Raw genomic sequence first — 72,089 nt, forward strand, 5'->3', positions numbered from 1 at the left:
AAATTAGTAGATTCAATTTTGAAAAAATATGTGGTGAAAGAAAACCAAATTTTAAAAGACTCATGGGCTTTCTTGGAAACAATAGACAAAATAACTTTTAAAAATCACCTGAATTTTCTCACAGTGGATGTTTGTGACCTGTATTCTTGTATACCACAAGACACAGGAACACAATGGGTGGTGGACTTTATTAAAGAAAAAGGTGCAACAGGTAATGAATGCCTTTTAGTGGAACAACTACTAGACATAATACTGAAGAATAACTACGTGGCCTTTGACAATAAACTGTATTTGCAAAAGATAGGAATAGCAATGGGTTCACCAGTAGGTGCAAGTTTTGCAAACTTGGTTATGGCATCTTGGGAAACAAACCTCATATTTAGTAGTGAATGGAAAGAAAGAATTTGTACTTATAAGAGATTTTTAGATGACATTTTTATAATATTTGATGGAGACAATACTTTAGCTGAACAATTTGTCACCTTTTTAAATTCAACAACCACATTTTTAAAATTTACAAAAAACTTCCAAGCACTAAAGATCAACTTTCTAGACGTAGAACTTAGTAAAAATGTTAATGAAAGTAGGTACACAGCAAAAATTTATAGGAAAAACACATATTCAAACACCTTTTTACATTTTTCAAGTTCACACCCTCACCACCAAAAGAAATCTGTGGTGAAGGGTCAGCTCGTCTGTTGACTAGGATGACTACACTAGATGAAGAATTTGATAATGAATGTAATTTATTACATAATATGTTTACTCATAGAGGTTACCCAACACATTTTCTGGAAGATATCTTTCAGGAAGTCACAACAAAGAGAAAGAAAGGGATATACATACCTATTTTAAACACCTGTATAAGGAACCAGAAAGAAAGTGTATATGTTGAAATCACTGATGAAATAGTGAGGGTAGAACCAACCACAATAGAAGATAGAAATACTGTAGAGATTAACTCAAACACAAGAAAAAGCTATTCATTGGCTTTCACGTTTACATACTGCCCAGAAGCTAGTGATATACAACGTATAGTGAGAAAATACTGGTTCTGCCTATCAATAGATAAAGACATTTCCAATAAATTAGATTTGGGTCCAACAATTATTTATAGAAGGGACATAATATTAAAATTTATTGGAAACTAAAAGCACAACCAAGAAAACCAACGGGGGTACACACAAATGTGGTTCATGTAAATATTGTGGGTTTATTGATGATTCAAATGTGTTCACAATAAGAAAAGAAAATTTACTATCAAAGACACCTATAATTGTAACTCCAGTTCAATAGTGTATTTAGCCCAATGTTCACAATGCCCGTCGTTCTATATTGGAAAAACAGATCGACGTTTAAGAGACAGAATATCTGAACACCTTTACGCAATAAAAAAGAAGAAAGGTGAGAACGCTTTAGCTAGACATTGTGAACAACATTCTGGGCATAAATTTAATTTCAAGATTATTTGTCAAACCAATAAGAAAAACACAAGAGGTAAATACTACAATGAAAATTTTATAAAATTAGAACTGGAGAGAAATGAACTGATTTGGCAACTACGTTTGAGAGCATGTACAAAACCAGGTCTAAATGAAACATGCTCTATAGCATGTGTATTAAAACTAAAAAGTCTGCTGAGATAGACACATTAATTGGATGATTAAGGTACAATGGTACAGTATACCTACTGAGAGGTATTCAATAAAAATCAGTAAACCCATTTGTTACCAAAAAATACATCCACATAATTGAGTATGGAAAACACCTTAATCTGTCTCAGGGGTTTTTAATAAACATACATTTAGATACATGTCTTTCTTGAACACCATTAAGGAACTAAAAATGTAAGACCAACTTCAAGATATGATCTAGTATATTTATGTAGTACATCACGTCTCACAAACGGTAGTTTCAATTAACAATAATGAGAAGACAATAATATTTTGTCAACTATGGTTGGTTACATAAAACGACAATTATTGATATTTCATATCAATTACATATATAACCGGATTTGTATATACCTTTGTTCCAACTTGGTTTGGAAAAATACTTTTCATGTGATAAAACCATCTTACATCACTATAACCTACACATATTAAGCATAGCCGAGTACAGGTAAAAACATTTTTAAAAAAAGAAATTAATTTATGGAACTAAAGTTATTAACTACAAATTATATTCAATATATAACCATTCATAAAAATTTTTTTGGCTACTACATAAGTGATTATAACGTAATAAGTAATTGTAGAATCTATTTCTTACACACTTATTGATTATACACTGGTGTTCAACGATGCACTTGATAGTTTACAACTAGAACATCGCAACACACCTTCGTTAGGTGTTGTAACTGCTACACGGCATTTATAAACAGAATACATTTGGTGCTATGACAGTCAAACTGTTATATACATATATATTTTGTAGTTTGAACTTATTTAAAAGTTCAATATATGCCTAACTCGAATGTTACCACTATGGACATACAGTCCTGTTGTGCTGTTTAATGGACTGGATATTTCATACAACAAACAGTAGACAACGTCATGAAATTTAACATATTTACAAGTATTAATTAATAAATTTTAGGACAATAGTTTTTTAACTAAATTATGAATTTTATTAGGGTAATATAGCCAACATAATGAATTTAGCAAATTTCCTGTCACTACGATAATTCAACGGCACCTAATGATTTATTACGGAGATTTTACATCTGTTTTACACATTTTTACATTTCCAGACTTTGACTAGCTTAACCATGTATAATAATTATAGCACAGATAAAAACTGTGATATTTAAACGCTTAATGAAGAAAAAGTATCAGGGGAACTGAAAAACTTGTCCGTAGGACTGTCTGAAAAGAGGGCAAACCGAGTGGAATACTGATACACTACAGTTACAACACATGGGTAAAAGTAATGCATACAATTTGACTATTTTTAAACATGTGTCAAATTGGTATGTTTTTATGTATAAGAAATGTGAGGTATAAAGATAGAAGTCTCTCCGAATGTTTAGGGTCTGTCTCTTTAACAGGTTGTTACACAGTAACATACCTGATTGGTCAGTGCAGATTGAGTGAACTATTTGAAATCACAGGTACCTAGTAGGTACTGTTTGTCTGATGAAGTCTGGATACTAATCCAGACGAAAAGCGCTTCACATTTTATTTGTTCGTATCATTTGTTATTTTGAATTAAACGCAGTGGATTTACCATTCCTTTTGGCTCGCATCTGTGTTTTTTGGATTAAGCAGCTGATTTTCGTTAATTGGTAAACTACTCAATATGTGTATTGACAGCTATATTGGTAAATCTATAGCTGTTTTCACAGTGGTCATGGCGTAGTGGTTAAGTGTTGTGACTTCAGTGTAAAGGGTCCTGGGTTCAAGAGCTGTTCATTTTGTTACTGGACAGAGCAAGGGCTGTCGGATACAGAGTGGTTAAGGCAGTTTTGTGCTACTTTAAGTGGGTTTGCACAATTGTGTGAAGGATAGCCTTCCTGTGTGTGGGCATCAGTGTTGCAGACAGTAGGTAGCAATACCTCTTACAGGAGAACCTGCACACTCAGGCCAGTTACATATTTGTAGGACGTTCTAGAACTACAGACAGAGTGTGAGTAGAGTTGTGTTATGCTTTGTATAGTACTGGTGTTACAGGATTTGGGTGTACATACTAGTTTACCTTGGAATGCAGTCTGTCTGCATAGCCCTCAACTGTGGGCCTATACTCTTGATGGCCAGAGGTGTCTGTATCATGTTTTGTCTGTCCACCACACAGGTCCTGTGTCAGATATTTCACTGGCAGTGTGTGTGTTGAGTGCTATCAGTACATGGCTACATCCATTTATGTTTCTAACCTCAAATCCCTGACTAAGGGTATGTTGCAGACTATCCTGTAACACCAGTGACTTGCTTAGTGTATGACAACAGTTTTCCACATATGGGCCTGTGTTCCAGCCTCTGTCCTCCACCTACATACCAAGCTTTGCACACATGGCATGCTGTCAGGGGTTGTTCTATAGTGGGCTGTGAGTATATCACGCTGCCATTCCTGCCATCAGTCCACTGCTGTTGTATCCCCCACACATACGGTGGGGCCAGGACCATATATGTGTGGGCTTCACCTACACAATACATGTGTACCCTTATGCACTCTAGAGGCCAGTGTATGTAACAGTGGTATATGGCCCTGTATTATTGAGTCTAGGTGGGGGATGCACCATAAATAACCTAGGCTGTTACATCATGTGGGGGTATCGGGGTGAGCTGCCGTCAGGTATCTGGATGTACATTACCATACAATTCACCTATATTTAAATTAATTACATAAATTGGGTTAATGCAGGCCTACTGCCTCCTGCCATACAGACTGTTCTGTTTGTCAATGTGCTTGTGATGGTGTCAGTTATGCCTCGTTATGTAACAGTTACATCCCATTGTGTCAACTGAGGTCTTTACCACCTAGTGATTGTGTACAGAGTGTAGATAGTGGCTGCTGAACTATACACCTGCATTACTTACTGTTGATTGTTTGGTATCCTGTGGCCCAGTCTGTCATTACTATTGTACTATTTGAAGGGCTCGGCCAGGACAGCAACATTTGTAAACCTTTCCAGACTACTGTATTAGTATAACTGTTTCACAGTTGCATTACTCTGTTTATATGGATGTCAGTGTCGGAACAGTTATATGACATGGCATATACAACTGTAATAGTACACAAATAAAGGTTTTCCATTTATGAAAACCTGTATGTGGTGTTATATCCTATGACCTCTCTGTGGGTATATGTTGCAGGCAACGATTGTCATTTGTATGGGTGGCTCATACAGTGTCCACTTGTTAAGGTGTTAATTGTAGGCATAGTGGCTGTTCCATATTTTGCGCACCTTCTACATATGTATCTTACTATACATATCTCTGCTTGTGTATGTGTAGTCACATATATATCTATATCTATGTATATATACATATATATATATATATATATATATATATATATATATATATATATATATATGTGTGTATATCTGTATCTGCATATATGTGTCTGTATGAGCTCTACCTGACACGGATCGGAATGGAAGAAGACCGGCAGACCGAAGACGAGACCCGAATCGGAAAGTTGCAGAACTGTCGACAATGCAGAAGCAGACTCGCGACAACGACATTGGAATTGCACACCAACGCCGGGATGCCGCCGAGATGAGTACGGTAGTGGTAGGCTGTGTGAGTGGCACGGAGTGGCGGCAGAGTAGGTCGGCGATTAAAGTGGTAAAGGGGTGGGGGTGGGGGGGTTAGGGTTAGGTTAGGTAGGATAGGGGGGGGGTTAAGAGTTAGTTAGGGGAGAGGGGGTTAGGGTTAAGTGGTTTGGGGTTAGGGAGTTATAGGGCGTTAGGTTAGGAGTTTAGGGTTAGGGTGAGTTAAGTAGGGTTATTAGGGGTAGGTAAGTGGCAGTTAGGTGAAGGTAACCTTAGGGGTGTGGGTAAGTTAGTTTTTGGGCTTGTTTTGTTGTGTGTGTGGTTTGTGTGTGTGTGGGTTGTGTTGGGATGTGTTGTGTTTTGTTTTTGTTTTGGTTTGTGTTGTGTTATCGGTTATTCGGTTATGGTTATGTGTGGTTGTTTGGTTTATGGACTGTCGAATATGTGGTGTCGGTGATGTGGTTGTCGGTGTTGTGTGGTTTCGATTATGTCAGGTAGAACCGTCTGTATATATGTATCCTAGGGATGTTGATAGCTTCCACATTGTACATTACCTATGGGAGCCAGACTGTACTGCATGATATGTTACCGATACCAGCCTGACATCATACAGGTGGGATGGAATACTGTTAACATCTTGTGCCCATGTCATGGTCTGGTTATGGGATCTGCAACACTTGGTAGTGTATTGCAGTGAGGATGTGTTTGGCTGTGGGGGGTATACCTATTCGTACAAGACGTTTATTGTTTGGGGACTCTCAACCCCCATTAACAATGCATGTGGGCATATATGTTTTTGTTATTTTTCCCATTATCTACAGATGTATGTCCATATATACCTATATATATATATATATATATATATATATATATCGGCTTACATAAATATAGCTGTGTCCATATATACCTACATAGATATATATATCTGCTTATATATATATAACTTGCTGTATATATTTAGACATATAGATGTAGACATATATATCTATAGATGTGGGCATTTGTATGTATATATGTAGATATATATATATATATATATATATATATATATATATATATATATATATATATATCTACATATATAGATATGTTGTGTCTGTTTAAATATTAATATATTTACCCACACACATACAGCTACATGTTGGAATATATTCTCTGTACTGTTGAATAACTGGGCTGGATGATATGTTTGTGAATGCATCAGTATTATGTATATCTGACATGGCTTTGTGGTAAATCACTTTGTCTGTGGTGTGCAGGGTCCTGGATTTGAGCCTTGCAGAGGCTGTTTATTATTTTTTTTTCTGTGCAGAACAAGGGCCGTTGGATTCAGGGAGATCAAGGCACTTTTGAGCAGTTGTAAGTGGGTTTGTGTGGGTTTGCGTGAAGGTAAGCACTGCTAACTTCCGGTTACAGTTTCTTATTCTCAGTTAGCTTCTAATTTGCTTAACCAGTGTCGGCATTGCTTACTCCCATGCAAACAGGCTTAAACTCACTTACTGCTGCTTAAAAGTGCTTTCTCCCGCTTACCCCCGTGCAAGTTTCTTTAAAAGAAAAGAAAAAGGGGTTGATAGGAAAGTCGTGAAAAGGGAGCACAAAGAGGGAAAGACAGTAGGGAAAATAGCCAGGGATGTGCAGGAAGGGTGTAGGGAAGGTCCATAGCTGCTCATTTCTTCTACAGCAACAGCTGTGCATATACATTGAATTTGGAGGTAGATTTGGACACTGAAACCCCTGGGAGGGGGTGAGGACAACAATAATAAGTTGTGATGCCAATTAGACTGGATTACATGTGTCCAGTGGACACATGTGTGAAATGGACAGCTATGTATGGGGCGAGATTTTTTTTGGGAAGAACAGAGTGCCCTTTTTTTTTTCAGGTGAGAGTGGGATGTTGGGGAGGGGTAGTAGGTATATTTGGGGAGGTAGGTTGAATAGGTTAACCGACAAGACAAACAAGACGCATACAGGGGTGGTATATGACACATGTGAGGGGTAAACACCTTGATGGGGAGGGATGTTGGGAAATCGGAAGCCTATGAACCCCCTAGTGGAAAGAGATATTTGTTTTTTCAGAAAAAAAATAATCCTATACAATGGAGTATGAATCCCTTAAACTTCCAACAGCTACATATTAGTTAACAGCTAGTAGCATTAATGGTCTTTTACAAAGGGCCTGTGCCTTGTATAACACAGAAACCAATAGCTAACAATGGTGCTGTTTGGCAGTACTTGTAATAGTCTTCCAGCTTCCTTAAATTCAGAAGTGGGTTGATAAGAGGAAAAGCTGTAATCTAAATTATCTTTGCCTGTTGTTTGAGGTTGTAAAAATTTAGCTTTTATAGTATTTTTAGGGCTGCTTTCTACAGTTTCTGGGCATTATCACATTGCTTTCAGAGTTTTTTATGTCTGGAATAAGCCAGGTGCATGCCATACATTTTACTCTTAATTTATTTTATGGGAAAAGCCTATGTAAGAAGGTTTAGTAGCATAGTAACTACCGTAAATGTGTTGGTCATTTATTTAATTTATTTATTTTACATTTGTGTAGATCAATGTGTGTATGTACCTTTAAGAAGCTATCCAAGGACTTGCACAAGTGTATAAATACTGAGCATGTGCAAGTCTGACTGCCAATTTGTAGTAAGAGATGTAAGCATGTGTGTATGTAAGGTCTGTCTGTTAACCAGTTCGCTCATATTTTATGATGTTGCTATCCATCCTGATGTGCTTCTATGTATTAAAGCATCTAAATGAAATACCTCACCTGCTTGTCATCTATACTAGGGAGGGACGAGCAACAATTTGTTTACCGGGGATGTCCAACTGGGACAGTGGCCCTTTTTCAGTGGAGGCCCAGGGAGAAAAGCTCCATTACAAAAACACATTACAGACAATACAAGAAATTGATAACAATCAAGAATACATAACTTTGGTAAATATAGGTAGTAAATAGTTTATACATCTTCTTCTTCTGGCTTTTCCCGGTTAGGGGTCGCCACAGCAGAACTGCGGTCCACTAATGATTGGCTGTAGATTTTTACGGTTGTCAAATGAAAAATATACTTTAAAAATTATCAAAACACAGTAGGTTCAGGTTAAGGCACTTTAATCTTGCAGCAAGGAGACAAAAACATGCTATTACAGAGTTTGTCTAACTAGAAACAGGAAATACTTTCATTTTTATAGATTCATTAACTAGACATAGCCCATCAAACTGACGTAACAGATTACCACCTTTTTCATCATCACCTGCTGACCATCATTCCCATGATTTTCTGCTGATTTATCAATTTTTATGTGAAACTTCCTGAGGAAAACAACACGGCCTTGGTTACTACCAGTTAGATACATGCTATGTTACCGTTCAAGATACTATGGCTAATTCAGGCACAATGCTAACAGTTCATTTCTCTAATAATTCTTTGTCTACTTTATCTCTAAATTACTGCAGCTGCACATGTTTCCTTAGTTCGAACAGAGCTGATTGTTTGAAATCACTACATTTACGGAATATAGTATTGTTCATTCATTCGTTCCTGACCTAGCAGATAAGCACCTGTTTCTCAAGTACATTTCCAAAAGGCATAAACATGAATATTGCTGTGCTAGCAATTACTAGGTCAGAGGGCATCTTGCAAGTTTCAGAAAGCATACTGCAGTTTTCAAAAAGCATCTTTTTCAGTCTCATATGAAACTCAATTTATATATAACACAGTGCATGTAAAATAGAATGAAAAACGTGTTAATCTACTTGGTTATTAATTGGCATTAAGCATACACACATTAATACATATTCCTCTAACATTTCCCTCCTGTTAATATTTTTTAATTCTATTTTCAAAAAAGAATAAACAGTTTACTTCTTTTCCTAACCTCTTCCAACCAGGATTTGCAGTTAAGAAAGTCATTCAGTTTAAACTTTTATGAAAGTGTTTCGCATTCTAACAGTTCCTCAAATTCAGTACTTTGATACATAGTTTCAGTCACTGAGATATCTATGAATTCTTTGATTAATTTTTTCATGCAGGGAATTCCACAACAAAAACAAACTCCTATTAGAAGTAACCCTACCCCAATGGCAATCAATATGTTCATTAGGATGGAACCCCACCCCCAAATGCATTCTGGAAAAAATCTGTCAGAGGGTTTGGGCCTGGTTTGGTCATGGCCGACACTTGCTGAATCACCTCGAGATGATCGTTAATTTCAGGCTGATGATCAGGAATAAACGCACAGCATTCTTCTTTGATTAAAGTGCACGTCCCACCCCTCGCCGCTAGGGTGAAGTCAAGAGCCATTCGGTTTTGGAGTACTACAGTTCTCATGGCATTCAGTTCATCAGTTATCAGTTCAAGAGCAGAAAAAGTCGCATTACTCATTACTTCGAGAAGTTTTGACAATTTTCGCAGCTCCCATATCGATTTAACTGCACCATATGCAGGTAATATACCTGCCCAGGATATGACTGCATCACTCATGTCCATGTGCGCAAGTTTGGTTTCCACGTCTCGGTGGTCTTTCCAGCCTGCTTCGATTCGTCCCACTGGATTCTCAGGTTTCTTAACAGTCTTTTTGGTTACATCTTGGGTATTTCGAATACTTCCCTGAGGCAATACTGCAGTGTGTCGGATGGCCGGAACCAGGTATCCCAAAAAACAACTGCCAGACCAATTCTCAGGTAACCATTTATATGCTTTTTTCCCCACACACAAAATAACAGTCCTCTACTTTAGTTATTACTTTGTTACGAAATGACTGCCCTGCATGAAACATTTTCCTATCTATTACAGATAACTGTTTGAAAAGTACAGGATTTCGTTGTACCTGATCAAGAGTTTTATGCATAGATTTCAAAAATGAGTCATAATCTGTACTACAAGATCCACCTAAATCATTAGGTTTTCTATAACATTTATACTGTACTGTAACGTTACACGTACTCCATCCCACTTGGATGGTATCATTTTTGTAAAAACATACAATTCCTTTTTGTGTCACAGGCAAATACAGTGCTACCTTATCATGTGCTTTAATAGCAACTGTGTCAAAAAACAGATTTTCCCAGGTCTCATTGACCCCTAGGGGGATAGCAGTCATCAGTAGACCCCCGTATGCTGTTGGTATGGCCGTGCAGACCCAGCAGTTCGAAACATTAAAAGTCTCAGCATACACACGTGTAATTGCCTGATAAGTGTTGAAGTTTGGATGCCAGTCTATGTTTTGTTCATTACGCTTAATCAATTCAACTCTCGTGGCAGGAAAAAGAAGTGGCCACAACAAAAAGAACAGTGTAATTAGCATAGCTATTAAAATGATCATGCAAGTTTTCTGAGGTTGCTCAATGTCTCTATTCACTCTGTACCTGGCCATTCTGTTCTCGTTGTACAACAGTAACAATGTTTTTGTCCAATTCAAAGTTCTTAACCAGTTTACAGTGTGTCAAATGGATCCAGGAAGCTCGCTCCGTAATCTTGACTGCAGTGGGTGTCGACAGCAGTACCTGGTATGGTCCTTCCCACTTCGGAGAATTCCAGTTCTTACACTTTGCAATCTTCACCCAGACCCAGGTGCCTGGGGCTACTGGTGCTTCCGATCTCGATTGCTCTTTATCTGAAACAGAATTTAACTGCAAAAGTTTGTTATTCAAAAATCGTTTCATATACCCTGCAAGTGAACTGTCAGCCTCTTGCTCTGCAGACATGAGAGGTTTCCACTGAGGTGTATAATATGCCCTCCCAAATAAAATTTCAAATGGGGTCAATCCCTTTGCATTTGGAACAGTTCTCATGCTCAACAGTGCTAAAGGCAAACATTGCACCCAGTTCTTGTGTGTTTCTGTCATCAATTTCCTAAGTTTGTTCTTTAGTACCCCATTATGCCTCTCTACTAGCCCTGCAGATCGGGGGTGATAAGCACAGTGGTTCTTTAATGATATTCCAAAATAACGTCTGAGTTGTTGTACTGTTTGGTTCACAAAATGTGTTCCGTTATCACTATAAATCTTTTCCGGTATACCAAATCTAGGTATAATTTCTTTAACAAGGACCTTTGCAACAGTAGCTGCATCTGGATTTTTAGTCGGAAAAGCTTTCACCCATTTGGAAAACATATCTATAATGATAAGGCAATACTTTTTATTTTTGCATTTATTCAGTTCTATAAAATCCATACAAATAGTATGAAACGGATACGGTGGTGTAGGGAAACTCCCTTGCTTAGGCTTCAATGCCCCTTGTGCGTGATGCTTGTTACAAACATGGCATGCTGCACAAAAATTTTTTGTGTAGTTTGTAAATTCATAGGTTGTAAACACTCGATTCACTAACTGTACCATCCCCCCTGTTGAGACATGGCTCTGCCCATGGCTCAACAAAGCTGCATATCTAAACAAGTTAGACGGTAAAATCGGTTTCTTTTCTTTGGAGATGTACAGTCCCTTTTCAAGGATTGCTCCTCGTTTTATCCACTTCTGTTTTTCTACATTTGTAGTAAGTGTCTGCATTGTTTTTAACATTTCTAAATCTAAAATCTCAGAGGGTTGTAATTCCTCGCCCAAAAGTAAAGCTTCTGAGGCTGAAGCTGCCTGTTTTGCAGCTGTAGCAGCCCACGCATTACCTTTGGAAATCCTATCCTGTTGCTTAGTATGAGCTACGCATTTGCAAATAGCTACTTTTTGAGGTAACTGAATAGAGTCTAATAAATCTAAAATGACTTGCGCATGATTAATTTGGTTTACCAGTAGATGTTATCATTCCTCTATTTTTCCACTGTTGCGCAAAAACATGTATAGTAGAAAAAGTATATTGACTGTCAGTATAAATATTCACTTTCTTACCTTTCGCTAAGGTACATGCCCTTGTCAAGGCAATCAATTCTGCTGCTTGTGCAGATAAATTGTGTGGTAAAGATTTTACTTCTAAAGTTTCAGTGTCAGAAACGACTGCATACCCCACTAGGATCTGTCCTGTAGGACCCCTCCTGCACGAGCCGTCCACATAGTATGTCACCTCGGCATCATCCAAGGGAACATCCGTAAGGTCTTGTCTAGGTAATGTTTTTTGCTCAATCTCCTGCAGGCAGCAGTGCGGTTTGCCATCTGCAGGGGTTGGAAGCAAGGTTGATGGATTAAAAGTCGTACATCGTTCAATTGTCATATGAGGTTGGCTCAACAGTATAGTCATACAGGAAAGATGTCTAGCAGGAGAAAGATATGGTACTTTTTCTTGCAGTAAAATAATTGCGACTGCATGAGGCACTCTCAATGTGAGAGGGTGAAATAACACTACTGAGGCTGAAGCCTGCACTGCCATCGCAGCTGCAACTACTGCTTGTACACAGTGGGGCAGGGACCGCGCCACTGGATGTAACTGTGATGAATAGTAAGCTATGGAACGTTGCTTATCCCCATGCTGCTGTGTCAATACTGATGTCATATATCCCTGCTTACAGTCTACAGTTTGAAAAAATTGCTTGTGATAGTTCGGTAATCCTAAAACTAAGGATGATGCTATCAGTTGTTTCAATTTGCAGAAGGCTGATTCTGCTTCTGGTGTCCATTGTAATAAATCCTGTGCCGCCATCGGCTTTTTGAATATTAAATTAGCTAATGGAGCAGATTCCAAAGCATAATTGGTATCCAACTCCGACAAAAGTTAGTAGTTCCCAGGAAGGACATCATTTCCTTCTTGGTAGTTGGTCTAGGTGCTTGCAATATTGCTATTTTTCTATCTTCATCTAGTATTCTACCTTCTTTGGATATTACATATCCTAAGTACCTAACTTGTCTTCTCCAAAGTTGTAGTTTATTTTTGTTTACTTTATGTCCTTGAGTAGCTAAAAACTGTAACAATGCTATGGTGTCCTCTTTACAGTCTTGCTGGGTGGGGGCCGCCAGCAGAATGTCGTCTACATAAAGTAAAATCTGACTGCCTTTCGGTGGGATAAATCCCGCCAGGTTGCTTGCCATTTCTTGTGCAAATATTGTTGGACTTTCACAATATCCCTGTGGTAATCTCGTATATGTATACCGCTTCCCCTGAAATGTAAATGCAAACCAATGTTGGCTGTCGGGGTGTATCGGTATTGAGAAAAATGCATTACTAATATCTACCACAGAAAAATACTTCTGCTGAGGTTTTAAATCATTCAGTAAGGTGTGCGGATCTGGCACCGTTGGTGCCCTGGGTATGACTGCATTATTTACAGCTTGTAAATCTTGGACCATACGCCACTCCCCATTTGCTTTCCTAACAGGAAATAAGGGTGTGTTACATGGTGAATCGGGAGATTCTATTAAGACTCCTTCCTTAAGTAAGGCTGCTATAACAGGTTTGATCCCTACCTCTGCATCCTTCCTCAAGGGATACTGTATTTTCTGAGGTCTAAACGCTGATTTTGGCGTAATAGTAACTGGTCCTGCTGTTCGTATAAGTCCTACATCTGATTTCCCTGTTGACCAGAGAGTTATTGGTATGTTTTGCAAGGCTTTTTCCTCTTCTTCCAATAAGAGTAATACTCAGCTATCCTCACTAGTCGGTGAGTGTACAGCTGGGTGTGTCTGTGTTATCCAATTCAATTTCTGTTTTTGCACTCCTTGTTCGGAGAGTTCTAGTTCTGTCTGCTTTTCCCACCTTGTGACTTTTTCTCCCAAGTCTGCCCATTTCAAATTTCTATTCTTAGTTAAGCTAACATGTGGCAGTTGGTTGGATTTGTAAAGTGCTAAAAATTCCTGGGGCAATGAACAGCTTACTACACTGTTTCCCTCTACATCCCAGTATAAGTTTCGTAACACTAGTCTGTTTGCATGGTTCTGAAACAATTCCTGCTCATATTCTTTATCAGGTCCTGGTCTATTACAGTAATATAGAGTACAATGCAACAAATGCTGTCTGTCAATGTCGAGGGAGGGGGACTTGCTGATGGCTACATTCATCAGTTCTTTGGTTACTGCCCCTGGACCAGTCGTAACCAAGTCCTGGCTGTACCAATAATATGTCTCACCCTCCGGTCGCACTACAAAGGTATCCATTTGTCGCTGTGCTTCCATACCCTGCATAGTTGGAACTACGGCTATGCCAAATATCTGCATCAAATCTCTGCCTAAGAGATTCACTGGGCATTTTGCAGAAACAACAATTTTACTTCTCTGGGTCATTCCTGAAACGGGGTCTGTTATTGCTATGTCATGGGAGAGTGGCTCCCAATACAGCTGTCCATTAGCTGCTTTTACTAGTATATAATCTGGTGACTCTGAATCTTCCGGTAATTTGGAAGGGTGTATCAGGGTCCATGAAACCCCTGAGTCGCACAAGAATTTGACTTCCCTTCCCTCTACCAGAAGCGTCACTTCCGGTTTCGTGTCTGCTAAGTAAAGCTCTAGGCTCAACAAGGTTAAGTCCAAAATTTCGTTTTCTTCAATGTCTACAAATTCATGTACATCCTCTGTCCCTTTTGTCACATCCTCTACCCTTGCTATCACATTTGTACCTGTCTTTTCTTGTTTATTTCCATTTAATGATTCCTGACTATCATATAGTCATTCCTCATCTTCCTTGTTTTCTGTAGTCGCCTTTTTATTTAGTCTGCAATCCCTGGCTAGATGTCCTGTTTTCCCGCATTTAAAACATTCACCTCTCTTTTTTCTTTCTTCAAAATCCTCTGACTGCTTGTCAGATTGTTTATTTCCCTGGGCATTTTTCTTACCCTTTCTCCCAGTTTGTACTACAAATACTTCTGACCCATCTTCTGCTGAAAATACTTGAGTTTTCTTTTTCTTTTTGCTATTAAAATGTCTCTCTGCATGTCTAGCATATTCGAGTAATGGCTCCAATCTACTCGTACGATGATCTACCATGTGCTTTGTGATAAAGCTGCTAATGGGAGTTATACTACCCTTCAAGAATGCATTCTTCAGCTGCTGTTCATATGGGGAATCTTGTGTCTGATTTTCTGGTATCGGCATTCCGCAGTGGTTATTAAAACACTCTAATAATCTAGCATAATATCTATCAACTGTTTCACCTTCTTGTTGAATGCACTGATTAATGCAAGTCCAATCAGCCCTAGGCTTCCATTTTTCAGAGATTCGGTCTGTTAGACCTTTTACTCTGCCATCCAATTCCGCATCAGTATGTGGGAGTGGTCTAAGCTGTGCGTCACGAGGATTCCAGTTGCCACTAACCATGTGCCAATCTGGACCTATAATTTGTCTAACTACTTTTTCTACTTCCTCTCCATTTAAATGGTAACTTAATCTCATACCCTGTAAGTCCTCTAAAAATTTTTGAAAATTCACTTTCGGATGGGGAATTCCCTCCGTGGCTTTCCGGATATCTTCCGGTGTCCATGGTCTATAAACTAAAAGAGTTGGATCCTGTCCTGCCTGTCCTGCCTGAGGGTTCGGTACTTCTATGAGTGGACATATTTCCTCATCACTCATAGCATGTGAATTCCTATCTATTTCACATAGTTCAATCTCCCTTCTCAAGTTGCATGTTCGAGACCTCGTCTCGATAGGATCCTTGACAAGTGGTTTTAATGCTGTAGAAACAGCTGGCTATAGCGGTGGTGGATCTGCTCGTCCGCTCGCTTCATATTCTGGTAAGGGAAGCGGAGGGGGCAAAGGAGGGGCCGTTGCTATTACCAAGTTATTATCCTCTTTGTCTAAGAACATTGTTTTCGAATTTTTCATCTTTTGTTCCCTGCGATTTGCTTCCTCAAGCCACCTATGTGCCTGAGGGACTCCTAATCGTCGTTGCTTTCTTAATTGACCTTTTGCATCTGTTTTTAGTTGTCTGACAAGTTTAATAAGTGCAGGTTTATCTAAATTGCCATTGAATTTATACTTATCAACCCATTTTGAATAGTACTTAACATTGTCGACACGCTGTAATTGCATATATTTTGCGTCTTCAGTTAGGGGCGGGTCTCGGGAACTTTTCATGCACTGATTTCCCATTATTGCCTAGCTAAGCTGTAAATTGTTACGTAACCCTTTTTATCATGTGGTACCACAAACCTATACCTTTTCACAGTTTATCTAGAATAACTGTCTACCTATTCTGTTTCCCTGATCTATGACAAAACAGTAACCCCTTTTTTGTCCCTGATCTGCACATGCAAATCTTCCTGACAAAAACAGTTCTGTAACTAGTCCCTGATCTTAAAACAGAAATAAGGTAATTCCTCCTTACCTGACCCTCCGTGAGTTGATCCACCGGATCGTTGACTCATCCTCCAATCCCAGATCAGAAACAGTGGCTGGCCTCTTTCGAATGACAATTCAGTCGGAGGTCTTTCAAAACAGAAGAGCCGATTTGGTCTCTTCTCCATACGGATGCATGCCACCGGGCCCAATTCTGACCTAGGCCTAGAGCGAGAGGTACTTTCTGGTCCGAAGGACCAAACTGTCAGATGAAAAATATACTTTAAAAATGATCAAAACATGGTAGGTTCAGGTTAAGGCACTTTAATCTTGCAGCAAGGAGACAAAAACGTGCTATTACAGAGTTTGTCTAACTAGAAACAGGAAATACTTTCATTTTTATAAATTCATTAACTAGACATAGCCCATCAAACTGACGTAACAGATTACCACCTTTTTCATCATCACCTGCTGACCATCATTCCCATGATTTTCTGCTGATTTATCAATTTTTATGTGAAACTTCCTGAGGAAAACAACACGGCCTTGGTTACTACCAGTTAGATACATGTTATGTTACCGTTCAAGATACTATGGCTAATTCAGGCACAATGCTAACAGTTCATTTCTCTAATAATTCTTTGTCTACTTTATCTCTAAATTACTGCAGCTGCACGTTTCCTTAGTTCGAACAGAGCTGATTGTTTGAAATCATTACATTTACGGAATACAGTATTGTTCATTCATTCATTCCTGACCTAGCAGATAAGCACCTGTTTCTCAAGTACATTTCCAAAAGGCATAAGCATGAATATTGCTGTGCTAGCAATTACTAGGTCAGAGGGCATCTTGCAAGTTTCAGAAAGCATACTGCAGTTTTCAAAAAGCATCCTTTTCAGTCTCATATGAAACTCAATTTATATATAACATACTGCATGTAAAATAGAATGAAAAACGTGTTAATCTACTTGGTTATTAATTGGCATTAAGCATACACACATTAATACATATTCCTCTAACAATGGTGCCAAGGTGCCAGCCCGACACCCAACCTTCAACGAAGGCACGCCCATTCACGCATGTCTTTCGAACGCCACCCAACTGCAGGGAGGACATGCAGACTCCACACAGAAGGCACTCCAGCAGAGAATCGAATGAGAGAGCTTCTTGCTGTGAGGCGACAACGCAACCACTGCACCACCGCGGCTTACAGTAAACAGTTTATACATAAACAACAAAAAATTGAAAGACTAATATAAAGTGGAAAAAAAAGAAAAAAAAAATCTAACAAATAAACTAGCATGAAATAGCTTGTGCCATCATAGAAAAATGACTGATCAGTCGATGATTAGCATGGTTTTGGTGGTAAATATTTATTAGCTACATGTATGGTATATGAACAAGAATATGGCTGATTGTTGCTATGCTAGTGTCACTTGTTCTAAACAGTGATAGCTATTTCAATATTGAGGTGAAGTACAAGGAGAAGGGAATATTATGAAACTGTAGGAAGCTTGGGATGGGTAGATAAAACTAGGAGCAGTAGTGAGCTTGGGATAGGTAGAGAGAAAATGGAATTCTGTGAGAGAAGGGAGAGTTTGGGTATTAGAATTTAGTAAGAGAAAATATATTTTGGTTGTAAGAACAAGGAAGGACAGAATGATGAGCCTGGATTAGTGCAGGAGCAAAGCCTGTTTTTGGTTTGGTGTTCCTTAAGCAGTAGCTTAAATTTGGATGTGTTGCTAGAATGTAGTATTGTCTGAGGTATGGAATTCCAGGACTTAGATATTTAGTGGGAGAATACAGATATAAGAGACTTTCCAGAGTCTGGGGATGTACTGCTCAGCAATGGAATGGTTTATTAGCTAAGAAATAGGATAGGAGATGGCATCTGCTGCTAGCTTTAAAAATTCATTGGTGAGTTGGTCAGCTGTGAGGGAGGAGGGCTTAAGTTTATAAAGATGTTTTTTGATGGTATTAGTTTGAATTGGTTTGACTGAAAAGGAATTGAGGGTTCTGTCTAATTCATTAGGAATAGATAGGTGTGCCTTACTGTTGTTTTTTACTAGGGAGAGATAGAGTTGATAAAGTGTGAATTAAGTTGTGAGACAATGCTATCTGTGAAATTTATTGTGGTTGGAGCTGGGGTTGTGATCTGACCAAGCTTTAGTAGTTGTTTGATGGCTCCCCGAAATTTCTGGGGGTTGCTTTGGTGTTTTTCTTGCATTGTTATGTAGTATAGATTTTTTGTCTTGCATGATTTGTTTTTTGGCAAGGTTACATAATTGGCAGTAGGTAAGAAGGGAGTATTGATTTTTGGTCTTGTGGTATAGGGACTGGGCTCTGTCTCAATGTTTGAGTAGCTGCTTGGTGTCATTGGTAAGCCATGGTATGTGCTTGGAGTTAGGACGGATTTTTCTAAGGAGAGCTAGGTTGTTTAGGATACTGAGGAATTTCTCAGTGAAATATTAAACAGCTGATTCAATGTGCAGATATTTTAAAGGGGATGAGTCAACTGTTGCAGGAGGGATTTGAAGACTTCAGGGGAGAAATGTCTTTTGTTGTGGACAAGTTTGTAAATTATATTTTAGTAGGGCAAATGCAGTGCCTAAGAAGGTAAGTGGGTAGGTGACCACTTAGACTGTCAGGGAGACAGCCAGATTGGTGACAGAGAGGTTTTGTATGTAAGTGTCCAGTCTAGGATTGATTATTTTTTTCTGTTTGTCAAATCTGGTAGGGGATTGCATAATTTGATAGAACCCATGGAGGTTAATAAAACAGGAGGGATTTTTCAAGGAGCAGGTGTATCAGTCCACGTTGAAATCCCCCGTTATTATTGTTTCTTGGCTAAAACTTGAGGCACACCAACAAAGAATGTCTACAATAATGTCTGGGTTGTTACCTGGGGGTATATAAATAGCTGCTATAATGATGTGTTTGTTGAAGTTTGTTGAAGGACGGTGATTGGGGGGTTGATTTGAAGTCTTTCTAGTTTGATAGTACTTTTATATACTACAGCTATGCCTTGTTTATGAGTTCTGCCATGTCTATGGATGTTATAGCCATGGATTAGAATTTCACTATCCAGTATGCAGAGTTTTAGACACGTATCTGTTAGGACTACTGATTCGGGAGAGTCTTGGGTGATAGTTGCATGAAGTTCATGAGATTTATTTAGGATGCTTCTTAGGTTCATATTTAATATTAAGAGGTTGGAGCTATTTCGTGGGAGATTAGTGATGTTTGGGGAGTAAGGGTTGTTTGTACTGAGAGGGGTTTGATTAAGGGGTTGAGGTCTTGGATTAGGATGTATGTCACCACTTAGTTTGATCAGGGTAGAACTTATTAGAAATAGGTATGTGAGTTTGGTAACTAGTTTAACATATTTGCGCAGTAAATGTGGTGTTAACTCTGAGTGTATATATTTAAATGTGAAGAGTTCTGTATTGGAGCTGTTGTAAAGATATGGAGATATGATGATGTTGTTTAAAGAAGTATGGGGTGTGGTGTTGAGTGGGTTAGTGGGGGAGTAGATAATTATGACTTGTTGCGTTTGATAACAAGTAGAAAGGTAAGAGGTAATTAGCAGAGTAAAAGTACAAAGTGTTGGAGCAATATTGTGTTTGTATTTAATTTGGAATTAATACACGGCAAGGTTCTTCATGGTAACTATGCTTACATGAAACAATGACAAAGTCTCAGCAAATATGTATGTAGATGTAGTGACCACAGGCTCTGGAAAGAAAGGAATAAAAATTAACTCTACTAAGCTGTAAAATTATATTGAGGCAATAGAGTTAGTACTTATTATACAAAAAAAAGATGGCGGAAAGACTACAGTAAGTCATAGCAAGAGAATACAGGGGAAAGGGTCTATATTAGATCATCGAAACGGCTCATTATCAAATGCCGTAACGTCGAACAGCAAAACCCAAACCCTAACAATATCGAAACCTCAAAATAGCGAATTTTTTCCCAGGGAAAAAATTTGCTGTTCCGAGAAACACACACACAATACAAGCACACGAAAAAGCAGCAATCCACACACACACAAACACACACACACACTTAAAAGCTACATCTAACCCTACACTACACTACACATACACTACTCTCTATCCACTTACCTTAACCCAGACCCTAACCTTAAGGTCCATCACTATCGCACACTCACCTCACCCGCTCCCTAACCCTAACTCACTTAACCCGCCCCTAACCCCAAATTCTCACTATCACACACTCACCTCATCCGCGCCCTAACCCTAACTCACTTAACCCACCCCTAACCCCAATTTGTGTCACTATCACACACTCACCTCACCCGCGCCCTAACCCTAACTCACTTAACCTGCCCCTAACCCTAATATCCGTCACAATCGCACACTTACCTGACCCGCACCCTAACCCTAACTCACCCACCCTGTGCCCTAACCTGAACGTCCGCACAATCACACACTTACCTTAATCCAACCCGTAACTTTCCACCGCATCGCTGAAAACAGCGAACAATAGCGTTAACCAAATTCTTTCCCTAGGAAAGAATTTGGTTTTGTGCAGCTTCGCTGTTTTCAGTGTTCAAGATACTGGGTTCGATATTAGATCATTCGAAATTCAGCCGTTTCGATGATCTAATATAGACCCCAGGGGAAATATAAGAGTAGAGTGATAGTAAGAAAGTGTATGAATGTAATCTCAAAGTAGTTTTAGCAGGAAGTATACCAATAGAGAACCACAGTAATATAATGTAAGTATACAGCTGTATTCTCAACTGATAGATTCAGGCTCTATACTTATAGTCACGTCTGAGTGGTCTCTGTATAATCTAATGGTAATTATTTGTGGTGTGTGTTTTTTGTTGATTTGCATGACCAGTAGGGCATAATAGGTTTATGGTTACTTAGTGTGTTTAGTTGTATTGTTGTGTTCTGTCATTTTTCATTAGTGATATGTTAAAATTGTGTGAATTTGGGTATCAAGTTATAGTATAATTAATGTGCTGTGTCAGTAGACATCCTGGATTAAGTCTAATGTGCCCTACTTTTAGAACAGGAAAAGTGTATGAATATTGTTAGTGAGCAGCTGATATAATGTTAGAAGATAGATCCTTTCTATAATTACCTCATGTGAAGTACTAGTTGCTTTTCTTGTCGTCAATCCACCATTCTGCTACTGCAATACTATATTATAGTGTGGCTATGGCATTGCCTGTTGTGTATTGGGTCCGGGTGGTATAAGCTTCATAAGAATGAAGCATGTAATTAGTAGCCATATTTTTTAATGATCCATTAGTATCTGATATGCAAAATCAAATGCTCACAGGTTAGAAGAAATACATTCTATTTCATAACTCCAAAACTAAAATTGTTTCTGGATAAAATTCATAAATTGAAAATAAACAAACAAAAAATATGTAGAACCAGATGGAGGAGAAACATATTATAGAAGAACTGTTGGAAACAGCAAGCGGAAGATAGATCTTAGGAGCATACTCGGGTTCAAAAATTCACGTCTGGAGATGAAAACAATAAATCTGAAGAGAGTTCAGATTTCCTCTCACCTGGACAGCTACCTTATGCATGGAATTCTTTCCCAGCTCTATTCTCTGTGTTACATCAGATCCTTCTCTGTTTTTTTTTTTTTTTTTCAGTACAGATGCACAGTTCTCACCATGGAGAAGAATAAATGCCCATGGTACATGGGGACAAAACTGGGTTGGATTGCATTGCTAGGCTTATACAGGTCCTGGTGGCCATAAGCCTAGTATATATCCATGAACAAGATAGCAATGTACACAACACATTATATATTTTACACATCTCATACACAGTTACTGTCCAAAAGTTTGAATCTTGTGCCTCAAACAAAGGCAAAATTAGAGAACGTTAGTTACTTTTTACAAATTTACAGCAAAATGACATTTAGCAGCATTTTGGTAGCAATTGCTTGTACTAAGGGCTATTAGAAACAAACAAACTCTTAAACTTTAATACCACCAAAGAACCTCATGGTATAAACTTTTGAAAATATATGTGAGGAACCAATTAAAACATTATGAGAATAATATTTTAAAATGTATAACAATTTACCCACTAATGAAAGGGAACCTTTATGTAAACTAATGACCAGCCAAGACATATGCATAACACCAAAAAAAATAAGACTGGACTTGTGGTTACCCTGAACAGTTTTATGCAGATACCATATTTATGATGTCATAGCACAATGCCTATTATAAGAAAGTAGAACTAGAATCATGAAAAAAGTGTAAAACATCAAAAATCACATTTTATTGCAGGTATTGCAGAGATTATTACAATAGCAAAATTCAGCAATAACCCATAACTGGGTGTGAGTATCATAGGATTTACCCACTGTTGGTACAGTTTGATCATGAGGGTAAGGCCCAAGTGATGAAATAAAGCCAATACCAGGTAAATCCTGTGATATCCATATCCAGGAATAGTTCACTACTATTGCACAATGACATTATTTAAAGAAATAAAATGCTTCACCTTTTCTAAATAATGTCATGATATAAAGGCTCTTTAGTGTTCCTCCATGGCCCTTGTGTTTAGGGGGCATCTAAATAATGTACTGTGTAAGCAATGAACATGCATATAATGATGCTTACCCAGTGCATCATTGTTTTTGTTTGTTTGTTTTCCAGAATGGAGTTCCTCACATTTCAATCTTGATTTATTTATTCATTTTCAAAATGTACTGTTTTGTGTGATAATTATTTCTTCAACACAGCTATGAACCACTAAACAGTAAGCTGTGTGGTTAGTAGCTATGATAAAAATATATATCTCAGCTACTAGTGAAATGGAACCAGTTTCTGTGAGTAAATTGAGGTATTGTTAAATACACTCCCCTGGATTCATTATGCCCTGCACAGCATGCATGATTAGTGCAGGAGCTTACGCAGGCAGTATGTTTGCCGTGCGATCCAGGAACAGCCTGCAAGGGCGTGCATGAGAGCTCCTGCACTAATCATGCACGGACTAAGCCCTGGCATGCAAATCACCCCATTTGCAGAAGTCCATGCAAATGAGGTGATTTTGCAATCCAGGAAGCTTGCAATAGTCCATGCAAGACTAGTGCTATCTGCAGAAATGTACTCAGTAACCGAGTACATTTCTGCAAATCGAGTACATTTCTGCAAAATCCAAAACAGAGCTATGACAGCTCCAAATAAAGGCTGCTTATCATTGAGGAAGCACTCCAATGGCCAAGTATAAGGCCATTGGCATTGCAAACAATAAAAAAAAATTTAAAAATCAACTTTTATTTTTTTTTAGCCGATCTCGGCTGTTTAAGCATAGGGCAGTGGCGCGAAAACAGGATCGGGGGGGGGGGATAAGAAAATAAACCTAAAATAAGCATTCTAACTAAAATCAGTATTCTGCCATGCAAGTCAATGGCAGGCAGAAGACAACCTGGCCAGTGAGTAGTGGTTGCTAAGGGGGGAGGCTCAGTGTGACACATGTAACTATGCATTAGCAGGCAATCCTATGCAAATGAGGAGAAGGATAGTGAATCCAAGTTTTCCCCAGCATGTGAGTCAGGTCCCAACAGTGTAAGAGTATGAATAGCTGGGTGCAAGACTAGGAGGTAGGTGACATCATGGGTGGGTGTGTCAGGCATACTGTAAGCAGATTGGAGCCCTGTGGCTCGGGTCTGCTCCTAGCTCAGCACAGCTAAGCTAGGGGGTGTGTCTAAACCTGCCTAGCACTCTTTACAAAGTGTAAGCGGGTGTGCGTGCCCCGCACCGGGCTTTACAGGAAGAGAAAAGAAGTTAAAGCAGGAAATAGCAGAAGTGTGCACATTTGAGCAGTCTGTTTGTACACCTCGCACACGGGCTTAAACAGGGAGGCAATGGGAAGGGAAAACAGTAGTAGGAAGGTATTCAAGGAGAACTAGCATAGCTCGCAGGTGAAATGTATCAGAATCAGTCAATCACACAGGCAGCAGACCAGCCCAGCCCAGAACACTACTATAAACTAAGCAAACACCTTTCCCTCTGGTTTTTCCCACACTCTACACCACCGGTGTATACAAGCAGGGAAATTTTAACAAACAAACCTACAAAATGAGAAGGGCTGCAGCAGGCAACATAGAACAACATGTGCAAGAGGCTGAGGGTGGTGAGGATGTGAATGCTGCTGAACAACCCACAGTGAGGAGACGGAGAAAAGAGTAGAGACCCAGGGTATCCTACCCGGGGCTACATGAGCTGGAGATAGTGGAGCGCTATAGGGTGGAAAGAGACCTCCTACAGCAAATTGTTGAGCTGTGCCGGCCACACCTGACACACCAAACTGACTGTGGATACCAAGGTATGTGTAGGCCTAGGTATACTAGCCACAGGCACCTCCCAAAGCACAACTGGGGATAACATTGGGATCTCACAGGCATCAGCATCCAGAGTATTCCACCAGTTCCTGGATGCCATGTCAGCACATGCCAGTGAGCACGTATATTTCCTCAACACCCGTGAGGTGTTGACCAGCAATATGCATCTCTTCCACCAAATAGCAGAATACCCTGGGGTAGTGGGTGCTATAGACTGCATGCACATATGCATCAAAGCACCACCCGGTGAGCAGGGTAGGGTCTACATCAACCGCAGGGGCATCCCCTCCATCAATTGCCAGATCGTTTGTGATGCCCAAGGAATTATAATGAATGTGTGTGCTGGCTGCCCTGGAAGCTATGACGATTCCCACATATGGCATCTGACGCAGCTGTACCAGAGATTTGCCACTGGGGACATCCCCTACAGTCACCTAGTGGGGAATGCTGGATACACACTGGAGCCGTGGCTGATGACACCCATCAGAAATGCACAAACACCTGAACAACAATGCCATAATGAGGCACACGCACAGGCCAGACATATAATAGGGTGTGTGTTTGGGATGCTCAGGTCACAGTTCCGGTGTTTGGACACATCCGATAGAGCCTTGCAGTATTCACCAGCTACATGTACCCAAATTGTTATGGTATGTGCTATGCTACACAATATGATCCTGAGGAAACAGCTGCAGTAGGAACAGCATGGGGCAGGGCCACACAGCCCCCCATCAATGCCAAGGCCTGCACAGGCACAGAGTGACCCAGAAAAGGAACAGCCTGAGCCTGCCCCAATAGGCAGAAGGAGGCATACCCAGTAGGCTCTGGCTTTGGCAAAGAGGCAACGCATAGCACATGCACTTACACAGTAGGGACCCAGGGAATGACACCTCTCTCTGACTCGCACATACAGTAAAAGGGATGCCAAATATGACACTACCTGTGCTCAACCATGTATAGGGAGTGTACTATGTGCAGCAGCCCTCCAGCACCATCCGTAAGTCTGGCACACCGTCAAGGTAAGTCAATCAACCTACCAATTGCCAAATGGAGTAGAATGTGTTGTTACCTGCAGCTATGGTATGGATGTGAGCATGCAAGGGAATTTGGTGGCTGAATGTTATGACAGCAGACAGTAGACAACCATAGTTTCAGCATGACATCTGTAACACATACTGAAGTCACCATAGTAGCCAGTACTACACAGGGTGACAAAACCCACTGCAGGAAATGTGCTGTGTGACATATGTGTCCATATGACCAACACATGCCAGTCAGGATGGTTCACATACCCAACAACAGTCTCAGCCAGCAGGACAGGTGTAGACAAGCCCAAACAGAGCCTGTGCCATGGTCCCAGAATGATGGCTATGATTAACCCACCCCAGGCCTACACAGATGGACCACAGCAGGGCAGGCAGTGGGATGTTAGTTCTGAAGGGTAGGAAGTTAGATAATAATATGTAGGGCAACCAAAGCCATGATCTGTAGTACACTGGTATGCCTCTAGTCAGCATGATAGTTAGCAATACAGAATGAAATGGAGTACCTGACATACCAGTACGGTCATAGCAAATGTGTACATGTTTCACGTGTGCCTCCCACATCCTACATAGTAATATAATAACAGTCAGGTGTGCCCCCCCAACCCTGTGTAGAAATAGTGAGGTGTGCCCCCCATCCTACATAGTAATGTAATAACAGTCAGGTGTGCCCCCACCCCACTCCTGTGTAGAAATGCAGAAATAGTCAGGTGTATCCCCCAGCCTACATAGTAATGTAATAACAGTCAGGTGTGTCCCCCACTCCTGCGTAGAAATGTAGAAACAGTCAGGTGTGCCCCCCTGCTATGCAGAAATGTAGTAACAGTCAAAGCCAAATGATCACTGGATACCCTGCAGAGACAGCATGCTACCTGTTGGTGTACAAAACAAAGGTCAGCACTGCAGGACAAACTACCTGGACACGATCCGCAAATTCAATACAGACGGCCATACTAGGCATGCTCACACACTTAAACACATGAAGGCCATGACTGCAAACACCAGTGGACCAGACATATCTGGCAGTTGCAGTTGTTAGTGCAGACACTCGTCAGTATGCACCACTCATGCCTTGCACACACAGTGGAGAGGAATACAGGCATATATGTCAGGACAACACACTATAATAAGCCAAAGGTAGACATACATAGATGTGTGGAAGAGGGTCATTGTGACAAGGAGCCATCCAGGCCTGTCCCACCCAGCACACAGCCAAAGGGCCCCAAACACATGAGGTGCAGATGTCACTCACTGCAGATACCAGCCACCAGTATCTGTCAGCATTACAGGCTATGTGGTGCACGTGCCAACTGTGCAACATGACTGTACAAGGAAGTAGTCATCTACCAGCTGTATACATGTATCTGTGACATATGACCCCATGTGTGCCCGCATCTGGTGTGTCAACCCATACATGAATGGGTTATGGCCCATGCACACACTGCCCTCCCCATAGCCCTACTATGACAAACCTGCTGAGGTAATCCAATGTGAAATACACCTTTGGGAGAGTTGTAGCCCATTAATCTCAGTGGCGCGTCCCATAATTGTGTACTCCTGTAGTGTGATAAACTAGTTAGGTAAAAGTTCTAACCCCAGACTTGGCAACTGTGTGTTTGTGTGTGTGTCTGTCTGTCTCCAACTGTGTGTGTGTTTGTGTGTGTGTCAGTCTGTCTCTGACTGTGTAAAGAGCAATGTTTTTTAGGGTACTCACACTCCTTACAATTCATATACTCAACTTTGGCAAGGCTGAAAGCAAAGAATATACGAACATCAGTACCACATTAGTAAAGGTACTACTACAAACGCCCTAGCTAGGCATATTTTAGAATATCCATCACACAAATTTAAATATCAATAAACCAAAAAACTGTAATGACAAAACAGCAAATCCGAGCTACTATGACAAATATTTAATGATGTAAAGCGCTTTACGTTTGCCTTCTTAGGCAAACTTCTTCAGACAGTAATACATTATGAGAAATAATCTTATTTAAATAACACAGGACAATTAAGGACTGCTGTTAGCAATTAAAAAATTAAGTAATACAACTACATTTAAAGTCAAATGTACCCAAGATCAAAAACTCAAGCACAACTATAATGCCATACCTCATTGAATACAAAATATAAATATTATATATAAAATATAAAGATTATTGTTTTTCTTCAACATTCTTGTATTAAAATGTAGATGTCCTAGCTGTAGATAATAGTATCTACGTTATATATATTTTTTTTATATATATATATTTTATAAAGTTTTAGTTTGTCAGTTGTTGATTTTATACATTCACAAACATTGGTTTATTTTAATTATTTCTTTGTTTATGGCGACAAATTTAAATATGTTATAGCTGAATGTGTGTGGAAAGACATTAGAGGTGGTCCCTGGCAGCTAATTCTTGAAGAAAGAGAGCTTATATGGCAAATCAATAGTAATGCATATATGCACCCAGGACTTAATGAATACAGTTCTATTAAATGTATTTTAAAAGGAAAAGCTCTGGATAGGTGAGACATATTGTGTGTGTGTGTGTCTGTGTGTGTGTGTGTGTGTGTGTGTGTGTGTGTGTGTGTGTGTGTGTGTGTGTGTGTGTGTGTGTGTGTGTATATATATATATATATATATATATATATATATATATATATATAATTTCTAAATAGTTAACAACTACTGATTAGGTGAGTGGTTCTAATGATTAAGAGTTTCATTTTTATTCTTTAAATTTAATTTAATGTAAAATATGGAATAGCTTATTTTATGAAATTTTTAAATGGAAATAGTACTGGTTTATGGTGCATATGAATATCCAGTTTTTTTTAGAAATGAGTGCTATAGGTTTAATGTAAAATAAACTGTTCATATTTAATATTTATATGTTTTATATACAATTTAGATTTTTTTTTGGTGTATATCTTTAAATAATTGTGTCTTTAAATAATTGTGACTAATTGTTTAATTAATTGTAATATGGTTGTATGTAAGGAGGGATGTTTTGGGAGTGTAATTTGTCTGAAGAAGTGCAGGCATTGGACTTGCACGAAAGCACTTACAATAAACATGTGGTGGGATTTTACAACAAGCTGTCTTTTGGATTTAGTGAGTTTGTGTTTCTATTTGCTCAGTTCATATACTCAACTTTGGCAAGGTTGCTGATATCACCCACCTAGAAATACATCTCTGGGAAGGCTGTAGCCCACTATTCTCTGTAGCACGTTCTGTGACTGTGTACTGCTGTAGTGTGATAAAATAGTTAGGTCGGTGTTCTAACCCCAGACTTGGCAACTGTGTGTGCGTGTGCGCACGTGTCTGTCTGTCTCTGACTGTGTAGAGAACAATGCTTTTTAGGGTACTCACACCCCTTACAACTCGTATACTCAACTTTGGCAAGGCTGCTGATGTCATGCACCTAGAAATACACCTCTGGGAAGGTTGTAGCCCAGTAATCTTTGTAGTGCGTCCTGTAACTGTGTACAGCTGTAGTGTGATAAAGTAGTTAGGTAGGTGTCCTAACCTCAGACTTGGTAACTGTGTGTGTGTCTGACTGTGTAGAGAACAATGCTTTTTAGGGTACTCACACCCCTTACAATTCATATACTCAACTTTGGCAAGGCTGCTGATGTCACCCACCTAGAAATACACCTCTGGGAAGGTTGTAGCCTGGTAATCTCTGTAGCGCGTCCAGTAACTACGTACTGCTGCAGTGTGATTTAGAACTGTGGTAGGGTTCCATCTCCATCCATGGCAGTTCTGGATGTTTTGTGTGTGTTTCAATGTCTGTGTATGGAGCAATGCATTATAGGCTAGTCACTTGCAGTACATTTCAAATGCCCTACTTTGGCAATCTTGCATATGTCATTCATTGTGAAATACACCTTTGGGGAAGAAGTTCTCTAATAATCCCTGTGGTGTATCCTATAACAGTTCCATGCTGTAGTGTGATATAGACCTCTGTCAGGGGTTCTATACCCACACATGTCAGTTGTGGATGCTTTGTGTGTGTCTCACTGTCTGTGTAGGGAGCATTGCATTTTAGACTAGTCACTCACAGAACATTTCAAATGCCCTACTTTGGTAATCCTGCTGATGTCATTCATTGTGAAATACACCTTTGGGGATGGAGTACTCCAGTAATGTCCATGGTGCATACTATAACTGCGTAGTGCTGTAGTGTAATAAACTAGTTAGGTAGGGGTTCGACTCCCCGACATGACAGGTGCGTGTGTGTAACTAGTACCTCTGTGTAGAGGTGGTTGTGAGTGTGTGACACCTGTGGCCAATGTGGAGTGGGTTTTGCATATTTCTTATATGGTGGCCCAACTACATATCAAAATGTCCACAGTACAGGGATAACAGATGTGAAATAGCTGAGAGGCTGAGGTGCAAAGCCATACCCATACATGTGACATCAAGGCCAGGCAGTCACAGTTAGCAACCCCAGTATTACCCAGAGCACACTCTCAACCCATGTCTCATACACACACACACATGCCTAGGCAACAGCCAATATGTGGGTAGTACACTGCATAATGGCCACTGATAGTAACTCTGGAGAGATAGCAGTGGGCTACAGATGGCATGTCACCCTGTCCATCTGTCCAATATGCACGTACATGCAGACAGTGCACCTCCCCCATGTTCCCCAATGGACACCTGCACCACCTGTGGTGCCATCACAATGGACATACCATGCCTGACAATATGACCTGTATGGACAGATGCCACTGACACCAGGGAATGCTGTTAGCATGCTATCAATGTAGGTGCAGGGTAAACCTGCTGGACATTACCAGTTCCTGCCACAGGTGGGCAAGACTGGCACATCTGATGATAATCTGTGTTCACATCATGGGCCAGACACCCCAGGTACAGTTCCACATGTTACTGTACATGCATGTGGGAGGTGTGCACATCCCAGACACCGTTCATGTCATGGACTAAGGAACACATACATGACAAGCGATGCACAGCATTGGCCACACATAATAGTCACCCAGGTGACTGGATGGGGGATACAATACCCACCTGTGTGGGCAAATGCAGAAACTACTGAGCCACAATGCAGACCATTGTCATGTGGCCTGATGCCAAGGTATACCCATCGCCTACCCTTGTATAGCCTACTGGCACAGTCGACCACCACACACCCATGCAGACATGCACCCATGCGTGTCAGTACTGGCATACTGTGTGTTTGTGTGTGTGTTGTATAGTGAGTATGTTCACATCCACATTCACTACAACCCCCATGGGCATACTAAAGCATGCTGATGTCAAACACCTCCTCATACCCTTTGCCCATACAACCTCCATATGACCCGTGTAGTGCATGTGATACCTGCACAGTGATGTGTTGTGGCAATCCCACTACTGATGGGTTGTACGCCTGGCCCTGCCAAGTATATCAATGTGTGTGTGTCCCTATGAGAGTGTGGCTGTGTTGATGCTGGCACCTGTTCATGCAGACAGGCACGTGTACATCACCTACTATATAGCTACCATATCCCTGTTGCAGATATCACTCACCATCACATATATGTTTTGAGTGCTCCAAAACAGGTAACCCATGTGGTGCATCCAGTAACTGCATCGAACTGTGATAGCACTTCATAGTTGTCAGGGGTTTGATACCCTCTGCTAGTAGGTGTGTGACACAAACAAGCTTCAGTTTTACTCTCCCACCCCTCCCTGACATGTCTTTGCCTCTGTCTGCCTCTCCCACTCCCTCTCTGGTGGATGTGGAGACCTACACCCGCTTTGCTTTGGCAGCAGCATGTGTATTTTAAGTGCTGCTCATGATCAGCTGATGGCCTCTGCATGAATTGCAGCCCTTCCTTAGCTGATTGTATGTGAAACAGCTGTGGTAACATTCCCATAGCCAATTGCATGGAAACACACTCCAATATCTAGAAACATCATGGTGGTGTTGGCCCTTTTCATTCACTGTGAGCAGGAACTACATCTGTTGTTTGGCAAACAGCATCTCAGATGGATTGGGGATTTACCTCTAACAACATACACTCTGGAAACAGGGAAACACACAGGAGGGGGATGTACCTGACCTGACTACAGACTGTAAGTGTATACTGCATTTGGAGTAATGTTGGTTTAATAGTGTTTATGTGGCTATGGCTGTCATACATGTCTCAATACCTGCCATGTCAGTTCCATGTTTATGAGGACTCCCCATCTGCAGGGTCATCTGCAGACTGGGCAGTGTTGTGCCTTTGGTTTCATGTGTTACCCACGGAGCATCTATCTGTGGACTGCAGAAGGTAGTGTGAGGATTGCAGTCTGTAGATGGTGAAAGCCGTGATAGTCGCTGATGTCATATCCGTCATAGGACATATGTTGCAACAAACCCTGTTACAACAGTAAATGTTTGAGGTTATCACAGCAACATGTCAACATTGGCCCTGTGTATGTGCTTCCAGCCACACCTCTGTCAACCTTTGTACATATTATACATGCATGAAGTGGTGCATATGTGCTGTACACCATAATTAGTGTAATCATATCTGATAAGCCAGTGATATATCCAATTGCTACACATGTTATGTACAGTAGGGGTTATATTACATGACATCACCTGGACATTCTGTGGATGTTTGTACAGTACTGAGGTCTGTGTACTTATGGTGAATGTTGACAGTGTGTGCATTGTTAATATGTACTTTAGCCTGTGTACAGACTGTGGTAGATATCATTGTCCTACTTCCCCTCCTATCTGATGTTACATGCTGCTCCACTGTATGTTACTGTATTGGAGTACATGTTTGTAGGGCCATATACACACATGTCCCATACCACAGACAGCCATCAGACCAAACTGTGTAGCAGACCAGTATATGTAGAGTCTGTTTGTGAATGGCACATATGAGGATGGTGTAGCACAGATAGTCCATATACTGTAATATTATGCTAGCTTATCATATGTGGCTGTGTTCACATTGGTTGTGGTTATGCACTTTCACACAGGTGTATCTTACCCTGTGCTGTGACATGCCTGTTGAGCCTGCTATATATGCAGGTACATGTGCATTCCCCCATAGGAGATGTCGGCCAGTGTTGAGGCAGTCTGCCTGTAGCCTGCACAGTGCATTGTTACATGCCTAGCAGCTTAGTGTACTTACCCAGTGAGATGTCATGTGCAGATACTTGCCAGATGTACTGCTGCCAGGCCACCCTTAACAGTCATGTACATCAGACAGAGCAGTGGGATGCTGTACAGATGTATGTCAATATGTAGTGGGTAGTATGTGGCCTTGGCACCCCTATACCAGAGGTCATTATGTGTTAGGCCAGACAGGGGTGTGTGAATGCATAGCCTATGGTGGCATATGTATACCATTCGTTATATGTTATACCCATCTACATGGCTGTCTACATCCATATTGTCAGGCATGGTACACATGTTTTGCACTAAGGGCGTATGTGTATACCTCTGGACTGTACAGAGTGCATCAGAATTTCCACATATATTGGCCAATATCTGTGTTGCAGCCCACAGGAGCATTATGTGCTAGCAGCGGTACTTTACAATGATGTCCTTAGGATGTCTGTCAGTAGCCAATGGTACACATGTTATAAGCAGATGTGACCTCCCACACACACCATATCTGTGAAGACAATCCCAATGACAGTAGCAATAGTCTACTAATGTACCTGCTATACATACCTGACATTCCCTTGCACTGCGACTTTGGGACTGTAGGGGCAGGGGTAGGGCTACACTCCATGTCCAGGACATATGTTAGAAATATATGTGCATATACTTATCCAGATAGCCATATATATATGATTACACATGTGTAATACTTCCAATTAGCACTGTCATGGCAACCACCCACTATAAATCCCTACATCATGTGAACGTGGTCCCTTAACATTTCCTGTGTGATGGACATCCTTCCTGTATGTGGACATCAGTGTTACCAACAGCAGGTAGCAGTACCTCTTACAGGAGAACCGGCACACTCAGGGCAGCCACATATATGTCGGAGGATCAGGAACTACAGACAGACTGTGAGTAGAGTTGTGTCATGCTTTGTATAGTACTGGTGTTACAGGGTGTGTGTACATACTAGTTTACCTTGAAATGCAGTCTGTCTGCATAGCTCACAACCATGGGCCTATCCTCTTGCTGGCCAGAGGTATGCCTATCATGTTTTGTCTGTCCACCACACAGGTCCTGTGTCAGATATAACACTGGCAGTGTGTGTGTTGAGTGCTATCGGTACATGGCTACATCCATTTCTGTTTCTAACCTCAATTCCCTGACTAAGGGTATGTTGCAGACTATCCTGTAACACCAACAACTTGCTTAGTGTATGGCAACAGTTTTCCATATTTGTGCCTGTGTTACAGACTCTGTCCACCACCTACATACCAAGCTTTGCACATATGACATGTTGTCGGGGGTTGTTCCGTAGTGGGCTGTGAGTATATCACACTGCCATTGCTGCCATCAGTCCACTGCTGTTGTATCCCCCACACATACAGTGGGGCTGGGCCATATATGTATGGGCGTCACCTACACAATACATGTGTGCCCTTATGCACTCCAGAGGCCACTGTATGTAACAGTGGTATATGGCCCTGTATTATTGAGTCTAGGGGGGAGCACCATAAATGACCTAGGCTGTTACAAAATGTGAGGGTATCAGGGGTGAGCTGCATTAATGTATCTTGATGTACAGTACCATATACTTCTCCTAAATTTACATTACTTACATGAACTGGGTTAATGCAAGCCTACTGCCTCTTCCCATACAGACTGTTCTATTTGTCGGTGTGTTCATGATGGTGGCAGTTATGCCTTGCTATGTAACAGTTACAACCTATGTGGTCACATGATGTCTTTACCACTTACTGAGTTTGTACAGAGTGTAGATAGAGGCTGCTGAACTGCACACCTGCATTACATACTGTTGATTGTTTGGTATCCTGTGGCCCAGTTTGTCTTCACTATTGTACAAGTTGAAGGGCTTGGCCTGGACCGCAACAGTTGTGAACCTTTCCAGACTACTGCATTAGTGTAACTGTTTCACAGTTGCATTACTCTGTTTATATGATTGTCAGTGTGTGAACAGCTATATGACATGGCATATAGAACTGTAATAGTACACAATCAAAGGTTTTCCATTTCTGCAAATCTGTGTGTGGATTTTTTCCTATGACTCTCTGTGGGTACATGTGGCAGGCAACGATTGTCATTTGTATGGGTGGGCCATACAGTGTCCAGTTGTTCAGGTGTTAACTTTAGGCATAGTGGCTGTTCCATATTGTGTGCACCTTCTACATATGTATCTTACTGTAAATATATCTGTGTGTGTATGTGTAGTCACATGTATATCTATGTATATGTGTGTGTATATATATATATATATATATATATATATATATATATATATATATATATATATATATGTATATCTGTATCTGCATATCTGTGTCTGTGTATCTGTATCCAGGGGATGTTGATGGCCTCCACATATTACAATTCCTATGGGAGGCAGACTGTACTGCATGATATGTTACCAATACATCTTGTGCCCATGTCGTGTCAGGTCCTGGTTATGGGATCTGCAACACTTGGTAGTGTATTGCAGGGCAGATGTGTTTGGCTGTGGGGGGATGCGTGTTCGTACAAAATGTATAGTGTGTGGGGCCTCTCAACCCCATTAACGGTGCATATGGACATATGTGTGTTTTTAATCTGCCATTGCTATCTACAGATGTATGGCCATATATGCACATGTATATATATATATATATATATATATATATATATATATATATATATATATATATATATATATATATATATATATATATATATATATATATATATATATATATAAAACTATGTCCGTATATACCTACATAGATGTATATCTGCGTACACATATGTAACTTGCTGTGTATATGTAAACATATAGGTGTAGACACATATATGTGTCGATGTAGGCATTTGCATGTATATATGTTTATATATATTGATATATATGTAAATAGTTTTAGAAATATATATACATATATATATATATATATATATATATATATATATATATATATACCTACATATATGGGTATGTTGTATCTGTTTAGATATTAATATATTTAGACAGACATACATCTAGATGTTGGTATACATTCTCTGTACTGTTGCATGACTGGACTGGATAATATGTTTCTGTAAACACCAGATTTATTTGTATCTGGTATGGCTTAGTGGTAAATTGCTTTGTCTATGGTGTGCAGGGTCCTGGGTTCAAGACTTGCAGGAGCTGTTTATTTTGTTGCTGGGCAGAACACAGCCCGTTAGATACAGAGTGATTAAGGCAGTTTTGAGCAGTTGTAAGCGTGTTTCAGCCTGTTTGCACAGGAGTAAGCACTGCCTACACAGGTTAAGCAATTTAGAAGCTAACTGAGTGCAAGAAACTGCAACCGGAAGTTAGCAGTGCTTACCATCGTGCAAACCCTCTTACAACTGCTTAAAAGTGCCTTAATCACTCTGTATCCAATGGCCCTTGTTCTGCCCAGCAACAAAATAAATGGCCTCTGCAAGGCATAAACCCAGGACCCTGCATATCACAGCCAATGTGATTTACCACTAAGCCATGGCAGATATACAAAACCCTGACATTTTCACAAACATAACATACAGCAAAATAAGTCAACAGTACAGGGAATGTACATATACATGTAGATGTAATAGATATATACCTCTCTCTATCTACATATGTATATATATATATATATATAAATATATATATATATATATATATATATATATATATATATATTTTTTTTTATATATATATATATATATATATATATATATTTATATTTATATATATATATATATATATATATATATATATATATATATATATATATATATATATATATATATATATATATATATATATATATATATATATATACAGATATACATATATATATATATATATATATATATATATATATACACAGCAATATATGTATGTATATATATATATATATATATGTGTGTGTGTGTGTGTGTGTGTGTGTGTGTGTGTGTGTGTGTGTGTGTGTGTGTGTGTGTGTGTGTATGTGTGTGTGTGTGTGTGTCAAATTTGAAAGTAATCAAATGTAGTGGGACTTGATCTGGTCAGAAGTTTGTCATATTAACACCTAAAGTATTGAAATGTGACCCAACTCGGTCTATTAATGTTGGAAAGTACTTTATTTCTTTACCTATTTCATTTGACTAAGCCCAAGGTTTATTCCTCGGCCTCCACTCTACTATTACCTCCAGTGCACCCTCCCAGCACCGGCCATATGTTCAACTCTTTGTTACGCAACCACATTGTTTCTCTCCCAATTATCCCCCTGCCCCAACTTTTTCACTTACCTCCACAAGGCGGTCTGATTAAAACCAGTCCATCCAACACTGACACACCTCGATACATAATTTCATACCCATTGCTCCATGCAACCCCCCCCCCCCATGTCCACATTAACCATCCATCCTCCGAGTGCTAGGCCAGCCTGTTCACACCTCTACACATTGACCTCTCTCCACCGCTAGGGACCCAACATGGATGTTGTCTCGACCCGAGCATATTCAGGCTTCCCTACATCCTAGTCCACATTACACACATACAATCCCTATCTTTGGAGACACGAGTTAACCCAAATAATCCATTTGTATTTGTGGGTCGTCACATTTGGGACGGACCTGTCTTGGTTTCAAGATTACACTTAGCGAGTCAACAGTATTTATCCCACTGGTAGTATCTGGCCACCACTCTGAGAAGCAGTGATATGTTCCCACCCCTACCCAGCCTCATTTCCTGGTTCAACTTAACCAACGATCCAGGCCTGACCTTCTGAGCATGTAGCACGCCCCCTCGATGTGCACTCATCTGTTGTTTTCCTGTTGTCTTCCAGGTATACGAGGTGCACACAACTTCAGTTGGCACATGACTCCTAAAAGGTTAGGTTCCAGGTACACATGATGGACACGTCTCTTGTATACACATAACACTACAGGTTTCTCTCTGTTTCACCGTTGTAATGATAATGAAGACGCACAATGCACCTTGCAGGACTACAGGTCTGGCTTTATCATTGGACAGGAACTGTTTATCTAATTTAAATAAACAGCTCAAATAATGTATGTAAACAATGTTTAAATGGTTGCTTGTATTACTGAAAACATGTCTTTCTGAATAAGTCTTGATATTAAATAAGACAAAATCGCTAAATAATATGAGTTGTCATTGTTTTCCTTTTAATTCCTTTTGAATGCTTTTCTGTCACAAAGTTCGTTCTTAGTTATATACAGATATATATCTATAGATATCATAGAGCACATAACAAAGACATATATGACCACAGGCACCGTTAATGGGGGTGAGGAGGCTCAAGCAACATACGTCTTATACGTATCGATATTCTACATCCCCAGCCAAATATGTCTGCCCTGAAATACAATACTAACTGGTGCAAATCCCTTGACCAGGACCTGACACTACATGGCCACAAGATGTTAACAGTAAGCCATGCCACCTGTATGATGTGAGGCTGGTATCGATAACATATACAGTGCAGTCTGGCTGTCATAATGAATGTACAATGTGGAAGCAATAAAACATTCCTAAGATACATATACACAGACACAGATATGCAGATACATATATATGTCTAAATATATATACATATATATATATATATATATATATATATATAGAGAGAGAGAGAGAGAGAGAGAGAGAGAGACATATATGCAACTACACATACACACACACACGTATGTCTAGGAAGATACATAATTGGAGGGTGCACACTACACTGAACAGCCGGTATCCCTACAGTTGCAATCTCATCAGATGGACAGTGTATGAGTCACCCATACCAAAGACAATTGTTGTTTGAAACATATACCCACGGAGAAGTCAAAGGATGTGACACAACACACAGGTTTGCATACATTTTAAAGGTTTATTTGTGTAGTAATAGATTTGCATATGCCATGTCATATAGCTGTTAGACTTTGAAATACATACAAAGAGATGAATAAAACCCTCAAACAGATCATTTATTACAGTAATCTGAAAGCATAACATATGTTGGTGTCCACGCCAAGACCTTCAAGTAGTACAACAGGAAAGACAGACTGGGCCACAGGATAACAATCAATCAACAGTAAGTAATGCAGATATACAGGCCAGCAGCCTCTAACTACACTCTGTACTCAATCACTAGGTGGAAAAGACCTAGGCTGACACAATGGGATGTATCTGTTACATAACAATCCATAAATGAAGTCATCACAATTGCACTGACAAACAGAACAGGCTGTATGGCAGTAATCAGTAGGGCAGCAATGTTCACAAGGTAAAATGTATGGTAATGTACAGCCACATTTCTTAAGCCAGCTTACTACTGATATACCTCACATGTTGTAACACCCTAGGTTAATTATGGTGCTCCCACCCCCTAGACTGACTTACAGGAGCATATAACAATGTTACATACACTGACCGCTACACTGCAGAGGGGCACACATGTGTTGTGCAGATGAAGCCCACATGTGTATGGTGCATATGTTCTGAAACCATTATTCATTAACATCATACCTGATAACAAGCCAGTCAGATAACAGACCACTAGACATGCTGTGTATAGTATTGGCCTTTACTGAGGGCATGACTTGGACAGTCTGTGGTTGTGTGTACAGTACTGTAGTCTGTGTACATAGGGCAGGAGTCTGCAACCTTCAGTATCCCAGGAGCGATGTCTGTCCCCTCTCCCACCAAAATGAAGTCATCGGGAGCCACAACAGCTATTTGACCCCTAAAATGAAGATAACACTGCATATAAGGTTTCAAATATTGTTATACTAAATATGACAGAACTAAGTGTATCAGAGCAATACCTAACATCCATCCATAATTATGTTCCTGTGTTGGCCCTGGTTGATCTCTGTATGTGTTTGTGTGTGGGTGTGGATGGAAGGTGCAGTACAGGAAGCCACAACAGCAGGTTGTAGGAGCCGCATGTAGCAGACCCCTGAGTTAGGAATTTAATGACAGTCTGTGTATTGTGCATACGTACCCTGGGCAGTGCACAGACTGTGGTAGATGCAATTGTTCTTTGTCCTGTACTATGTGATGTTACATGCTGCTCCAGTGTATGGTACCCTATTTTCTCACATGTCTGTAGGGCCAGGCACATGTCTCCCATACCACACACAGCCAATGGACCTCACTGTGCCATGACCAGTGTATGTATGGTTACATATGAGGATGGTGTTTATCAGATGGTCATTATAGTGTCATATTAAGCTTGTGTATCACATGTCGAGGCCACTAATCGCAAGTACATGTATATTCCCCCACAGAAAATGTAGTCCACTGTTGTGGAAGTCTTCCTGTATTTTGCACAGTGGTTTGTGACATGCCTAGCAGTCTTGTACAATTAAAAAGTGTGCTGTTATGTCCAGTTATTTGCAGGACATACTGCTGCCAGGCCACCATAACTGTTGTGTATCTCTGACAAAGCAGTGGTCTGCTGTACAGATGTATGTCACTATCTACTGGGTAGTATGTGGCCATGTGACCTCTGAACCACCAGGTATTGTGTCAGGACAGACTGGCATGTGTGCGTGCATACACTGTGTGGGCATATGTAGTCCAGTATTGTTGTGATATACCCATGTACATGGCTAGTAACATCCACATTGGGAGGCATGGTCCACATGTCTCGCATGATGGGGAAATGTGCACACATCTGGACTGACGACAGAGTGCCAGACTGTCCACATATATTGGTCATGTCCCTGCTGCAGTCCACAGGAGCAGTACTGTGCTACAGTGGTACCATACTATGTTTCCCTAGGATGTCTATATGTAGGCAATGGCACACATGTCTACAGCAGATGTGACCTCGCACACCAAACATGTCTGTTAACACAACCCCTATTACAGTTGCAACAGTCTACAGTTATACCTGCAATACATCCATGACATCACCTTGCACTAAGAGGTTTGGACTAATGCTACTGAGGTTCAGCTACACTCCATGTCCTGGACATATGGTAAACATATATGTGTGCATATTTATCCACATATCTATAGAGATATATACACATATACATATCCACATGCATATATGGACATACACATATCCACATACATATATGGAGATATGTATGTACAGATATATACACATACACACTCACATATATACATATACACAACAATGACTGCAGCAATTGCCTAAGCTTCTGATGTCATTCAAAGGGAATCCAGTATCTGTGTGCCTGGGATGACATGATTGACAAACCATGATGCTTTGCCAGAGATGGTCTGCACCTTTTGCCCGTGGAAATCAGGTTACTGCCTAAAGCTCTTGCCACCCCCATAGTGCTGTTTCTTGGCAAGGTTCAAAGGACTAAACCCCCACTGTAACAGATACATGCCTGCTAAACTGTACGTAATGCTACTCAATGCTAGAAGTGTAAACCTAAAATGCACTCTCACAAGGCACACCTACAAATGGAGATCCTTGATATCTGTGCAGTAACAGACAACTGGGTGGATGCTCCAGAGAGCACCCCTGCAATACCATGCTACAACCCCTGCTACACATTTGGGCCACCAAAACAGGACCACAACACTACAGGTGGAGGTGTCTCCATATTAAACAAGTATGCACACCTCCATGCTAGTTCCCAACACAATGCATCTGGAAATCTCCAGGTGCAACTAACAGTAGGTGACACTGCAATCAAAATTGTAGCTTGCTACAAATCCCCCACCATGGGCCAAGATTCTGAGTACACCTTTCTAAACATACTGAACATATTCAGATACAAACAAACAGCCTAATATGTGGTGATTTCAACTACCCTGCCATTAACTGGGAAAACTATTCAGGTATCAGTACCTTTTCCCAATGGTTCTTAGCATTCATACATTCCAATGCCCTGGATCATTTAAAACATTGTCCAATCAGGGGCTACAATATCCTACACATGGTCATTACCAACATGGGAAATAGATGCACCACAGCAGTGTTCACCCCATCATTGGTCAGGTCAGACCATAAGCTCATCACGGTTGACATCCACATACCACCCCCACCCCCCAGGAAGGAAACCTCCGTAAAAGACCTCTTAAAAGCCACCTTCATGCTACTCAAGCCAATGGTGACAAACTTTGTGACACCCATGGAGACGGGAGCTGAAAGATCAACTGTTGAATCCTACAATAAGGCACTGCATGAGGACATCCACTCCTGCATGAATTGTGCCATCCCAAATACAACCTAGATGCTCTTGTCCACAAATATGAAGCCAGTCTGGTGATCCCCTACTATAAACAAAATATACAACAGAAGGAAGAAAATGTTGAAGACAAAAGGATAATCCAAGGATGTAAACAACTCCCTTACCAGCCTCAGTAAGAAGCCTCATTAAATCCTTCAAAACTAGTTATGTAACTAACTTTGCCAAAGATTCCAAAGTCAACCACAAGCCATTTTATACTTATGTCCAGATTTAAAATGGCAATGCTCAGAGTTATAACAGAATGGCATTAAAATGAACTGATGCCAAGGATTTAGCCAATATACTGCCAGATCGATTTAGTGACACATTCCCCCCAGATGACATCCTGGGCTGTGTACTTCATGAACTACAACATGAACTGGCACCACACCTGTCATGTTTCATCATAGCCTCACCTCAGGCTTGTGTCCAATGAGTGGCACACAGCTGCAGTTATCCCACTCCACAAGGGGGGATACCCCTTGGATCATGGGAAATACTGTCCCGTCAGTCTGATGAGCCTGATCTGCAAGGGCATGGAATACATTATCATGGAACTTATAAACGAAGACATTGGCCAACCTCAAACACTGGCCCTCACCCAGTTTGGCATGGTGAAGGGCCAGTCCTGTCACCTGAACCTGATTTAATTATTTGGATCAGTCTCCAGAGCTGTGGAAGAGGATAAGGTGGTCCACACAGCCTATCTGGACCTTGGCCAGGCCTTCAACACCATCCCCCTCTCTGGAAACATAGACTAACTTACTATAAAGTCCTATGCCACTCAATGGGTTACCACATGGCTTACTGACAGAACCCAGACTGTAGAAGTAGCCGACTACAATTCCAGCTCCAGACAAGTGACACGTGGAGGGTTCAGTGCTGGGACTGCAGTTGTTTGGCATCTACTTCTCTGAAGTACAGGCCGACACTACGGGACTCTGGCTAACAAATGTCATGGAACACTGTGACCTGGGAGACATTACTGAATCCCCACATTATGTGGATATTCTACAAAAGGGTCTTGCAGACACAGATGCTTGCTGCCAGAGCCATGGGTTCAAGCTTACTGCCAAGGAATCTATAGTTATCCCCTTTGGGAAATACCATGTACCCATGATTTATCACATATGTGCAAGTACACTAAATACCAAAAGTGTGATGACAGACCTACAGACACAGGTGGACAGTGCTGTCACCTTGAATAACATTGCCACATGCCTTCTATGTGGTACACCTCATCACTAAGGGCTTTTTATCCACAGTAAAGGAGGTAAATGTCCTACTGTACTCATCCCTCATTACACACATTATAGAGTACTACGCACCATTTCATATGCACCTCATGAGACATCTGCAACAGATGGAAGGCCACAGGAATACCCCACTAAACAGATCACAGGCATAAAGCAGATGCCCTATGCTGACCATCTAGAAAACATCCAGCTATACTCTGTGGCATATTGTCTACTCAGAGGCAATCTCTGCTTAACATACAAGCCCATGTCAAACTCTGTGTAATGACATCTGTCATAAGTGTATGTAATGCCATGCCCAATACATCCATCTATGTGCTGTCATTACAGTAGCAAGTGATGCGAGTGTCATGTGTGGGACGCACAAGTATATGAAACCTGCACAGCACTGTTATCTGTGTGAATGTGTTACATGCAGGGGTAGTAACCCAGGCTGCATGCTGTCACACTGGCATGTAGTGTAACATGGCGGTACTACTGTTGACAGTGCTGTACCAGGCAAGGTTACACTGGTAAACGTACTAATGACAACAGGCACACCTGCAGGCATAGCTGGACTCTGAGGCCTCACTGTGGTGTTCCTGGGCTGTGGACAGTGTCAGCATTTATATCTCCTACTGGAACATGACCAGTCATGTAGAATGGAACTGTGGAGTACCATCTGTAAAGCACATGTTAGTGAGGGCTTACATGTAGTAATGGCATACATATTGTTGTCAAACATCCACCTGTCAACACAGTCATCCAAATGAAATAGCTAATTGCCAAACTGATGTCTGTCAGTCCCTCTACAGATGTGCAGATGGCATGTATCCAGCTGGAATACATACAGACAACCTATGCTTGATTGACACTGACATGTCTGCCCAACTGTGTACTAACTGGCACATATAGGAGGCAGCACCCTGTATGGACAACATGCCACTGGTACCTACACTACACTACCACAGTCAACAGAACATGCTTGGGTACAGGTCTCCATCACAGACAGTAATCATGTGTTGTAATGCATGTTGCATACATGTCAACTGGATCACCTCAGTGGCAATGTGCAGAGGGCACCCAGAGGATTGGCTGATGCATGTCACTATCACCCTGATAGTCACCAACATGGTGTGTATCAATAGATTGCCTGCTGGCACATGGCTTGATACCGATGTAAACACACCCCCTACACAACCCATCTCTACATGGACAGTAGCCAGATACACAGGTATGACCACCTGCAGCAATGCACCACAGTACTGACACATGTGTACATGTGCATTACTGACGATAGCAGTGTCTGTGTGTTAGTACACCTGTAGTTGGGAATTCCATGACAGCCTTCACAACCACCTCAACAGACATTGACATAGTCTGATGTTGCTGCAGCTGTATTGGACATGACATGTACCCTGTTAAACTCCTCTCCCTAATGGCTACATGAGCCTTGCAGTACCAGCACAACAGTGTTGTACAAATGGGTCGATAGGCATGGGAAACCCATTGAGGTCTGGCAAGTGTGTGTATGTGTGCATGTCTGCATATCTGTAGGGTACACCATTCTGAGACCACATATTCCTATTACACTACACATTGCCACAAAGTAGTAAAGATACTGTTGTTGCTGCCTGTAGGTGAGGTATGGAGATGCAACACCCTACTATGCCTGTGGCATGTGCATTACATACATATCCATGTAGTACCACTGTTGCGATATACAATGGGTTGTATTGCAGTTGTGACCAATGTGTGATAGTGGGTATATCAGAGTGGAATCATGAGTTGCAATGTGTACAATAACCAATGGGGATGTGGGTCCTGTGTACACTGTTATTACACTATGGTACACCCAGTATATGTCCCATGTACCACTTTATGTTGACCAATGCCACCATCAACCTTACAGGTAAGTGACACCACAATACAGGCTAGTTACACATGTGCTGTGTGCAGCCTACCTGTAACACATTGGACACATGGACTAGTTAGTTATCACCAATAGGCCCAGGTCTCTTGGATGTATGTCTGCCTGTTATGTGTCTGTCAATGTGTGTATGATGGTATGTCACACTACCCATTATCCATATACAACCATTACATCACCCATTACCATACTGTACATGTCTGTGTATGTTCTGCAAGTAACATGTAAGCTGGTGCACACCTCACCCTACATGTTGTGTGGTGTGTGCAATGAAAGCCACACAGTTCATTAGCACTACATACCTAGGTAGGGGTCTAGTCAGAGTGTTGTCAAGTAAGAGTGTGCATGTATGTGGATGGGTCTACATAAGGTTGCAGATTATACATCTCCCAGTGGGCCACCTGTCTATGTGGCACAGGCACTAACTGTTATAGAAACCTGTGACATGTGTGCAACTGTACTCCAGATATGTCACAGCCATGGTGTCACCACAGTGCCATAACCCCTGTGGAATCTGACTGTAGACCATCCTCCTGCTGACACATGTACACCTACAACACATATGAAATAGCATTATGGAGATCACAATCACGAAGTGTTACTAACAGCTGACATGCATCATAGCTGGATGGCTACACTACCTGACATGTATGCATTACACATTACTACTAACAACATGATGTGAAGTTGTTCAATCTTGCAGTTTGTTCTTACACGTGGGTTTGGAGCGATCCATCGGCTCCGAGTCGGCCACTTTCCAAGCTCTAGATCTCTTAGGAGCTCAAGACACAGTCCCTATCCCATGATGCTCTGCTGCCAAACCCCTAATCTAGTTTGCCGCTGCAACAGATCACACGATCTTCTGAAGAAGCTCGGGCCAGTATTCTTTTAATTATATTTGCATATTTAGACTGTTAATATCTATCAGGGATCTGATATTTAGTGAGGCTTCACTTTTTCCTTCCTTTTTGTTTTTTAGTTCGGAGCGGTTTGCTCCTAGGCCTTTAGCCTTTTTTTGATTTACTCTTCTTGACAGGACTCTGTCAAATTTAATACCCTATCCCCTTATAGTAGTCTGTATTGAGCATTAGTTTTTTCTTTCTCTAGTTTTCAATTTTTTCATAATGTCAGAGAAGCAAAAATCTGGTTTTAAAAAGTGTGACTGTGGACAAAAGATGTCCATCACGGATAATCATAGTTCTTGTGTTTATTGTTTGGGCCCACTACATTTACAGGAGGATTGCTCTATCTGCCATTCCTTCAGTGGCAGGGTGCTATTAGAGAGAAGAAGGAAATTGGTAGATAGAGGACTGTTGAAATCGAACTTCCAGGATATATTGGATAAGACTGACCAGACCTCCAAGTCCTCGAAGGGATCGAAGTCATCTAAGGTGTCTTCTGAGCATAAGTCTTCTGCTCCGAGCACCTCTGGCAAAACTCGGTTGCCGGCTCCACAGCCTTCGGAGCCGTGCACCGAGATCTTACCTCGGAGCCAAGTCATTGTGTTGGAACCGGTGTCGGAGGTTTTGAAATCTCCGATCCTTAAGTCAGTGGCTTCTTCAGCTCCTTTGACCTGTTCTTCCAGTGCCCTTTCTGACATCAATGTGGACCGAGTGGTACAGAGACGTTTGGTGAACCTGGCCCTGTCCAAATTGCTTGCAGCTTCGACCCAGTTGGCTTCAAAGCCTACGACCCCTCCTTCCACGAATTCTGCTCCTCCACCGAGGCCAGTCAAGCCTTCAGAGCCGGAAAGAGAGGATCCAATAGTGGTGGAACCTGTGAAGCCGAGGCCTGTTCCAGTGCTCTTGGCTCCTTTGACCTTGACTTCTTCGGTTCCGATCAAAGAGTCTCGGAGCCAACACTCTCTCACCGGTTACCAAGAGGGGAGTCAAACTGACGCTTCGGTTACAACTCTCCCTCTCGGGGCTTTGGCGCAGATGAGCTCAGTTCCGTCCTCTGGTTCGGAGCCCATGGTCTCAGCCCCTGGGAGGCTGCCATCTTCTTCAGAACCGGCGGACTCCTCGAGTCGGGAAATTGGTGCCTTCGATGCCATGAGGAAGGTCATGTCTGCTAAGACCCTCACTTCTTTGGTTCCTTCCTCTTCCTCCCCTAAAGGGCCGTGCTCTATCTCTACACCACAGGTTCCCACTAAGCGTCGAGACCTAGAGCTTCAGGTAACCCCATTGGGTGGCCCCTGCTTGATTGAGACTTCACCAGATGCCCCCACTGATGAAGTTCCCAGGAAAAGACTGTGTAAATGGAGACATTTAGACTCCCCCAGGAATCCTTAACATCAGACACCAACTTGGAGGAATCAGAAGGGTCCCCATGGTCCTCCTCTGAGGATGTCTCTTTTGCAGACATCCTTGAAATACTAAGACAGAGGGGGGACTGGCAGTCCCTTACCCCTACTGAGGATGAGTCGGTGCTCCTGAAGGCTTTTGGGTCTCAGCCCTCCACCTCCTGGGTTACTCTGCCTTTCGATGAATTAATGGACTTGATCGTTCGAAAGGCATGGGAGTCTCCAGATTCTATGGAATCGGTCCCTTGGAGGCCCAACAAATTTATCACCTGCCCTCAGGATAAGTCCTTTCTCCCAAAAAGGGTTCCCATTGATGCCATGGTGGTGGCGGCGGCCACCAAGAAAGAGATGTCAGACACCTCTTCCTCTGTCCATCCTCCTAATAGAGATTCTAGGATGATGGACAAATATGGGAAATGCATCTTTAGTTCTGCGAAATTTGCAATGAGATTGCTTAACTATTTAACCCATTTTACCCGTCTTCAACGAGATCTCCTAAAAGAGCTTGGAGATACTTTACAGGGCAACACAGGTGATGCTGTCTCCCAGAAAGTGACGGCACAGCTTAACACCCTTAATTCCATTGTAAACTCGTCCATGAGGCTCATTTCTTATGCAGCTGAGGGATCGAGCTGGGCAGCAGGTTCAGCAATAGCTCTGCGGAGACAATCCTGGATGTGCTTATGCTCCTTTGCGGAAGCCTTCAAGTCTTCCTTTGTAAATGCCCCATTTGATGGCTCTTCCTTGTTTGGGCCCAAAGTCAAGGAGACACTCATGAGATGTGAGCAGGAAGGAAAGACTCTATCTGCCGTAGGAGTCCATTTTTCCACCCCCACTAGGCCATACCCCAAAGGCCAGAGAGGTGGAGAAATGTGGTTCCGAAAGTCCCAAGGAACTTTCCAAAACACACGTAGTGAAACCCCCTCCAGGGACAGAGGATGGGGGTATAATGGTAGATGCCGCCCAGGCAGCAGAGGGGGTCCGCAGAACCAGGGTGACAGGGAGCAGTTCCCTGGCAAACCCTATCAGCGCTCCTGAGAGGAGGCTTGACTGTCCTATTCTGGGGGCAGTCAGGGGTCACTTAGCTTTATACCCAGATGCCTGGCTAGGAATTACATCAGATTCCTGGGTAACAAGCATAATCACCAGAGGCTACATCATTCCCTTTTCAGAATTCCCTTCCATTCGGACAAGAATCCCAGATGTTCCACCCAGTCTGTGGAGTCTAGCAGCCATAGAAATTCAGAGGCTGCTGGAAAAAAGCGTCATCCAGCCAGTCCCGGTGGACCAAATAGGATCCGGAACTTACTCCAGGTTATTTTTAGTTCCAAAGAAAAGAGGGGACTGGAGGCCCATCTCAGACCTCAGCAATCTCAACTCCTTTGTCAAAAAGGAAAAGTTCTGGATGGTCACGCTTCAGCCGATAATCCCATTTCTCAAAACGGGCAATTGGATGTGCTCAATAGATCTCAAGGATGCGTACTACCACATAAAAATGGCCAGGCCATCCAGAGATCACTTGCGTTTCTGGCTGGGGGCCAGTCACTACCAGTTCCGAGCTCTGCCCTTTGGTCTCACCACAGCCCCCAGAGTGTTCACCAAATGCATGGCAGTTGTCACGGCTCACCTGAGACGTTTAGGATTCTGGGTGTTTCCATATCTCGATGACTGGCTCCTCACCGCCGCCACCAGGCATCAACTGATTCATGCCAGGGATTACAATATCAGCCTGTGATCCCAGTTGGGCATAACCTTAAATTTTGAAAAATCTGCTTTATCACCGCCGCAGCATATTTCTTTTATAGGAGCAGATCTAGACACCACCACCGTCCTCATCAGATTGCCTCAAGAACGAGTAATCTCTTTACGAAACCAAGTATCCTTTTTGTTGATGGAAAAGAAAGTCCCTGCATTCCAAGTTCTGAAGCTGTTAGGCACCATGGCAGTGACTCTCATAGCGGTTCCTCTGGGGTGCATGCACATGAGGATACTCCAATGGTTAATCTTCACACAGTGGTCTTATCAACAACTTCCAATGTCACACGAGATTCTGCTGACAAATACTTGCAAAAAGGACCTCCTTTGGTGGTTGAACAACCATCAAGTTACTGTAGGTCGTCCATTTGTACTCCCCCCTCCCACAGCCACAGTGACCACGGATGCTTCCCTGATAGGGGGGGGGGCTGTGACAGGGAAGAACTGTCCAAGGTACTTGGTCAGAGATGGAATCTAGTTTGCACATCAATGTCTTGGAGTTGAGAGCGGTGTTCCTAGCATTGCAACACTTTCACGACTCTCTACCTCAAGAGACGATTGCAATACAGACAGACAACATGTCGGTAGTCTGGTACATCAACAAGCAAGGGGGAACCAGATCTTACCCCTTATGCCAAGAGGCCCTGAGAATTTGGCAGTAGGCTGTATCCACCGGGCACTTCCTGATAGCAACGCACGTTCTGGGGTCATCCAACGTCATAGTGGACAAATTGAGCAGAGCCATTCTATTGCCTCACGAGTGGTCCCTCAAAGAACAAGTGGCGGAAAAGATTTTCTGCAAATGGGGCCAGCCTTGCTGCAACCTTTTTGCATCTCTGATGAATGCCAAATGCAGAAGCTACTTTGCCCTATACCCTCCCACCGGGGGACATCCCAAGGGATGTACTCGTACACGATTGGCCCTCGGGTATCCTATATGCCTTTCCTCCATCCCCGCTGATCCCCAAATTTTTACAGAAAGCCAAAAGCCTGGGAAGGACTGTTACTCTGATAGCCCCGTTTTGGCCTTGGCAGATATGGTTACCCTTCCTTCAACAATACCAAGTGGAAGAACTTGGGTTCTGGACCCAGTGCCAGACCTTCTGACTCATTCGTCGGGAGTTCTTCACCCCTCTTTTGTATCCCTCAAACTGACAGCTTGGCTGCTCCACTTCCCAACCTAGCCAGGTCTCATGATTTTTCTCCCGTGGTTCAGCATATTCTGGTTTCCTCGCATAAAGTCTCCACCAGGAAACTATATAACAGTAAATAGAAACAATTTGGTCATTGGGCTTCTCAACATGGTATTGATCCCTTTAACACCCCTATTCATAGCATTCTTGAATTTTTAACTTCACTTTCCACAGTGGAGCAGCAGCCGCTACTATAAGGGTTCAATTGACTGCCATATCTAACTTCCATGTGGGATGTGGAGGTTCTAACATTATGTCCCACAGATTATGTAAAGCCTTTTTGAAAGGGACTCATCACCTTCGACCCCCTATCAGACATCCGATTACTCCCTGGAATCTAAACTTGGTGCTGTCTCAACTCATGCTTCCCTTTTTTGAGCCCACATCTTCTTGTCCATTGAAGTTCCTTTTTTGGAAGATAATTTTCTTAGTGGCCATTACTTCAGCGCGTAGAGTTTCTGAGCTTCAAGCACTCTCTGTTAGGCCCACATATTTGGTCTTTCACCCCGACAGGGTGTCTCTAAGAACAAATCCATCCTTTCTCCCGAAGGTCTGTTCTGAAGCAAACTTGAACCAGTCCATTGAACTTCCCACTTTTTTCAGGCATCATGCCAGTAAATTGGAATACATGTTGCATAAGCTTGATGTTCACAGACAACTGAGATTTTATTTGGACAGAACAAAAGGATTCAGAAAATCAGATCAACTATTTGTTTCCCATGCAGACAATAAGAAGGGCCTTTCAGTATCCAAAGTTACGTTGTCCAAATGGTTTTCTGATTGTATAAAGTTTGCATACTCTTCATCCCATCATCCTTTAGAAAGTGAAGTGAAAGCTCATTCTACCAGGGCTGTTTCTACTTCCTTATCTCACGCAGCTTGTTTACCTTTGGACACCATTTGTGCAGCTGCTACTTGGTCCAAACCTCATACATTTATTACTCATTACAAAGTGGACAGGGTCTCCAGGGACGGGGCTTCCTTTGGTTCCACCGTTCTCAGGAATGTACTCCCATGAGCCACCCAGGTGCTTGGGACGCTACCCATGTGTAAGAACAAATGGCGAGTTTGAACAACTTCACATAAAGAAGTTATGTTCTTACCATAACTTTCCATGTGAGTTGTTCATATCGCCTTTGTTCTTACACTCCCTCCCACCTTCCCCCTCCATGTTCTGGAAGACCGGGTATGGCTGGTGGTCTGTTTGATCTTACTAGTATCCTCTTGTCAGCCAAGTTATCTTTTAACTAATTGTAAATAGTTACTTTGTTATATTGGGTTGCTTAGTTGTGTTTCTTGCTGGTTTCAGCAAACTAGATCTGGGGTTTGGCAGCAGAGCATCATGGGATAGGGACTGTGTCTCGAGCTTCTAAGAGATCTAGAGCTTGGAAAGTGGCTGACTTGGAGCTGATGGATCGGCTCCGAACCCACGTGTAAGAACAAAGGCGAGATGAACAACTCACATGGAACGTTATGGTAAGAACATAACTTCTTTTTATACTGCAGTACATTGTTGCACTGTATTGCAGTCACCATGTGCATCAGAGCCATATTAGCCTGTCCCTGCATCGATGTTATGGATGACAGGGATGTGGCACAGGTATCATCATATGCACAGGATGTGTTGCTGGTTTGCCAGAGGCCGAGGGTGGTCCATACATTTGACACCATGTGTGTGGGTGAGGGGTTTAATTATTAGAATGGGGCATGCTGATGTGGTGTGTTTCGGTATGATGTTGGCCTAGGTGTGTGCATAGTGTGTGGGTATGCATGCACACAGTTCTGCCATGTGGCTGCCCTATACAGGTGTTTTTGGGCAGCTGCAGACCACACCTGGCAGAGTGTGCAGTTCACTGCCTCTGGCCATGGACACAGTGACTGTGCGTGCCAGGGATTCCATTGGCATGTGCAGGTACAGGCCTTGAGGTGCTGCTCTCCCCTGATGATGACAGGTGTCCGCTGGAACCATGTCCCGCATGGGACTGGCCAGGACCACGTGCATGAGGCCTGCTTTGGTGTAATATTGACATCACCCCCAGTGATGTCCTGGGGCTACTACTTCCACTACGGGACTGGCTTTGTGTCCTAGCACGTCCACGTCGACTGCCAGATTTTGGTGTATCTGGCCTACATCCATGTGGTTGTTGCACCACTCCCACTAGGTGTTCGAGCATGAACATACCACGGTCGAGGAGGCCCACCATCTCACCCCACCATCTATGCATGATCTCGTTGTGTTCACGGAGGGCAGCAGCAGGTTCACGGATGTTGTCACTTACAGATGAGTAAGCAGCCCTCTGCAGCCTCAGGCCCTGTCTGGTGTACATTTCCATATGTATCTGTGCCTTGATGACTGCCTGAAACATGTGCCTGGTGGTACCAGTTGTGGCACCTCCGCCAGTGGCAGGATGTACAGTGGCCCTACCACGATCACCCTGGCACATCTGCCTATGTGGTGACATCTGGCTATGCCTGCTGTGGACAGACACAGCTGGCATGGTCACCACACTACCCTGTGCATTGCCACTAGCCACCAACTGTCCCTCAGCTATGGCCACTGGTGATGGGGTATGTATAGGCACAGAAACTGTGTGTGGGGGTGGGGTGGCTAAGAGGGGAATGTCAACTGTTGGCACTGTGTTGACCCCTGACAAACCCACCTGTGCCTCAAACATAGTCTCATCATTGTCAGTGTCTGCGTGCACACTAACATCAGGTAGCCTGCAGGAGGGACCCTGACCCACCTTCCACCTGTGGGGGGAAGATAGAAATGCACTTTAAGACCTGTCCAGCATTGCATAACAATACATACACACACACACACACACACACACACACACACACACACACACACACTCCACCTTAATACCTACCTGTCTGTGATGCTACAGACAGTCCCATGTTTATTCCCATACGTTGCCTATCATATATCACATCTGGTGACATACACTCATTAATGCCACTCATTAATGTCTCATTCCTCTAAATGCCTACAAAAGTGACCACAACACAAAACCTGTTACTCCATTAAGTCCATGCCCTGAGTGTAGTATTTTGTACATAACCTCACTACTATCATTCAGTGTTCACCCTGTGTATGTTGGGATTTTGTGAGCTTGGCCCCTATATGTGAAGTGCTGATACATTCCCTCCATACTGTCACACACTGTACTGTCATGTGTACGTATTGCTCAGTACATGCCTGACATGCTGCACAATCAACCTATCATGTGACAACTGTGATATATGTATATACTCCCTGCTGTTGTCTAGTAATTCCCCACTGCATCTGTAGTGCTGCCTACATGGGTTGTCATTCACCTCCCTGCTGTATGCGATATTGAGGGTATACCTGGTATCTACTTCCCCTCCCAATGCATGCTCCATGCTACAGACCTTAGTAGAGTATCAGCTGTCCTGTGATTATATATCAGACAAGTATTCTTGTTTTGTCTTGTGTCAGTCCGTGTCCATGTACTGCAAAGGGAAGGACTGACGTATGAAAAACTCCACAGTCACACGTGTATACATGGCCACCCACACAACCACACACACATGCACACAGACATCCTACATGCAGCAACCTCCCTCCACTACATCACATTGAACCTACAGACAAAATGAACACACACACACAGAGGTGAGGTTGCACAATGATAGTACATACAGTCCTCCCATTACCCAACTGTCAACATGCATAACATATGGTTCACAACAGCATGCAGTGTAGCTGTAGTCAATCCATGCTAGCAACAGTATACATGTGTGTGAGGCATGGCCTGTGTTAGTAGGTGATACCCCTTCCCCTGGGGAACACTGCACCCATGTACACAGTATTGCTGTGCACCTGTTATGCACCCTGTCATGTACTGTGCACCAAAACTCACAGGTGTACATCCCATTGCTGCATGTGTAGTACTATGTCAGTTATGTCAGCTGTAATGCTCACAGCCTCTATGTTTTCCAGCAAAACATACCTGGGATGATGTGTGGCCAGATGTCAGTTGTGAATGCTTAATGTGTGGTTTACAGCTCTCAACATTAGCAGACCATGTATGAACAATCCAATAGTATTACACTGGCAACTGCCAGATCATACCATGGCTATGAGGAGTCTACACACTGTTATTGATGTGATGCACCATTCCTTGATCTGCCATGGGACAACATCACTACATATTTTAACAGTACAGGAGCCTGATATGTGCCATATGTCCTGTACATCTGCATGCAGTGTCTACTAAAGGTGTTAGGTGTGCAGATGCTGAACACATTGCATACAGTCCTGTGTGTGCCTATGTATGCACATGATTATCATGATGATGCACCCATTGTTGTGTGTACTACAGCAGTCACTATTCCTGCAAGGGGTATACTAGCATGGCCCATCTGCATTTGCTTGTGTATGGTCAGTCTGCCTACACATGTTCCCCGACTGTGCATGATTGCAAGGTCTACTCATATGCACACCCCTTGGTGTTCATACACTGCCATCACTATTTCTGTGGGAGTAGAGTTACGTCTGCCACAGTTACTGACCCTGTCTGTGTGCAGATACAGCCATTCTTACCATCTTTATGGCTCCCTGCTGCAGTGCACTGGTGTGTCATGCTGACAACCCCGCTCCACCTTCAGCCTTTTCACAGATGCTTGACAGGTATGGGCTACACATGTGTGTCAGTTTGCAGTGCACCATACACTGCACCGCACATGTTACAGCCAAGTCCCAGCTAATAATGTGGACCACACTAATACATTATGCCATAATGTACATCTGTAACAGTTGCCATTGTAATACTGGTATATAATCTGTTGGTGCACTGTACAAGGGTGATGTTTCACACATGTCCCTACTGTAGGCTGTATGGTTTCATGCCAAGAAAGAGCACTACAGATGCAATGTTTGCTCTGAGAGTGTTGATGTAGATGTACAGGGAAGGTCAGAATGAGTTGCATTGTTTCTTTGTGGACTTAGAGAAAGCATATGACAAGGTGCCTAGAGAGGGGTTATAATATTGTGTGAGGAAGTCAGGAGTGGGTGAGAAGTATGTTAGAGTGGTACAGCATATGTACAAGGGTAGTGTGACAGCACTGAGATCTGCAGTGGGAGTGACAGATGCCTTTTCAGAGGAGGTGGGATTACATCAAGGATCAGCCCTGTACCCTTTCTTAGTTGTGGTGGTGATGGACAGGTTGACAGCCAAGTTCAGACAGTAGTTCCCGTGGACTATGAGGTTTGCAGATGACATTGTGATATGAAGGGAACAGGTTGAGGAGACCCTGGAGAGGTGGAGATATGCTCTAGAGAGGAGAGGAAGGAAGGTCAGCTAGACCCTGACAGGATATATGTGTGTGAATGAGAGGGAGGCTAGAGGAATGGTGAGGATGTAGGGCATAGAGTTGGCAAAGGTGGATGGGTTTAAATATTTGGGATCAACAATTCAGAGTAATGGCAAGTGTGGAAGAGGGGTGAAGAAGAGAGTACAGGCAGAGTTGAGTGTGTGGTGAAGAGTGTCAGGACTGATTTCTGACTGACAAGTACCAGTAAGAGTGACAAGGAAGGTCTACAAGACGGTAGTGAGACCAACTCTGTTATTGATATGTGTGATATCACCTCCCACATAGCATGCAGCACTGTGATGCAAAAATATGGTGCATGTATATATCTACACATGTGTGTGTGTTTGTATATATGTAGACACAGGCATGTATATATCTCTATATATATGTGCGTGTGTGTGTGTGTGTGTGTGTGTGTGTGTGTGTGTGTATATATATATATATATATATATATATATATATATATATATATATATATATGCATATATATATATATATATATATATATATATATATATATATACACATATATATATATATATATATATATATATATATATATATATATATATATATATATATCTATATATATATATATATATATATATATATATCTCACACAGAAAAACCTAACAAAGAAAATATATATATATATATATATATATATATATATATATATATATATATATATATATATATATATATATATGGGGTACATTCAGACATCAGGTCCACAATTTCTGTGTTCTGGCGTGTTCTGCCTTGCTACAACACAGACAGGTGCCACATATGGACACAGCCTAACATTAGGGGAGTATATATACAGACAGATTGCAGGTACACCTATTACACACCTATGGCATTTCAGCATGCTACATTACACATTACCCTGAGTATCCTACTAGTGGTGGGCTCTGGAACCCACACATCCATCATTATGCCATTAGCTCCACCACCGGCTATTGCCCACACTACTATACATGTTTTCCATTACTCAACACACAGTATGATGGCTTATGTCTTGTCAGTCAGTGCTGCTCTGCACAGTTGATGCCTATGGCCCACTATCCACAGGGACAGACTCTAGTGTCCATAGCATTTGTTCAGCTGAGCATCATTACAACAACACCACCTGCTGGCACATATGAATAATTCAACATCATCTATCCCATTATTATGGCTCAAGTACTACAGTCAATTAAATGCATATATACTTTACATACCTATTGTACGACTCATGTCTCTTCACAAAATTCTTTTTGTAGGCCTAGCCTATTTGTTTGGTTTTTTTTTTTTTTTTTAGTCTGTGAGTGTCTCTCTCTCTCCTGTAACTGGATTGAGCTGCTGTGAATAGATTGTAGCATGGCTTTTTTTAGGGAGGCACATGATCAGATGATGGCCTCTGCACCAGTCATGTCCTCCACTTGTTACTTGCATGCAGCATGCTGTGTAGTACTTCCAATTAACACTGTCATGGCAACCCACTACTGTAAATCCCTACATCATTTGGGCGTGGTCCCTTTACCTTTCCTGTATGGTGGACATCCTTCCTGTGTGTGGGCAGCAGTGTTACAGACAGCAGGTAGCAAAACCTCTCAGAAGTGGAATTTCAGTCTCAAGGCAGCTACATATTTGTATCAGGTTCAAGAACTACAGACAGGGTATGGGTAGTGTTGGTATATGCATTGTATAGCACCAGTGTTGCAGGGTTTGTGTGTACATACTAGTTTATTACGGACTGCAGTGTGTCTGCATAGTTCTCATATGTGGGCCTATGTTTGTTTGTCCACCACACAGGTCTTGTGTCAGATATATTACTGGCAGTGTGTGTGTTGATTGCTATCAGTAGGTGGCTACATCCATTTGTGTTTATGACGTCATATTCTTGTCTAAGTGTGTGTTGCAGACTATCCTGTAACAACAGCGATATGCTCAGTGTATGACAACACTATTTCACATATGGGCCTGTGTACTGGCCTCTGTCCTCCACCGACATACCAGGCTTTGTCCATATGACATGCAGTAAGGGGTTATTATGTGTTGGCCAGTGATTATGTCATGCTGCCATTCCAGCAATCATTCCAGTGCTGTTGGGCACCCACACATATATTGGGAAGGGTCCATATATATGTAGGCTTCATCTGTACAACACATGTATGGCCTTTTGCAGTGCAGAAGTCAGTGTATGTAACAGTGCTTTATGCTCCTGTAAGTCAGTCTGGTGTGGGGGGGGTTTCATAGTTTCATAGTAGTGTACTAGGCTATCTGCCCGGGGACATTTATAAGCCTAGCCAACAGTGATGTGGCTTCCGCCACCCCGTATTATATAGTTGCGCCTCTCTAGTAGTGACACATGTGGGACCCCATTATTTAGTAAACTATACCTCTGTCTAGTAGTGACACTGAGGTGACTCCCGGGGTAAACTTGCGATCTCCCATCCATGCATCGAGATTTTTCTTGAACAGTGCCAATGAAGGGCTCTGTCTCACATGAACTGGGATTTTGTTCCAGAGTATGGGTAACCTCTGTGTTATGAATCTATCCCTCCAGCATGTCCTATTCATATTTGTGCAGAGGTTGAAATCTTTAGCTCGCGTGGTTCTGGTGGATTTGGATTTTTTGAGATGGAGCATGTCCATCAGTTCTTGGTTGGACATGGCCCTATATGTTAGGCACAAATCACCTCTGAGCAGGCGGTATGCTACTGAATAGAGCTGGAGTTTCTTTAATCTAGCTGGATAAGGCACATGTTTGAGACCTATGATCCTCTTGGTGAGGTACTTCTGGGGTCTTTCCAGTTGTTGCATGTGCCGAGTGAGATACATCCCAAATGGAGCATTATATTCAATCATGGGCCTGACAAGGGAGGAATATAGAGGTACAATGACCTCCATTGATCTGGATGAGAATCCCTTCATGATGAGATGGGCAAGGTAGAATGTCTTTCTGACCACTTTGGCAACATGGTTGTCAAAGGAGAGGTCACTATCGACTTGAGTCCCCAGGTCTCTGATTACTTCTTCCGTATTCAGTGGGTTATTGTCTACGTGATAATTTGTGGGTACTTTGTTTTTCCCAAAGGGGATGACTATACATTTTTTGGCATTAAGTTTGAGGCCATGATTCCGGCACCAGTTGTCCGTTTCAGTGAGACCTTTCTGTAGGATGTGTGTGTCAGCAGGTGAATCAACTATGGCACCCAGTTTGCAGTCATCTGCAAACTTTGTCAGCCATAATCCTCCCATATTTGCTTTCACATCTGAGAAGTAAATGCCGAATAAGAGTGGTCCCAAGACTGAGCCCTGTGGGACACCACTCATGACTGGATTTGAGTCTGACATGGCTCCAGCAATTTTGACCTTATGGGTTCTGTTTTTTAGCCAGTTTGCTACCCATCTTGTGACATATGGATTTACATTTAGGCTGCTGAGCTTGTCTATGATGCCAGAGTGTGGTATCGTGTCAAAGGCTTTAGCCAAGTCCAAGTAGGCAGTGTGGACAGCCTTGCCCTCGTCGATGGCACTAGTGACTGTCTCGAAGAAGTCAACCAGGTTTAAGAGGCAGGATCTGCCTTTTACAAAACCGAACTGGGTGGGATCAAGGGTCTGCAGATCCCCAATGTCGCCATTTATGAGTTCCATGATGATTCTTTCCATAGCCTTGCAGACCAGGCTGGTCAGACTTATGGGGCGGTAGTTACCAGGGTCAGTAGAATTTCCCCTTTGTGGAGTGGGACCACTGTTGCTGTGCGCCAGTGTTCAGGTACATATCCTGTAGTGAGGCTAAGATTGAATAGCGTTCTTAGGTGCGGGTTTAGTTCATCTTGAAGTTCACGTAACACGCAACCGGGATACCATCGGGTCCCATAGATGCTGTGTTTTTGCTTTGGTGAGTGCTGATTTCACCTGTATGTCTGTGATGACAGGTAGGTTACATTCAGCAGGGATAATTACTTCATCTTTAGGGGTGAGGGAGGGAGAAGTTTGCACTGAACCTATCTGCCAGAATATTGGCAATGTCGGTAGGGTCAGTGAATTTTTGTCGTTGTGTACTAACTCAGAGCATATCTGAGAATTTCCTCCCAAGGTTCTGACATAATTGAAGAAGGCCTTGTGATTGTCTTTGGTATCCTTGGCAATCTTTTTCTCAAAGTTTGCTTTAGATGTTTTATGAGAGAACGTAGTTTTTACTTGTGCTGATCAGGAAGCCTTTCCTTTGTGGGATTTGGCTTTGTCCTGCAGTAGCTTCCTTCTTTGCTGTACAGTTTGTTTATAGCGGGGTCCACCAAACCGGGCGTTTTCCTTGGTGGAGAGGGTCTTGGTTTTAGTTGGGATTGCTTGATCCATGCATTCTTGGAGATGTCCGTAGAAGGCTTTTGTGAAAGATTCAGCATTTTGGGATGTGGTTTCCATTAACCCAGTAGGCTTAAAGGATATCATTTCTGACTTAAGGAGCGCAAAGTCAGCTTTTGAAAAGTTTTTCACTGTAGTCTTTTGTTCTGGGGGTGGGGGTGGGATATGTACATCCAACGTGATCAGTTTATGATCAGATCTTACTAGTGAGGGGTTTATATCCGGTGCGGAGCATTTGGACCCCATGTTTGTGATAATCAGGTCAAGTATATTATCTCTCCTCGTAGGAGAAGTGACCAGTTGCTCCATAGCATTTGAGTTAATGAATTCCAGGAATCTTTGGGCTAGGGTGTTAGGGCTAGAATTGTGGGCCCAGTCTATGTTGGGGTAGTTGAAGTCACCCAATATGATGGTGTTTGGTGTGACATTCATATCCTCCAGTGTTTTCAGGAATGCTTGATGGGATTCCTGGGATTGGGAGGGTGTTCTATAACATGCGACCAGTTGTATGGCAGTTTTGCCTATGGTGAGTAAAACTTGTATGGTTTCTGATGCTTCATGGGTAGCCACCAATCGAGAGGTGTAGGTGTCCTTTATGAAAATGGACACTCCCCTCCTTTGTGGTTCGGCCTGGAACTTGAGGCGAAGCATGATATGAGGTATAGCCTGGTAGCTGGAGTGCTCTCAGGAGTCTTGAACCAGGTTTCAGTTACTGCACAGACATCGATGTTCTCCATACTGAGAAGTGCTTGAGTGCCTGCATCTTGAGATTTAGACTTCTGGCGTTAAGCAGCATTACCCTTAATTTTTTCCATTTTGTTTTTATGGAGGTTGATTTGTCTTTTGAGCATTGCCTAAAAGGCACTATGAGGGTGGCAAGAGCCTTGGCCAGTATCCGGAAGCCCAGTGGTGACAGGTGCAAGCCATCCCTTGCGAAGCAACGTGGCTTGTCCAGCATGTCATCCCAGGCTGACAGACATTGGATCCCCCTAGAATGACACCAGTGATTAAGCCAATTGTTAAAACTGATCATTTTGTCTTTGTACTGAGGCATCATTCTTGGTGAAGGCAGGATGCTGCTCAGGGTCAGGGTCATACCAGTCTGGGCTACATAATCGGAGAGCTCCTCAATGTCTCTTTTCATGTAGTCCAGGGAGGTGTCTCAGGTCATTCACACCAGCATGGACAATGACTGCATCATACTTGTACTTGCTTTGGAGTGACCTGAGTGCGTGTGTAATGTGGCGGATCCTAGCTCCCGATAGGCAGCTCACCGTTACCCTCTCCTTATTCAGCCTGGTAAGTGGGGCGTCGGTGTGTCTGACTATAGAGTCACCTATTACTAATGTCTCTGGCATAGTGTTTTGCCTTAGGGGCTGTGATTGTGTGACACACCTGTTGCTTGAGGTATGTGTTGTAGGTGTTGCGTTTTGTGGGGTGTATTTCTGGGTGTCTGCTTTGGAGGCCTCTGTTGTTTTGGTAAGTTTTTATAAGAGCCTCAGTATGTCTTTGTGTTCTTATGTGTTTGGTTTGTAGTAGTGGTGGTTTTATGTGTGACGGTTTTGCTTCGGGTGTGGGTACCTTCTCCTCCTGTCTGGTCTTGCCAGTCCTGAGTTGAGAGAGTTCAGCCTCCAGTCTGGCTATATAGTTGCATCTCTCACAAGTATATGTGTTAGTAGGAAGGAGGAGAGGGTTGTCTGTGTACATGAGACAATTGTAACATTGTCTTAAGATTCCCAGATTAACCAGCTGAACAAGAGAGGATGCTAGTGGTCTACCACTCGACATACTAGAATATTATAAGGAGTGCTGTGCCTTTAAGGGAAGTGGGTATTCACAGGGGGTAGTGGATGCCTGTAGTGCTTACTTTAGGATAAGAGTGCTTATTTTATTATGAGTGCTTGCTAAGGATAGAAGTTCCGAAAACAAGTGCTAATATATACAGCTAAATAGACTGAGTAGAGCTTCTAAGGGAAAAATTGAAGAGCAGACTTGGCGAGCAGACTTGGCGGAGCCAGAAATAGTTTAAACCTGTATAACCGCTGCTGCGCTATGCGCCCAACCCTTAAAAAGCCTGAGGCAGATTTTTATACAGGGAACTTGAAAAGAGCTAGAAATGGTCCAAAGCAACCAATGATTTACAGCTCAAGTGCTGAGGTCACTTCCCCCAGGGGCAGATAGGCTGCTCAAGGCTCCCCACTCCCACTGGTGAGCTCAGAAACTTCCTTCTATCCAAGTAAGGCAATGGCCAACACAGGAACTACACACAGCCCAGAATACAGCAAAGCCTGTATACTGGTCTTAACTAGTCGAGCAAAGGCGGGAAAACAAGGAGTATTTTTTTTTGTTTTTTGTTTTTTCAGAAAAGCACACAGAAATGCAATTAAGCAAACAGTAAAATCGATTTACACAGGCTAGCACACTTTAGTGGGCAGCCTCAGCAGTTAAATTAACAAAAAACAGTATTAATCGACCAGAGTCGACCAAAATGCTACTTTTAAGTGCAGATACTTCAGAAATCAGCAGATAGACACAAAAACAGTTATATCTAGTTAAATGAAAGCCGGAGAGGACAATGCAGATAAAAAAAGCCAAAAAATACTTAAATCTGGAAAGTGGTCGCTTCTTTCAGTTCTCTGTTGCCAGGACCCCTCTGCAGGACCACGTGGAGCTCTGCTTGGGTATATAGCCAGAAAAAAACGCCCTGAGGCAGATTTTTATACAGGGAACTTGAAAAGAGCTAGAAATGGTCCAAAGCAACCAATGATTTACAGCTCAAGTGCTGAGGTCACTTCCCCCAGGGACAGATAGGCTGCTCAAGGCTCCCCATCATTAACCTACGGTGTTACAACTTGAGGTATATCAGTAGCAAGCTGGCTTAAGGTATGTGGCTGTACATTACCATACATTTCACCTTGTGAACATTGCTGTCCTACTGATTATGTGCAATTGTGATGATAACAGATACATCCCATTGTGTAAACTGAGGTATTTTCACCCTAGGGATTGTGTAAAGAGTGTAGTTAGAGGCTGCTGTGCTCTACATCTGCATTACTTACTGTTGATAGATCGTTTTCCTGTGGCTCAGTCAGTATTTTCTGTTCTACTACTTGAAGGCCTTGGCCTGGACAGCAACATATGTTATGCTTTCAGATTACTGTCTTAAATGATTTGTTTGACAGTTGCATTAATCTGTTTGTATGCATTTCAAAGTATAAACTGTAATATGACATGGCATATAAAACTGTAATTGTACACAAAGTTTTAAAACATATGTAAACCTGTGTGTGGTGTTACATCCTTTGACTTTTCTTTTGGTATATGTTTCAGTCAACAATTGTCTTTTGTATGGGAGAGTCATACACTGTCCATCTGATGAGATTTCAACTGTAGGGAAACTGGCGGTTCAGTGTGGTGTGCACCCTCTAATAATGTATCTTCCTAGACATATGTCTGTGTGTGTGTGTGTAGTTACATATATGTCTATATATGTATGTAGCTATATATAGATATATATATGTATCTCCATACCTGCGTCTATATATATATATATATATATATATATATATATATATATATACACACACACACACACACACACACACACACACACACACACACCACACACACACACACACACACACACATACACACACACACACATATATATATATATATATATATATATATATATATATATATATATATATATATATATATATATATATATATATATATATATATATATATATATATATATATATATATATATATATATATAAATATACATATATATATAGCGACATATATATATATATATATATATATATATATATATATATATATATATATATATATATACATATATATGCTTAGCTGTAAGCATATGTATATATCTGTATATATATATATATATATATATATATATATATATATATATATATATATCGATAAATATAATAGAGAGAGAGATGTATATATCTATTTAGTTATGACTATATGTACACACACACACATACATCTACATGTATAAGTACATTCCCTATACTGTTGACTTATTTTGCTGTATGCTATGTTTGTGAAAACATCAAGCCTTTGTATATTTGCTTAGTGGTAAATCCCATTGGCTGTGGTATGCAGTGTCCTGGGTTCGAGCCTTGCAGAGGCCATTTATTTTGTTGCTGGCCAGAATAAGGGCCGTTGGATACAGAGTGATTAAGGCACTTTTAAGCAGTTGTTAGCAGGTTTGCACAACAGTAAGCACTGCTAACTTCTGGTTACAGGTTTCGTACATTCAGCTTCTAAATTGCTTAACTTGTGTAGGCAGTGCTTACTCCAGCACAAACAGGCTGAAACCCGCATACTGCTGCTTAAAAGTGCTTACTCCCACTTACTCCCGCGCTAATTTCTTTAAAAGAAAAGAAAAAAGGGATGATAGGAAAGTGGTGAAAAAGGGGCACAAAGAGGGAAAGACAGTAGGCAAGATAGCTAGGGATGTGCAGGAAGGGTGTAGGGAAGGTCCATAGCTGCCCATTTCTTCTACAGCAACAGCTGTGCATATGCAATGAATTTGGAGGTACATTTGGACACTCCAACCTCTGAGAGAGGGGTGAGTATAATAATAATATGTTGTGATGCCAATTAGACCAGATTACATGTGTCCAGTGGACATGTGCGCAAAATGACAACTATGTATGGGGCGTGATTTTTTTTTTTTTGGGAACAGACTGCTCTTTTTTTTTTTAAGGTGAGAGTGGGATGTTGGAGAAGGAGAGTAGGTATGCTCGGGGAGGATAGGTTGGGTAGGATGACAGACAAGACAGACAAGACAACATACAGGGGTGGTATATGACATGTGGGAGGGAACACCTTGGACGGGGAGGGGTGTTTGGAAGTCGCAAGCCCATGAGCCCCCAAATGGACACAGTGGGACTGAGGTCCTCACCCATGGGCAGTCACCACTGCACCTTCATGGCCCCAAAGGTGGCTGTGCTGTGTAGGAGGGGCAGGCTCACCCTCTAATTGCACCACTCGGCCTTCAAGCTGGCGTAGCTGGTCTTGAAACTCGCTATCGAGCTCCCTACACACCACAGCCTGGACCTGACGATGGGTGACAGGTTCCTCCCCGCCCCAGCTCTCAGGGGGGGCGAGTCGCATCCCCTGCGGCAGTTCCACCCAAAGGTGACACAGGGCCAATGGAGGAGGAGGTCCCAGGCTGGGCCCCAGATGTGCTGGTGCCCGGTGCCATGGCCAGCTGAGCTGGGACAGGTGGGTCCGCTGGGACCGGCATTCCCATATGAGCTATGTTGTTGCATGTTTAAGAAAAATATGGGTTAGTAATAGTCAACAGCATTCAGGATTAGTTATAACAGCATGCATAAGTATTCCCATTAACCCAAGACACCAGATTTAAAACAGCTGCAGAGCAAGCAGAACACATGCATATATGGAACAACAGTGGCCATTACAACAGCATGCAGGTTTCATTGATGGCAACAGACCACCAATATGGGGGTATTTTAACATGGCACATGCATAGAAACAAATGTGAATATTTATAAACCAATAGAACACATGTCCAAACAAAAGTTTGGAGTGTACACATACCGATTGAGGTGTGTAATTGGGTTATTTTTGCACATATGGTAGGGGTGAGAGAGAGAGTTCAGTTAACAACTAATATATCCTTATAGTTTTCACAACATTCTTAGTCATTGCAGTGATCTGTCCCTTACATGTATTATTACACTACCCAATGGCCTTATATTGTTCACTGGTATGTTTGTAGATTATTATATACGTGACCTGTGTCTTACATATAGGTGTGACAAGATGCAGGTGTTAATGCAACATATGTTGAGAATTGCTCTTATACACTTTGGGCGAGATGCTAGAATGACAGGTTTGTTTTCATATAGATTCTCTGACTATGTACAGGTCTGACTATCAGTTATATGTCATTAACGGCTGCCTACATTTCTTGGATCATCACACTGATTTTTCAGGGGAACAGGGTACCAGGCTGGTGATGTAGGCCATTTATCTGGACATGCTGGACAGATTGGAACAGTTGAGGGGTATGAATATGCATACAACTTTCTATATGAACATTCTAGCAAATTCTGTACAGTTGTTGGGTGTAATTATGCATACAGCTTTCTATGTGAACATTCTAGCAAAATCTGTACAGTTGTGGGGTATGATTATGCATACAACTTACTAGCACTCTCAGGATTCAAACCTCTGCTGTGTGTGACAAAAACATCACAGTTAACATCACAGTTCACTGTGCTATCATGGAATTATTATGAAGCTTTCTAATGTTTTCTGTCTAAGTCTCCCTCGGTTGTACAATATGACTGACCTCTTGGCACTTCCAACATTGTTATGCAGAACTTCATACACATTTTATCTGCATACTGCAGTGTGGGTAACACTGCTTAATACAACAGTACTATTTATAGAATGCAACAGTGCAACAACATATGAAACAAGAGTAAACAGAAGCGCTCCAGGGGTTATACCTTTATTCAGAGAATATCACACCTTTATTTATACTGGTACGACACTTTCTAAGGCTCTTATATTTATTTGTTATGACAGTACATGCAGAATAATTACTAACCTGCCTCGTGACGCAGCCTTTGCAACCTAGCATCATGGACTTGCTGGTTAGCAGCCCACTCATCTGCAGCTGTCAGAGAAATACAGTGATATTTAGTCATACCTATCCATAGTATACACAAGCTAGGCAATTATTAACTACTTAGTAGAATGAGTACTTACTCAGTACTGGGGCATTAGGCATCTGCTGAGGTTCCTGGATCCACTGTTCCAGTACATCCCCCCTCCACCAGTTTAGGTCAACATGGTGGTGCCTGACCTGCTCACCAATCCAGGGGATACCTGTGGCACTGGTGAGATCACTGGCGAGACTGTCTCAGGCCTCTGTTTTATACTGCAAGCCCTGGTACTGGCCCTGCAGTAGTCTGTGCTCATGGTGTTTTACCAGGAGCCATACCATGATTTTTGATTCCTTAATGCCCCAGCGCTGTGCTCTAAATCGAGTGCCTTCACCCACTCCAGCCATTCTGCCTGCAGTAGGGAGCTACAACCAGTTATGGGAAGTATTCCTGTCTGTGGGGTTTAAATATGGCCAATTTCCTGCACTTTTCTGTGATTGGCCGGTTTTGAATAGGCTAAGCTATAGGCACGCCTGCTTACCTAAGGTTGGCAGTGCTTAAAGAGGTATACCAATAGGCAGATTGAATTGGCTGCCCTGTCTGCCCTACACATTGCTTACACTTACTAAGCTGAGCTGTGCAGCACTTAGCATTGCTTGATAGTTAATTAGCATTATATTTGCTTTTTGGCAGTGATTTATTATTCATTACAGGTTATATATGTGTCCGGTATCCATGATTCATGTGTACATACACTGTATGGTCTCCCAGGGACTTCTACACTTTATTACAATAATATCTTACATCTGTGCTTACTGCAGTACTCCAGTTCACATATTTATGTGATGTAGCTGGGTATTCAACATAAGGCTGTATAGAAAGTCCTTTCACATGTTCAGCTTGTTTTCCTATGGAGAGGTTTGTTTATTAAAACCTCAATCTTATGTACTGTTGTGTTGGCTTAGTGGTTAAGTACTGTGACTGAAGAGAACAGGGTCCTGGGTTCACAACCTGCAAAGCCTGGTTATTTTTTCCTGCCCAGAATGGCAGCTGATGCATTCTGAGTGATCAAGGCACTTTTGAGCACTTGTAAGCAGGTTTGCGCAGCTTTGTGCGATGGTAAGCAATGCTAACCTCCAGTTACATATGCTTACAGAGAGTTAGCTTCAATATTGCTTCACCTGTGTGCGCATTGCTTACCCCCACACAAATGGCCTTAAGCCCGCTTACTAGTGCTTAAGAGTGCTTACTACCGCTTATTACCACTTACTAGTGCTACATTTTAGACAGCAATAGTGTAATGGGTCTTAGGGAGGAGGGAATTTGAAGAAATGTATGGAGTTATTAATTACACAGTTTACTTTCCATTTGTATCTCTGATACTGTATGGGTCATGTGATTATCTGTGGACTTTGCAACATTATGACAGTGACTCCTGACATCTACATTAAATGCAGTATTGCAGTTCAGAAATATATGTTATTTATTAGGCTATGCAATAGAAATATTTATCATAACAAGTGATTCGGAAGGGAAAATGGAATGTACTGCAGTGGGACTTGAACCGGGAATGACTGCTTGTAATGTGAATGCTCTGCCCACTACACTACTGCTGTACTGCTTCATTTGCATATATCTTGCTTTTTATCCTCTTTCTGCTATTTAACCTGTATTAACCATAGCTAAGCGATGGGCAAACCCACGCACCTACGGTTAAACTTTGTCCGTTTTATTAAAAATAAAAACCCTTTTATTTTTGTTCTTTAGTATTGCTTTTATACATGTGGGGGGATGTTGCTGGGGATATACATACATCTATGAGTGGTCTCGCTCAGTGTTTACTATCATTATGCAGTCCTTCATTGCAGGGGCATGTATATTGTGAGAGCTCTGCTCTCAGACACACCCCTTGCACTCGTCCATGCTCCGTGTAGGATTAGGAGCTCAGGCATACCTTCATTACTATGCATGACACGCTGCTGTCAGGATTCTAAATGGCTGATTCGGTGCATAACTACCTTAGTCATGCACGGAAGGATAGTGAATCCGGGGGACTGTATTTTCTGGTATTTTTATACTACAGGAGTTCATTTCAGTAGATCTTTTGTGGGGATGATCCTGATATGAATAAGCGTGAGGTTTTTTTTTTCAAAATTATGTATAATTTTGTTCCCAAAGAGGACAGAAAGCCAACTCTGTCTGCCAACCAAAAGGAACCACACAGAAACGATGTTGTCACCAGGAATCATACACAGGAATTTGAAAGCTTTCACCAGTAAATCACAGTCAGCTCTTTAAATTATTGTATAATTTATTTTAAAAGTTTCCATCCATAGCTCATATGTGTGACCTTTCAAAAATAAATAAAGATACCCACTAAGCACAACTTAATCCAACTGTCTTGGCAGTGGTTCTACTATTGAGTATTTACATGTTTATTTTAAGGAGTACATTAAACTTGAATTTTGTTATGTTACAGCATATATTAATGACAATTGTTATGTCCTGAGTATGTTAGATGAAATGAAAAGGAAAACAAATATAAATGTTACAGTTGATTTAAAGAGCACATTCATTAGTATACTATACTGTAAGGCACTAGAGGCTCTGAAATACATATTTATTGTATTCTTCTAAGACCAAATAGCTCTGATAATGGAATTCATAGTGACCATATCATAGTTACTAGAGAGTCACCTTCCGAAGTGCGTTGTCTTTTCTCCTGCTGGAAAGCATTGTAATGCTTTCTCCTAAGCATAAAATGGTGGTCTTCTGTATTTGTGTGTAGTTTTTTATAACTGATGCTTCATGCTTGTGTCAACTTGTTGCTAAATTAGAATGCGAGAGAACACATAATGTGAGTGCAAAAATATCTAAGGAAAGTTTGTTTTTTTTACATCTGGGCTTAATAGAAACATGCAGTAATATATTAAATGTTAGATAAGAGGGCTATGATTAGGTCTCCATGTTATATGTGTTTGAAACATGGAAGCCAAGAAATTCACTTCTTGAGCTTTTGTTTTATGGGCTTTCAAACCCAGTGAAGCACTAAGCGAGCAAGTAAGGAAAAAGTCATGAACAGTTTTTCAATGTTGTCCTAATTTAAATAAGTTACTTACAGACTAATGTCTGTAACCTTCCATGGGCATAACAGGAAAGATATTCAGGGACCAAAGGAATGTCCTTTCCTTATATCCAACATCACAGCACTTAGGGTGTGTGTAACAATTGTAACACACGTCTGAAAACACTGTACTGGTTAAGTCTCACACTACAATAGTTCCTAACAGGTTTATCTTTTTTCCAGTTTTAGAATATAATCACAGCACGTCATGCACTACAGTTGCTATATAGCTATTTGAGTAATAGATTTGTATTATAGTGAAAAATATCAAAAGAATCTGTTGAGTATTCAGCCTTGATTTTGTGTAGGCAGTGAGATTCCAGTAATTACATATTAATGTATGCATAATCTAAAAAGGTTACTTATGAACAGAAAAAGATCTTCAGTGACAGTTATAAAAGACATTAATGCACAAAGGCTTCAGGCAATGTTAGATGTGCACACATATTTTAAGAAGTGACATGTCTGACCAGCATGACACCACAAAGATATATAAGATTAGAGATGTTATTGCCTGTGAAACTGTTCACTCTGTTTACTTAGTTGAACAATATTCAATATCCTTTATTTCAGGAGGCCAGGCATCAGTTCAAATTAAGTTTATGTGAACATTTAGCAGACATGAGGTGTAACAGAATGATGACTGCTCTTCCTAACCAAATGTCTGTGCATGGATGAGAGCACATTTTTACTGGGTCATAACTTTTAAAACACTGCTATAGAAACAGGGGCGTGATCAATAAATGGCCTGCTCTAGTGGTTGTGTTGCAAAGGGCTAAGCAGGACATTTAGATTAAACCCTTTCTTGAAATGGCCACTCTTTTTTTACATTCAGCCAGAAAACAAACCATCAGAAAAGATGTCTGGTTTCTGAACATAGTTTATCATGCAACCAATTCAATTATCTGATGTCAAAAAGTGGCAAGGATATATATGAAGGATCAGACTCACAAGGATTATATTCCAAATTTCTAAGTCCATGTGACACTTTCATAGCATTCCTATAGTGCAAATTATTAACATATTTTTAAATGGTTGTGTTTTTCCTGACCTTTGGAAATTGTCTATTTTACCTTTACCAAAAGGGAACAGAAGGATCAATTGATATCCTATAGAGTGTCTCTACTTCCCACTACCAAAACATGGGAAAAACAATGGCAAGACAGCTGAAAAGACAACTGTATACAGCCTTATCTTTGAGCATCAGTATGGATTCAGGAAAGGGCATAATACAATAACAGCTATGTTTCCAGAAGAAAACACTCCTTGGGATTTATTAACATCAAATAACTGAATTGGTTTCTCATCCAGGAAAAAAGAGGTCATTGTTCCCCTCTACTTAACACTCATTAGACCCATTATAGAGTACAACGCCCCTTTTGGAATGTACCTCACAAGACATCTGCAGCAGCTGGAAAGGCCACAGAAGCACCTCACAAAGAGGATTACTGGCCTCAAACAGAAGCCCTATACTGACCGTCTGAAAAAACTCCAGCTTTACTCCATAGCATATTGCCTACTCCAAGGTGATCTCTGCCTAACATATAAAGCTATGTCAAACCCAGAGCTGTTGGACATGCTACACCTAAAGAAATCCCAATCCCTCTGAGCTACACGCTCTAGGGACCTAAACCTTGTCACCACAATAAACAGGACATGCTGGAGGGGTAGATTCCTGTCCCAGAGACTTCCCATACTCTGGAACAAGTTACCCATCTATGTCAAGCAAAGTTCCTCATTAGCACTCTTCAAGAAAAACCTTGATGAGTAAATAGGAAATAGGAAATACACCCCCGGGATCACTTCTGTGGCTCTGCTCGACAGGAGCACAGGAAAATAACTTTCTTGGGTGGCGTAAGCCAGGGAACCTTGTTGGCTAGACTTACTTAGGACCTTAGGCCGATAGCCTAGTACCTACCTATGAACAATCGTGTAGGCTTTGCACTAAGCCAACACAATTTAAGCTTGTTAGCATCATGAGCAGCAGCACAAATCAGATATCCATGCTGCTTATTGTGCCTGCACATTTGCAAGCACATTTTCATAGCCAGCAATAGTGTTCATGGATATGGAAAGGTGCTTGCAAA

The sequence above is a fragment of the Protopterus annectens genome, chromosome 2.part1 (assembly GCF_019279795.1).
Source record: "Protopterus annectens isolate FY-2018-M chromosome 2.part1, PAN1.0, whole genome shotgun sequence".
NCBI classification, from domain to species: domain Eukaryota; kingdom Metazoa; phylum Chordata; order Ceratodontiformes; family Protopteridae; genus Protopterus; species Protopterus annectens.